Source organism: Centroberyx affinis, unplaced genomic scaffold (genome assembly GCF_046629955.1).
Source record: "Centroberyx affinis isolate AG114_WGS23_722 - 3 ecotype Tasmania unplaced genomic scaffold, CSIRO-AGI_Caff_v1 ptg001530l_1, whole genome shotgun sequence".
Classification (NCBI taxonomy): domain Eukaryota; kingdom Metazoa; phylum Chordata; class Actinopteri; order Beryciformes; family Berycidae; genus Centroberyx; species Centroberyx affinis.
Genome location: NW_027279989.1, coordinates 1 through 55,417, shown reverse-complemented (window position 1 = coordinate 55,417; position 55,417 = coordinate 1). Strand labels below are relative to the sequence as shown.

General features: G+C 40.4%; 6 protein-coding genes across 8 annotated transcripts; 5 read left to right on the top strand and 1 right to left on the bottom strand.

Annotated features, from left to right (window-relative positions):
- The first annotated feature begins 2,566 nt into the window (after positions 1-2,566).
- LOC139650680 (C-type lectin domain family 4 member M-like) lies at positions 2,567-7,372 on the top strand. Of its 2 annotated transcripts, XM_071527424.1 has the most exons (6): positions 2,567-2,753; positions 3,924-4,013; positions 4,840-4,932; positions 5,409-5,551; positions 5,704-5,804; positions 6,972-7,372. In XM_071527424.1, the coding sequence occupies exons 1-6, from the start codon at positions 2,645-2,647 to the stop codon at positions 7,117-7,119; spliced, it is 684 nt and encodes a 227-aa protein (XP_071383525.1). In that variant the 5' UTR covers positions 2,567-2,644; the 3' UTR covers positions 7,120-7,372. The 2 variants fall into 2 exon arrangements, with proteins under 2 accessions (XP_071383525.1, XP_071383526.1); XM_071527425.1 differs by lacking the exon at positions 3,924-4,013 and having other exon boundaries at positions 2,568-2,753.
- A 159-nt stretch (positions 7,373-7,531) lies between these two features.
- Positions 7,532-13,192, bottom strand: LOC139650676 (CD209 antigen-like protein E). Of its 2 annotated transcripts, none has more exons than XM_071527420.1 (6): positions 13,061-13,179; positions 12,567-12,596; positions 11,914-12,165; positions 10,609-10,772; positions 10,419-10,531; positions 7,532-9,398 (listed from the first exon to the last, which is right to left on the bottom strand). In XM_071527420.1, the coding sequence occupies exons 1-6, from the start codon at positions 13,152-13,154 to the stop codon at positions 9,245-9,247; spliced, it is 807 nt and encodes a 268-aa protein (XP_071383521.1). In that variant the 5' UTR covers positions 13,155-13,179; the 3' UTR covers positions 7,532-9,244. The 2 variants fall into 2 exon arrangements, with proteins under 2 accessions (XP_071383521.1, XP_071383520.1); XM_071527419.1 differs by having other exon boundaries at positions 7,533-9,398; positions 12,567-12,653; positions 13,061-13,192.
- A 7,360-nt stretch (positions 13,193-20,552) lies between these two features.
- LOC139650675 (C-type lectin domain family 4 member F-like) lies at positions 20,553-22,812 on the top strand. The gene is made up of 6 exons (XM_071527418.1): positions 20,553-20,681; positions 21,290-21,379; positions 21,504-21,809; positions 21,929-22,071; positions 22,198-22,298; positions 22,412-22,812. The coding sequence occupies exons 1-6, from the start codon at positions 20,573-20,575 to the stop codon at positions 22,575-22,577; spliced, it is 915 nt and encodes a 304-aa protein (XP_071383519.1). The 5' UTR covers positions 20,553-20,572; the 3' UTR covers positions 22,578-22,812.
- A 4,156-nt stretch (positions 22,813-26,968) lies between these two features.
- Positions 26,969-29,583, top strand: LOC139650678 (CD209 antigen-like protein D). Its single transcript, XM_071527421.1, has 6 exons — positions 26,969-27,107; positions 27,248-27,337; positions 27,462-27,641; positions 27,761-27,903; positions 28,048-28,148; positions 28,268-29,583. Exons 1-6 carry the CDS (start codon positions 26,999-27,001, stop codon positions 28,425-28,427), a joined length of 783 nt encoding a protein of 260 aa, XP_071383522.1. The 5' UTR covers positions 26,969-26,998; the 3' UTR covers positions 28,428-29,583.
- Positions 29,584-30,210: 627 nt separating this feature from the next.
- On the top strand, positions 30,211-36,152 carry LOC139650679 (CD209 antigen-like protein C). The gene is made up of 6 exons (XM_071527422.1): positions 30,211-30,432; positions 30,845-30,934; positions 31,756-31,848; positions 34,582-34,724; positions 34,843-34,943; positions 35,451-36,152. Exons 1-6 carry the CDS (start codon positions 30,309-30,311, stop codon positions 35,596-35,598), a joined length of 699 nt encoding a protein of 232 aa, XP_071383523.1. The 5' UTR covers positions 30,211-30,308; the 3' UTR covers positions 35,599-36,152.
- A 10,126-nt stretch (positions 36,153-46,278) lies between these two features.
- On the top strand, positions 46,279-52,356 carry LOC139650691 (centrosomal protein of 95 kDa-like). Its single transcript, XM_071527436.1, has 7 exons — positions 46,279-46,415; positions 47,379-47,507; positions 47,866-47,973; positions 48,311-48,421; positions 49,748-49,864; positions 51,388-51,506; positions 52,222-52,356. Exons 1-7 carry the CDS (start codon positions 46,391-46,393, stop codon positions 52,240-52,242), a joined length of 630 nt encoding a protein of 209 aa, XP_071383537.1. The 5' UTR covers positions 46,279-46,390; the 3' UTR covers positions 52,243-52,356.
- The last annotated feature ends 3,061 nt before the right edge of the window (positions 52,357-55,417 follow it).

Below are 55,417 nucleotides of genomic sequence, written 5' to 3'. Positions count from 1 at the left end.
TGATTCTCACAGAAGTGGTTATAGATTTAATGGACTACATTGACCACAGTATTTTAATTCATAAGTGATAACTATAGTCAACTAATAAGCTACTTATTTGAGGTACCTCAGTGTCCACATCACAGAGAACCTGACATGGACTCTACACATAGATACTCTGGTGAAGAAGGCACAGCAACGCCTTTACCACCTCAGGCACCTGAGGAAGTTCAGGATGTCCACCCAGATACTCAGGAACTTCTACACTTGTACTATTGATGGGAACCTGACAGGGAGTATCACCGCCTGGTATGGTAGCAGCATCCAACAGGCCCTGCAGAGAGTGGTACATGTGGCTGGATACATCACTGGCAGTACACCCTCCAACCTGCAGGATGTCTACGAGGCAGACCAAGGCAGAGAGAATCATCAAGGACTCCAGCCACCTGAACAATGACCTCTTCTTTTGATTTGTGATTATTCATCCAATAATTCTCTCTCTCTCTCTCTCTCTCTCTCTCTCTCAATTAAATTTTTTTTCAATTCAATGTGCTTTATTGGCATGAAAGTTCACAGACAATATTGCCAAAGCATCAAGATGAATATCAGTCTAGGTGTGTGTGTGTGTGTGTGTGAGTGACTCAGTGCCTGGACAGAGGAGGATCTGGTTTGCTGTGTGTTCAGCTCCTGAACCCAGAGCCTCCACTGCAGAATGAGGATCAGTAAACTATGTGAAGAAATTAATGTTTGTTGTTAACAAGGGTTACACACATTTTATATACAGTATGCAATAACATTCAAAGAGAAAAATATCAAAATATGTGGGGTTTCAAGAAATTGAGAGATTAAGATTCTGTTAATAAAAATGAATAAATAAAGAAATAAAGAAATAATATATATATATATATATATAATATAAAATCTATATTTATTTATTTTAACAATTATTTTTGGTCATCACAATTCTTCAACATGTTTTCTACAATAAACAATACACAATAAACAAACATAGAAATTGCAAGAAAATAAACCTGGATCATATGGGAACCCAATTGTGCAGAGAACTCGCAAACCGCATGAGGACCCAACTTCTGAGAGGAACTACACACAGTACATCACTTGCTGTGTTACTTTTTTTTTCTTTTGGTGGGAAAAACTTTGAAGTTTCTAGCAATATATACAGTATGTTCCTAGTGCAAATGATAATGTGAGTTTAGGAGCAAGCCATGAATATGTGTTTCTCCCAGTAACCACTGTGCTTCAAAGGGTTAATAGATTTTGCCAACCAGTTGGCAAGTTGCCCAGTTGCCCAAAATTTTGAACTTGAACATACCAGAATAATTTGGAAAACAAATTTATAGAAGCACTGGGTCCAATTTACTTAATTTTCTGTAGGAAAATAGTCAAACATTATGTCATATATTATAAGCTATCATCTTAGTGCTCAGTGAGGCACAATTTAACATCAATTCAGCAAAGAAAAGAGTGGGAAAATACATAACTCACATAACAGCAATACTTGTATCAGGTGCTGAACTCTTTTGTGAGTATTTAGTTTAGTATATTATGTTTGTCAACTTTGAAGTTGTGTTGTTACGCTGCTGTAAGTACATTATGTATCAGGGAGATTTCCATCAGTAATATTGTGTGCTTACAATACCTTTCCATAGGTCAATTCACAGGTTAATACACTAGAAAAAGCCATTGTAAAGTGCCACCCAGGTTTCTATTAACTGCATGGGTTGATGCACAGGTTTTTTTGTACTTGAAGATTAATAACTTCAGCAAAATCAAATGATTTTCCTAAAGTATCCTTCCTAAAGTAGATATGATAGCAGGTAGGATTAGAGTGAGCTAACTTGTGGCTTAAAACAGTGAAATGCAATAGGAATGAGCAATTAAATAGTCAAAGATGTTTCCTGCATAAAAAATAGGGTAACTTAATACAAATTCCAAATATTCAGGTATGTGTTTTTTAATCATGTTTAGGTTATAGACTATATACAAGGATGAGAAATCTCTGTCATCAAAGTTTACTAGGGCCTGAGCTTCATCTGATGAATCATAATGCAGCTGACAGAATGCAGCAGAGTTCATAGAATTTAGAATGTCAGTGTCATAAAGACAGACAGACCTGAAGACAGACTCAGACTCACAGTTTCATCTCTGATCGCGGTTCACCTGCACATTGAGACAGAAAACTCACATTGCATTCATTTGGAGAAACATCAGCAACAACATCTGCCTTTTAGAAAGGAAACCATGGAGAGTGATTCCCATCTTGGTAAGCCACATGTATTTTTAAGTTTATTATTTAACATAAAAAGATTAGTACAGAAGATTTTGCTGAACAGACAAACAAGAGACAGCCCAGGATAGACTAGTTGTTTGTGTTGAAGGATTTACATTTGTGTCCAGTTCTTCAAAAGAATTAGCCCTCATGAGATGATCCTCGTTGACCTCGATTATTTCAGGTTCATGTCGTCGGACAAACCTCGTGTGGCATTACACTTCTGTGTTGGAGACTAGCTGCACAGTGAGCTTCCTTCCTGCCTCAGGCTGTCCTTTAGATGTGGTTCACCCAAATGCTAACAAACAGATCAGGTCAGTCTAAGACAGAGTCAAACAACAGCTACAGAAGTCACAAGCAAACAGAGATACAGAAATGGCAAGGTTTGTCCGACGACATGAACCTGAAATAATGGAGGTCAACGAGGATCATCTCATGAGGGCTAATTCTTTTGAGGGCCGTCAGGAGGCTCCCCAGAAACATGGTAAGGAAAATAAGCGAAGATAAATTGCGCTGAAAATCTTACTTTTAATTATTACTTGGTCTTCAAACAAAATGTCTAAATATTTTGAAGATTCACACACATCATTACTCAACTTGACTGATGATGAAGCTCTGGTGTGTACGTCCAAACCAGTTTAAACAGGTGCGTTGATACCCAGTTATGGCTAATTGTGGGAGTGGGCATTAGTTTCAAGATGATTTAGATTTATAAAACAGACAAATGGGTGAACATCACCTAAGCAGTGTTTTATAAATCTTGTCTTGTCTTTAGAAATGACTGCAAACAGATTTTTAGTCTTGAATCTACAGAGACCTCAAATTGGTATACTAGCTTTTGCTAGTATACCAAGACATACAAGAGCTTGTTCCCATACGTAAGTAAGATGTGGTCATGACATACATACCAAGAGTTCGTTCCTATACGTAAGTAAAATGTGGTCATGACATACATACCAAGAGCTCGTTCCCACGCGTTAGTAGGTTGCAGCCAGCACATAAATCCCGTTGTTATGTGTTGCATATTGTCATGCATGTATATGTATAGGACAAGATTGTGAGGACAAGTGTTAATGCCTAACACCTGCTTTGAGTTTTCTGCACATGTGTTCTGCTGTTGCTCTGTTAATGGCAAAATACCTGACTGGGATCACTGATTGGGGTGAGGCCAGAAGTTTCAACCCATATAGAGCAGTGCAGCAGCAGTTTTCTGGCCCATGTGATTTAGTATTGATGTCAATCATAGACTGGAGTATCACTATTCTTCTCCCTCCTCAGAACAACTACAACAGGAGTTTGGCTCAGTAGGTAAAGCATCATCAGCCTCTCGTGAAAGATTTTGAGTTTAAGTCCAGGCTTGTCCTTTCCCAAGTCATCAATCGTCAAAAGCAAGGGACATATTTTTCCATAGAAAGTTTGGCCAGTGTGAATAACTTCAGTAATGTGGTTGAAATGGTAAACTTGACAGTCACAGGCCAACGCAAAATTGGCCATAACCAATCCACTGCATGTTCAATCGTCACAAAGCCTGTATTTTTGTTATTATATTATTAAAAATAATAATTATAATAACAGACTCCATTTGTATAAAATATAATTATTCTTGTATTAAATGAAATCTGTACCATTATTTGTATGTGATTTCTGCGTACAGGGGGAAGACTCTGGAGAGTGGTTGGTGTGAGCTTTGGGTTGCTGTGTATCCTACAAGCTGCTCTCAACGTCTCTCTGCGCCTCACTCTCTGTGAGTCAAATAGTTGCTGTTCAACATCTGCTCATCAACCAGAAAGTAGAAACGGTTACCACTAGAGTGTGTATAAACTATGATCATTTGATCTGAAAGCTTTCCAAATCCGTTTCTCTAAATTTGTTCCAATCAGCCGTGTAGATCACTTGATTAATAATAAAATTGCATATAATGGCTTATTGTAATTCTGCGTTTTTGTGTTCAGCCTCACCCATAGTTGTCGTCCAGTTCAGTAACATTCATGATTAGCAATTTCTGATACTTTATCTGTTTGGATATTATTATATTGCAGGAGAAGCTGTGGGAGGCCGACATTTAGAGCCAGAAATAAAAATTTGGAGAAGTTCAGAATCATAAAGTTTGAGAAAAAGGTCATGGTCAGGTGCACTGTTTTGGCCTTCTGCTGCGTTGACTAAATCTGATCTGAGTAGAAAACTGTTGCTGCCCACGACTAGAGATGGGTGGATCCATTAGTGTAAGAACTGCTATCCTGCTCTTTTTCCAGCTTGGTGGATGAGTCTTAAAGCTGAACCATGAAATTTGTGCTTGCAGTTGGTGATGAGGGAGGCTATTTGTGCAGTGCTCTTTTTGAGTTCTTGTTTGTGCCACCAGTTGATTTGTAAAAATTTTGAGAACTGTGCACTTTTAGCTCAAGCAACCAAGGTGGGAAAAAATTGGCAAATTGCTCTTGGAATGCAGTCATAGTGCATCTGGACCTCAGTGTCACTCTCCATAGTGTAGGCTCAAATGAGAATTACATTCTCATTTGAGCACTTAATTCAGATTTAGGGCAGATATTCAGCGTCATTCTTTCTGCTCTCAGACAGTTCTGACAGTGTGACACCTGATATAGAGACCGGGTGCAAAGCCCTGACTGAAGAGAGAGACCTGATGGAGAGGAAACTGAATAATATTGGTGAGTGTTAGGATGAAATAGTTATTGTTTTATTTATTACATAAATTATTATTTTGATTGTTGCTTGTGTTCCATTTCATGAAAAGTAATGTTTTTTTCTAAGTGTCCCTCTGGTAAGGGAAGAATATTGGTGGGTGTGACACTGTAACCACTGCAGATTCCCCTTTCTGCGTGAGATTTTCTAAACATTTCCTCTTACACGGTTGGGGCAACAGTGCAGCAGCAGTGCAGCTAGCATGTGAATTTACAGTAGAGGGTGTAATTAATTACTGAATAATATAATACCCTTTTTGTCCCATAGATTAATTAATTTGTTCATTCACTCATTCATCTTCATTTATATTAACTGAGAAAGGTTCTCCCCAAGCCAGTTGTACCATTTGAAGTTTTGTTGTTTGATTACCTTTTGATTTTCCAGATTTCCATTGTCTTTTACTGAACTGTTAATATTCTTTCTTTTTTGTTATTCTTAACAGATAAACATACCCAACAAGGATGGTTGTATTTCAGCCATAGTTTGTATTACGTTTCATCAACTAAGAATACCTGGAAAGGTAGTAGAGAAGACTGCCGGCAAAGAGGTGCAGACCTGGTGATTATCAACAGCAGAGAAGAACAGGTGCGTGAGAGAGAAAGAGGTAGTGACAGAGAGTGAACAAGTGTATGAAATGCAAGGTAAAGGAAAAATCAAACGTAACATAAATGTCATATTTACATTTTACATGCAATCACTTATGTTGATTCCTGTTTGTTTCCATCTCTATCAACCAGGACTTCACAAGGCAATTCAAGAAGCTCATCTGGTTTGGACTGACTGACAGCGAGACAGAAGGGATATGGAAATGGGTGGATGGGTCAACGCTGACCACAAGGTTCTCACATTACTTTTATATTTAAATTTAGTCAACCTCAATACTGAAATTAACCAGGTCTTAAAGGAATAGTTCACCTAAAAATGAAAATGTTGTCATTATTTACTCACCCTCATGCCAGTGGAAACACTGAAGATTGTATGTCAATACAAACTTTGCAGCAGCCGTATCCAAAACAACTGGAGAAAATGGAGATTGTTTCTTTAGAGTTCAAAAAAGAGCACAAAAAGAGCATAAAATCACTCAAAATAGCATAATCCAAGTGTTCTGAAGCCAAATGAATGCGCTGTGGGTCCTGAAGTCCAATATTTACCTCATTGTCTCCTAGAATTTCTGTACTTGTTCTGCTCCACACCATCGATACAGTAGAAAGCAGATGCTGCCTTCAAATGCAGTCAGAAATATTGTAATTACAGGTAGAGCGCAGTTGAATGACCCTCAGTGATTCCCATATATAGACTTTATCTGGGCGGCTGGCCAGGAACATTTAAAAAATAATAAAAAATTGAATCTGTCATTGTTTGTCAAATTAACATCACATTATAGAACTGGCTATACAACTGTCATTTTGTGATACACAGACCAGTAGACCAGTAGACCAGCAGCATTGCACTCAAACTGATGGAGCCTCCTGAAAACGAAAGTGAATTAAAATTCCAATTTGCTCCTAACTGGCATGCATTTGAAATAGTATTTGTAAACAGTAACTTGTCACATTTTAATGATGTATAAAACCATCCAACACTCAGTTAACGTGTGCAGTGCAGCAACTCGCATATTGCTCATGTAGGTGGGGACAAGTAATTAATCCATAATCCATGACAGACCATAACCCTAACACTAACCCATATATTGAAATTAAGTTACAACCGCTACAACCTACTACACCAGTTACCCTACAACCAGTGTAAATATGGTGGCGACAACATGAAAGTTGAGATGCTACCTGCATCATTTTGTGAATTCGGGAACTAAATATCTTTTTAATATTAGTTCAACAGTTTTCAAAGATGTTTTTATATAAATTTTTACCATGCCATAATATCACATTGTGAACATTTTGTGTTTGGGTTGACGTTGGCCACATCCTGTATGTTGCTGTCCATCGAATGCTTTGTGGGTTGTGTTCTTTGTAAAAAGCTGTATTCTTTGTTTTTTGGGTTTCAGCTACTGGCACCATGGAGAGCCTAACAGTGACCAAGGCAGAAATGAAGACTGTGGAGAGATTATGTTCTTTAATCTGACAAACAGCTGGAATGATGAATCATGTGACAGTCAAAACTTCTGGATCTGTGAAAAGACAGCTGCTCCATAACAACTACATACAAGACAGGGAGATAAGATGCGTCCATCAGTTTCAGCTGAACTGTAAAGACAGCGTTGAAACACTGGTTATTGCTGGCTATTGGCAAAGTGCCTCATTATAGACATACATAGGCGTAAATGCATTTGTGCATACACACATTTGTGACTAGGTTTACTGCTTCACTGAAAATCATTTAAACACTGTAATGTATTATCCTTCAGCCATACTTTTATTCATTGCTAAATAAACGTCTTTTTTCTCATTGGTCGCTGTCATAGGCATTTGTAAAAGGATAGATAAAATGTCTATAATTTAAAACATTTTGAGAGTTGGGTTGTTTCAGATACAGTAGTGCAGAGATTTTCAAATTTTTATGATCTAATTTCACTCACCTGAATGTTTCCTCTCTTTCTCTCTTCCTCTTTCATTTTTTGTTTTGGTATGGTAGTTCCATTTAAAAAAAAGTGCTAGAAAATAACAATAGCTAATAGAATAGAATAGCTGAAAGGACTGTTCTTGCTCCAATGTGTTCCCAGTGTTTTCTGTTTTCTATCAAGAAATCACACCCATTTCATGGATGAAGTCTGGATTTGGTTTTGTTTTTATCAGACTGTACTATGTTAAACAGCAGAGACGTTTTTTTATTGCAAAAATTCAATTTACAAGACCTGATATGAACAAAAACATTGCATTCAAATGAATGAGACTGGTAATAACAAGAACTGTACAGGGGGAAACTACTTAATTATTAATTAGGAAATACTGATGGTAAGAAGTACTGTTAGCCGGGCGACAGTGTTTAGAGAGTGCCAGAATCACTTTGTTTTCCATGATGATTTATTATAGATATAATAAATGTTTGTATCATTTCCAGGCCATTTGCCCACTCTGACTATAAAGGAGGGCTTCTATCAATTAAGTAGCTTATATTAGTTGACTATAGTTATCAATTATGAATTATGTGGACGTCCAGTCAGTGCTGGTGGTCGATGTAGTCCATTAAAACTATAACCACTTCTGTGAGAATCATATTGAGTTCTACTGCTCAGAGAGCCTGTCCCACAGCGCCTATATGTACCATAATCTCATGCGAACCTCTTGATTGATCACAGTTGCATCTTTGTGATCAATAGCATGATGTAAAGAAAAAACAATGGAAAATATCTGTGGGAGAAAGAAAAGGGTCCGCTGGATTAGAGCTAAAAAACAGAGCAGCAAACCACACTTCCTGAATAAATATGAATGATACGAGAGATTGATTGTATCATGCATGCAAACATCCTGATTTACAGGAGCTGGTAATCCAAATCCAAATCCTTCCAGAGCTGCTGTGTCTTCTCCTTCTGGTTGGAATCCTATGCTTCAGTTTCTACAATGAGTATCTCATTCATATGACCATCAGATACTAGACATTTGGTTGAGATGGCTTTAGTTGCCAGATATTCACTCATTTACTGTTTGTGTGTCCGACACAGTCACCAAAGACAAATGTGAGTGGAGATGGCCCGGTTTAAGGGCTACAGCAACCTGACTGGAAAAGGAGAACAGCTGCAATAAAGATATGATGCCATGAGTACATGAGCCTTGTGTAGTCCACTAATGGCTAATAGCAAGAATTATTAATGTTATTGCTGCTGCTGCTCATTCACTTTGTGTGCAACCTTCCTCACTCTACAACTACTCCACTCTGGCAATTGCTTTAAATAAAAATGTGTCTATAGTTAACTCACAGGGTTACATAGTAATGATTAGTGATTATATAGTGATGACATTATGTTGGCTATTAATAAAAATGCAAAATCATTGGTAAATGTACCGCTACAGTATAAATGGTGGGTCCTTGTGAAAGCCATTGAGAATCATTAAGTAAAACAAAATACCACAAATTGTACCAAAAATACCTCAAAGTAACACAACATATATCACAAAGGGCCACAAAGTGTGTCATAAACTACCCAAAATTATCACCAAGTGGTGCAAAGTACCACTTCTTAAACATATTTTTTATAGCACTCTTTCAAATAGTTTGTTTTTCCCTATTTTAATCTCATTGTGATTACCTGTTTTATTCCCCCGTAATCCTGTTTTTCATTCCTGTCTGGTATCTTTCTTCAATTATCTTATTTATCATGCATCACACACATGCATCGCTCTCACACAACCAGCGCCGCCTGCGTCCACACGAGGCGTCATTCCAGCTGGCCAGCACTGGGTTGTAGTGATACATTTCCACACAGTCCTCTATGTTGTTGGAACCGCCACGATCCGGCTGGCCAGACTGCCAGAACCTATTGGACAGTACAGTGATGGAGATCAAACAGATTAGGTCTCATATTCACATAGGAGTACTGATCTAAAAGCTGTTAGTCTTCTAGAATGAACCTATTGAGGTTCCTCAATTAAAGGTGCATTTGTGTAGCATTACATCAATATATATCAGTTTACCTTGGTACAATTATCATAAACAAATGAGACCATGGTTGAGATGATTGGTACCCTCCATCTCACACCAGTGGTTTTGTTAGTGCTAGCCACATTTCCTCTCCTGTCATAAAGAAGATGATACTACTTGTCCCCCCCCCCCCCTCCCCCGTCACTCCGCATGCATTTGTTTTGAAGAAGCAAGAAGAAGGATAAGAGCCAAAATTGATAAGATCGTTTTTCCATCGGCCTTTCACTCGTTCCACCAGTTGCCATTGCGAGAAACTCTGCTTCAAAGCGTTGGTCTCCATTAGCGCTGGAAGAGCAGCGCCCTCCTCCTGTTTTGTGCCATAAAGCAATCTCGCTTCGTGCTGTAGATCAATTCAACAGATTTTCATGTGGCTGGAGTGGAGTGGCTTTAAGCAAAGAAATTGTCGCGCTAATGAATAAGGTATTAGGTTCGCTGTTCTTGGTGGCCCAGCCAGCTAAGGCAGTTATGCACTTGCAAAATTGTGGGTTTGAATCTGGTTTATGACCTTTGTTGCAAGTCATCTATTCTGTCCACAGCTCTCCACAGCATACTAATCTGGAAAAATAAATTGCAGGGCTCACTTCAATCCAAAAGTATATTCAACTATAGCGGTGTTAGGCACATGTTTGTGCTAAGCTACATAAAAAGGCTTTCGCTAACATGTCAGGACTGGTGTGGTAATGATGACACTGGATATATACTATCAATAGTGTTAATTAAAGGATAGAACCTGCAGCCTGGTCACATTGTTAGTGCCAAACACTGTTAGAGATGGACTGTGTTACCTAAACCCATCTCTGGGTCACTGAAGCCTTATCTGAGAAACATTTAGGTAGGATTGTCCTAAGGGCCTTACGATGGGGTCACGGCAGATCCATCCACCCATTTGAAGGTCCCAGTTCCCTCTCTGTCAGACAGACCAATCCAGAACAAGAGATCAACATCCCCATCCAGACGGTACAAGTTGCTCTGTTGAGATAATGCAGTGTTAGTACAGCATTAGGAAAAGCTCTCCACCAACATCACCAATGCCACTCTCACTGTACCTGCTCCTGTCTGCTGTTGATGATCACCAGGTCAGCTCCTTTACTCAGACAGTCCTCTCTGCTGCCCTGCCAGGTCCTGGTCTCATTGGAGAGGAGGTAACATCTTGAGTCGATCTCCCTCCATCCTGCAGGACACCGCTGACCAAACACACAACCACTCGGCACTGAGGTGAGAGAAGAAAGAAACAGATTACACTCTGAGACCTTTGGATGGGAGGCTGTAAGTATGAATATAACTACAACTTTGACTATGGCCCTAACAGTAACTTCATAATGATAAATATAACTGCATAGCTGTATATCTGTTACTATAGCTATATAACTATATATGGCTTAAATCTCTTCTCCAGACCCATTTGTATAAAAAGGCCTTTTTACTTTTACTTGTATGTTTTATACTGAAGATTTATTTGATCATATTATCATTGCTATTCATATTTTATCTTATTTTTACTTTCCCTCAACTGTTGTTGTTTTGCCATGTTCCGTTGACTGTCTGTTTGTTAAGCACTTTGTAACTGCTGTTTTGAAAAGTGCAACATAAATAAAATGTATTGTTATTGTTATTATTATTATTAGTGGTAGTAGTAGTAGTAGTAGTTGTTGTTGTATTATAAAACCTTTAATGAGAACTATGTAATTATTACTATATAACTCTAACTGTAAATATCTGCTATTTATAGTATTCTGTTACATCTTGGAAAATAACAGGTAATTGTAATAAATTAACAGGTGATTCTAATCAAATGACAGCCACAGCCAATGAGCTGTGTATATGGCAAAGCCCCATATTGGTAGTATGCATGTGACATTGTGGGAATACTATGAATAGGGAATCCCGTGCAACAGACTGCAAATACAAATTAATACAAATTTTAACCCAGGTTTGCGACATATGAAGCCAATCATGCAGCAGTCAGCCAAAAGAAAAATCCTCTGAAATTAATTGGACCTAAAGGAGACCAGAGCTAGAACCAGACCACACATCACCAAACAATGGGTATGGGGAGATTTGCAGCAAGCACCTACACCAGGAAAACATTTGACAATTTCAGCCTGAGTTTTGAGCTGCATAGGGATTTTCCCAAATCACGTGGGAAACGGAGTGTGTAGCAAATTGTGAGCTGATTCCTTATTAGCACAGGAATTGATTGACCAGCTTTACAGAATATGAGTAAACCCCCTAAGCCATTTTATTGTGCGATTTATATTTCTGGTTTGTTCACATTGCACAGATACGTTACCGGAACATGAAAGAAGAGCTCAAGTTGAGCTCAGGGGAGTGACAGCCCGATGACTCCTCACCTTCTTCCTTCAGCCTCTTTTTCAGCCTGTCCCTCTCCTCCTCCACCTCCCTCTTCATGTTGTTGAGTTGACTGATCCTGTCTTCAAGCAGGTTTTTCTCTCTGGTCAAGGCGTTGAAACGTTCCTGTAAGCTGTTGCACTCCCCTGTCATCTTTTTGTACCCGGTCTTTAATTGCTCACAATTGATCGGCACCTTATTGCCTGGAGCATGAGTTGTGTTGCAGTCCAAGCGGGACTCCTGACCTGAATGTACTGATAGACACAGAATATTTAAGATTTTATTCAGGGGATTTTTTTCTCTTCTGGATTTTTTTTTTTTGTTGCTTGCAAATTGTGAAGAGGAAGTTGAAAATAGGTCTGATTTGAGAGTGACAGCAAGGAGTCAAAACACACCAACATAGCGTGTGTATGTATTTGCAATGCGTTGGTGTTGTGTATGCAACTGCGTTAAGCAAACTAAGTTGGGAAGTGAATCTTACACAATGCCATGTTTTCAAAATATATCACCATAGGAGAAGTGCAGTTTTACTTGGGCAGATTTGTTTAAAATGTATTATTGTTCAGTCCAGCAGAGTTCACTGGGGTTTGATGCCTTTAACTGTCTTTAAAATCTCCTCTGTGCTGTACATTGAAACACAAAAGACCATACTCACAAGTAAGGCGTAGAGAAACATTGAGAGCAGCTTGTAGGATACACAGCAGCCCAAAGCTTAGGAAAAACACCCTGCAGAGTCTTCTGTCTGTACAATCAACACACACAGACGCCCCACTGAGCACTAGACATGATTTCGACATGGCGTCTATGCTTTAGCTCTCATAGCCCAGGATGTTTTTGGCTATGTCCAGCCAAGTTTTAGACCAAGCAGTATTTACATTAATACATACAGTATTTAAACAATGCATAAACAGCAGTAAATACAATCAAAAATCCATATATACAAGATGATGTTTTCTGATTTTTGTCATTTACCCCAGAAGACTAAACTTTCACTTTTAAAACCTATGTAACCTAAATTTAGCCTGGACATCAATAACCATTTAGACGTCTTTTAAACAGTTAATCAACATAAAATTGCTCTAAAACACTTGATGATGTACAATTCCCATCTCAAACAATGCTGATGTATATGATGATGTGTGTTATTACCCGTTTGAAGTCCGTCCTCCTTGCTCCTCTGCCCACTGCTCTGTTCTCTCACAATCTGTCCATTGACATAATCAGCCATCTGCACTCTCTGCATAACTATCTGCCTTTATGCCTGCTGATCAGGTGTCTAGCGCATCAACTGTGCTAACATCTATATGCGCTGTGTTTTCCTTCCTTTTATGTGTTTCTTTGTCGAGGGCGAGCTGACGTGCTGATTACGTCATTTGGTTTAGAGAAGCTGGTCAGGATGGTGGAAGATAAATCTGTTGAATTCAACTCAAAACCATGCATGTGACTTCTTCATTTTTTCTTCCAGCTTTCCAGGAACAGTAGAGTGCATACTTTCTCAAAAAGAAGAACTGCCTTAAAAGTAATCTTCATGCAGCCCTGATAAAGAAGTTGGGCTCTTTATTTCTGAATAGCATTAATGAGAGTGGTTCAAGATAAAGGTGAACAGTTTCTTTATTACTCTATCCTGATGAACCAGGGTTCAAGTAAAGGAATTGCTTTGCTTGATCACCCAGATTGAAGTCCCACTTCACTCAAACCCTGTCAGTGAATTGACCAAGGCTTATCAACCTAGCTTGTGCTCTCGGGCCTAATGTGGGGGAGTCACCCCTGTTTCAACTTGGTTCTTGTCCTGCAGCTAGACACAGTAAATGAGAACCTTTAGAAAACTTATTCTACCATAATTAGTCAGTTCCTTCCACTCTTCTTATTCCCAAGCCCCATTAAACCCTGTTGATAGTTTTACGCACAAGTCATTTTGGTCTGGGGACTTAGCATCCCGCCTTGGTATGATTTGACCAGATTCAGAGGTTCTAAATGAGATATTCTGCCCCCCTTTTTATCATGTAGGGCAAAGGTTTTCAAAAGAAAAAAATATTTATTCTCCTCGTATTAACCTATCTACCTCTTGCATTCAAAGTTCTGTAATAACTAACAGTAACAAGAATTCTAGGAAAAAGTCTTTTTTGCACAGTGACAGAGTGCTCTACTGCAATCGAAAAAAAGGTCCCAAACAGTCATTTGTAACCCTTCTTATACTGTCATGGTGTCTTGGCTCCGAATGTTACACACAAAAACTTCACACAAACATTATGCAAATGAGTTGCACACATACAGGCCACAAGAGTCATGTGCTTCACACTCACACATTATCTTTCATCATCAAATATGGAGAATGAGGTCACGTGGATTTTGGTTTTACACTTTTGAGTATTTTTGAACATTGTGAATATGGTTAAGTACTGCGTCAGTGTTTGGTCTCGGTCTCCCTTTTTGGGACCCCGCTTTCAAGGGGGGGGGGGGGGGGGGGGTGTGACGGCCCTCCTGTTCTACCTGGGCTGCGGTCGAATAGTCTTTTTGCTTAGGAAGGTTCCTAACTGAGTGAAATGACCCGGAAGTACCTAAGTGGCAGCCATGATAAGAGCTGTTTGAATTCTCTAAATGCTAAGGAAAGGTGCTTCAACGCTTCCTTACTTAGCTCCTTTAGCATAGGACACACTGGACCATCCTTTACGAAAGGAAAGGAGATAATGCCGCCCCACAATTCCTTGCGACGCACCATTCGGCCGTTCATGAAAACAAACGATCATGACCGACAAGGGACGCAGATCATCATACAAGTTACCGTTGCTTATTAAGCATTTTCCATCTTATGCCATAACTTGCTAATATGTTTTGAACTTTCAACAATATGTTAAACCCATAGGCGAACTATAAACGTTACGTTGCTGTTATAAACTGATCAAAGTGAAGTTAACGTTGTAGCATAACCTATTCTCAGTTTGCATTAGTTATTTCATTCTGAGCATTGTTGTATTGCAGCCTTTAGGAATATCATTCATTAATTTTACACAGATGCTGAAACCCTTGCCTTACTGTAATAAAGGCCTGTATCAGCCAGAACAAATTCAAAGCACAATAAAGTCAACATTTCAAGGTGTTTACTGAGTTGTGTGGTGGTTCTTAAGCTTTATATGCATAGGCTTATAATCAGATCATAATCAGCATATCGACCATAACACAGAAGTCTGTCTTTCAAGAAAAAGGGATATGAGACGTTTTTAGCCAGATGATGTTTTTAATTAATGTTTGAAACTTGAGAATGATGATATGTACATTAGTAGATTTGTAGGCCTAACATGTTATGCCTATCTTGCATGAATTTAACAATTATTTTCATACAATCACACTAATTGGGATTCATGTCGATAAAGATGTAGACAGGAGGGTGAGCGTGAGCAACCGTTCTCAATGTGACAACCATTTCGTTTCACTTTTGTGACTGGTAGCCTATATTCCTTTTTTATTTCAATTCCAACCCTGGTGATGAAGCAATATTTTTCACCTGGTTGTCCACGTTTATACAGCCTGCATGAAACAACACGGTAAGAACGCACAGGGCGAAGTATCCAAGATGCGCTTTTAGTAGTCCATCTTCGGAACATTGTAGTTTCACACGGCAGACCCACGTCATTAACAACCGCCATCACATAATTACGTAGCCTAGTATAAGAGCAGTCGGACTCTCTTAGCACCGCGGTTGTCTTTTCCTAAGCCCTTATGAATTCTCCTTCACATCTTTCCTTGACCTCATGACGTTTTCCAACGAGGTCAAGGAAAAGTGGTTAGGAATAGGAGTTAGGACGTGTTTTTTTGACTATTCGACCGCAGCCCAGGGCCTGTTTGTGTGTATTTCCCCTGTCTGTGTCTCTTCCCTCAGGTTCCTGGTAGGCGGGGCATTTACATTAGTGCAACTGGGAGCACCTGGCCAGTCTCCCAGGGGTACTTAAGACCGGACTGCTCCCCAGTCTGGCAGGCTCTCTCCCCGATGCAGCATGTTTTGTTTTGGGTTGGCGCTGCCGTTTGGTTAACTTTAGTTTACACTTTACAACACTTCCTTATACTATATCCCTCACGCATCCACTCACTGACACTACTGATTGTACTGATTTTGTATAGATTTGTTAGTATTTAGTTAATAAATGTATTCTTTTTTCCGTTAACACCATGTATCTCCCTTCTTTGCCATGGCTCACGAGCCGGGTCATGACACTGACCTATAGTTTTTCGGCTACAAGTGTGTGTTTTCTCCCACAGCGTGTTCATTCAGTTCATGTTTATTACAGTTAAGTCTAATGTTGATTCTCCCTTATTCTCACTAATGCTGTCAGCTGTATTGAAGAGGAGTGAATTTGACAGCAGCAGTGCAGGGAGCGTTTCTGGTCTTTTCCTCCTCTCTGGGGTCCCTCGATGGCCAGACCCATGCCCCATGAGTCCCACTTTCTCCAACAGAATGGAAAGAAAAGTAAAATACAGAAAAGTGCATAAATCTCAGTAGTGGTTAGACTCTTAGAGGTTAGACCCTTTGTAATTAAAAAAAAACAACGAATAAACAAAAGACAGTTACAGTTAGTTGAGACAAGTTTAGTCTCTCCCTTAAAGCACATCTGTATCATAAATGAAATACATTTTCACGGAAAACAAAATAAAATCCCATAGAAATAATATCAATGTACTCACAAACTCACTTCTCAAAGTGCATATCCACTAATTGCACATGTGAAACATCATCTCCCCTATACAAAGAGAAAATGACACATGTAACTGCACTCTCATTATTTTGACAAAAACTTAAATGAAATCATCAAATGGCACTCATCACATTGAACATAGGTGATTTCAGGCTTTGCAAACAGGGGGTGTAAAGATATGAGGAGAGAGAGAAATAGAGAAAGATAACCACATGATGTCACACATTGATTGCATATGTGAAGTTCCTCATAATATGAAACCGTGTGCAAATGTACCAGGTTTATGACAACACTTCGACAGCAGCTGTGCATCACCAAACGAGATCACAAGATAAGAGCCAGCACAGTGAATCATCATAATAATCACATATAGACAGCATGAACACCGTAACATTACACAGGTCAACAGGCCAACCCAGTGCCAATATAGCATCGCAACCACCAGCAGCAGATCATTCAAAAAGGACAGCCAAGACATCACTTGGGCCTAGTCAGCCTGAAGGCTGTAGGTCACAAACAGACAGCTAACGAAATTGGCCATTTTTGGCCATTTTTGCTTTTACAGTGTTAGACCATTCCAGGTGAGAGAGTGACTGGAAAGATCAGTAGAAAGAGAGGGATGACATGTCACAAACCAAGGACGTTGCAGTTACATGGTACATGTGTTAGCCCACTGAGTCACCAGGATGCCCTGAAATGGAGCATCGTGTTAGTTCAGGCAGAACATGGAAGTCATGCACGCTATCAGGTGATTGGCTATTAGTTGTCCAATCCAAGCTGACTCTCATCACCAATCACATTCAAACAAGTCAATGAGGCGGTCTTTATTATCTGCCAGCTCACACTGCTGTTCATTCACGCCGCTGCTGTTGACCCAAGTCGATGTAAATTCCTTTCGCCACCCGAACCTCCTCCTGTTATTATCTGTTCCCAGGATGCTTGTGCAAGCTATCTCTGAATTATATCTGGTTTTATGTTGGTTTCATATGTGGTGCCCTAGCCCAACCAGTAGAGGTCCACTTGGCTCCCTTAGTCAATGTACATTCCTGACATTCCCACGAGGTTGCGCAATCAACACTTCACGTGTGGACGGAGAAATGAGGTTGATTAGTGCCACAGACGGGGAAGGAGAAGCTTACCTGTTGGGCTGGCAATTTATGCTGTGCATTCTTTCATACAGGGCACGCCAGGGACTCTGTTGCGGCTGAGCGCTAGTGGATCCAGGCTGGGCATTGCTCCATGGTTTTATGTTAATACTGTCCGTCTTGTGTGGTTGTGTTTTAAGTTCTCTCTTTACACCCGCAGGATTGTAGGAAGGGAATCGGAGAGATTGATCCAGTTGGCACAAGCGTGGCATCCAGCAAGTATGTGTTCTGGGTGTTCTTTTTTTAATTATCTTATGTTAAACATTTTTAATTGTAATGTTGCTTTCATTTTCTTTTCAGTCCAGACGGGCAGATGAATAGGAGAGTGCGGGGTTATCAGCCACTGTTTCCTATAGGGTCCTTTTTCTTTTATTTGAAATAGTATTTCGGTTATGCTGTTTGCTGTGGAATAATTGGCCAGTATTGATACCCGTGCCATCCAAGATACCGTCATATGTAGTAGTGCCAGTTTCGATGTTGTTTCGTCTCAATCTTTTGTCAGTGTGCTCCTCTTTAGCCGGCTCCCGACACGCAGCTGGGCCGGCGCGTCCTGGCCCTGGGTGGGTTGTCGGGTGGTGGCTCCCATCTCCGCTGCAGCTACTGGCGTGGGGTGCTGGTGGAGGAAGGGAAATTCATCTTCCACCCCAGGTGATATAGTGATAAAATAAGTGTGCACATGGTTTGGTTTGTAGTGGTAAAGGGACTGCATGTTTCCTTTAGAGTGATTTGGCTTTGCATGCTGGCTTGCGGTGCTGTGTCTCTTTCTTCCCTTTGCTCTTACCAGGCGCTTCGTCTGGGGCTGCGGCGGAGCGTGGAAGCACGCTCAGGCACTCTGAGGGTCTCAGGGCGGAGACGGTACCTGGTGGCCGGCCGAATAGGAAGGATTATTGTAGTATTGTGTTTTTTAAAGATTAACTTGTATATTATATTTTTGTATTAAAATGTATTTTATTTGATATGATTCATGCCTCACTTGGTGATTTGTAGGAACCAAAGTAACCAACCTACCGGTAATCAGGTTGAGCTCCTTCCGCTCAATAAACAGAAGGTGGCGTTGTCAAAGTAGAAGAAAAACCGTGGTCTACCCTAAAGTAGCGTCACTATACATATTATTAATGATATGTCTACTATGCCTTGGGGGGTTTATTGCGCTCCCCGCAGAATCTCTCGCACACTGCTTGGATTCATTGGGGAGCATCCTCAAGAGCAGAGCCTTAACTGTATAACCATTAGTGCTAGAATGGTCCAAACTCCTTTGACATAAGTGTCTCTGACTGAACTTTGCTGTTTTTCTGAATTGCATAATTCTCAATGACTCTGGGGATGCTATGTCCCTGGGCCTTCTCTGTCTGTACTATTCCCATATTTGAGGCTCTTGTCCGTCATTGTGGTTCTCAGCCATTGCAAATTTCTTCCACTCGGCTAGCTAGTGTTAACCAATATGACGTTGAACACAGGCTTCACCCTCTAACAGACACTATTGGCTTAACCACTCATGTAGTTGCCTTAGCATACTGAAATTTGCATGCATGTGCTCAGCCAATCAGGATGAGCCTATACAACCCTATGGGGCCTCTGCATCCATTTTCTTCAGCGCTCTGAGATGAACAACTATGCCAAGGATGGCGTCATCAGATTCAGCGACGGCAAAGTACTGCCGACCTGCCTGGCCTGAACACCGTGGTGGACCTGCATGAGACTTGCTTTGAGCACCCTGTCCCGCCCACGCCACTATGGCATCAGCAATCCGCCGGACTACATTAGCTAGGGGTGACTGTCTATGGCAAGGCGCCGGCAGTCCTGGGTTTTCCCAATGCTACACGCGTTCCCCGGGATCTAGCTCTGGTGTGTAGGGGGAAAACATCAACCTATTGGAACTGACCGGGCTCATGCTGGTGCTGCACCTCTGTTACAGGGGAAAGATGTATCAGTGAGGACCAACAACCGGTTGACAGTGACCTAAATCAATAGACAGGGTTGCGTTCGATCCACAAGGGCCATGGAGAACCTGTGGCAATGGGCCATGGAGCACCTCCGTTCTCTCAATGCACTGCACATTCCAGGCCTGGAGAATACAGGGGCCGATCTCATGTTGAGGGGGGGGCCTCTGGAGGACAAATGGAGGTTACACCCTGACATTGTGGACCAGGTTTGGTCCCAATTTGGGAGGGCGGAGATAGACATGTTTGCCACAAGTCAACTGTATGCTATGGTTCTCTCTGTTTCCCCGAGACGCTCCCCCACTGTGGGTGGCTGCGTTTGGACACGCACTATGGCCAAGGAAGCTGTTGTATGCTCCCCCCCACCACATAAAACTAAAGCTTGCCTCCCATTTAATTTATTTCTTTATTTTTAAACAGGGATAGTGCACAGTAATTGACCCGAGGGTAAATGTGCCAGTGTTAGCCAAATGGCTAATTTTCAACTTTCGTCCCTGTGGCCAGATGTTAATGACCAGAAACTGTGCCTCAATGGGGTTGGACAAATGTTATCACTCTCAAATTGAATGAGTGAGCTCTAAATACAAGGAATGGCAGTTTGTAATAGCTAAATTTAAATAGCTAGCTATTTTTTGTGAACAGGCTAGTCTCTTGAGTTAGGGTGGGTGCTTACGGGAGGGAGGGGAGCCCAATAGGACGTGTGTGGTTGGTTAATGCAGCCCTGGGCATTACATCACTTTGTTGGAGACTAGCACACAGCCAGCTTCCTTCCTGCCTCAATCTGGTCTGGAGATGAGATGATTCACCCAAATTCTGACAGACAGATGAGTTCAGTGTAAGAGACTCAAACAACAGATACAGAAGTCATAAGCAAAGAGAGATGCAGAAATGGCGAGGTTTGTCCAACGAGATGAACTTGAAGTAATGGAGGTCAACGAGGATCATCTCATGAGGCCTAATTCTGTTGAGGGGCGTCAGCAGGCCCCCCAGAAACATGGTAAGGAAAATATGGGAAGAGAAACTGAAGTTACATATTGTGCACAAAATCTTCCTTTTACTTATTTCGAGGTCTTCAAAGAAAATTGGTTAATATTTTGAAGATTCAATCTCATGAAGCTCTGGTAATTGATCCATTTGTTACTATATAAGTCTTTTGAAGAAGCGACTTTAATTAGTATTTTTTTGTTGGATTTTAAGAAATTGATGATTGTATGTTTTACAATTAGCATTTGGCACCTGCACAGCTGGGATCCAACAGATGCTCAACCCCTGCCTCTTTGTCACGTATATATTTTGATTATGATCATTGTCACTTAAAACAGGATAGCAAGATGATGTACCCTACTTAAAAAAGGGTACCCAACCCTCCATCCAAATGTCTTTGCATACTGCTTTTTGAATGTGAAATTTCAAAAAATGAAGTGTGTCTTCACATGTGTCACTTCTAGGCAAATATAAATCAGTGTAAATCATTGCCTTCTGGTTTCCCTTCCAATGATCAGATTTCCTTGATACATTTTCTTTACACTGAAAGGCATACTTGAGCAGCCTAAGTGAAAACGGCATCACAAGCTGATTTCCCACATGTGAATGTTTGTTCTGCAGAGGGAAAACTTTACAGGCTGGTCTTGGTGAGTTTTGGGCTGCTGTGTGTTACACAAGCCGCTCTCAACATCTCTCTGCGTCTCATCTTGTGTAAGTGCCATTCTATTTTCATTTCCTTATGTTTGTTCACTGCCAAGGGCAACAGATATCTCAATTCCTCAAACCTAGTAGGACAAATTCAAGAAAAGTGTTTTTGTCTTGAAATTGCTTTCAGATAATTCAGATGCGCAGAAGCTTGAGCTGTTGAAGATGGAGAGAGACCAGATAAAGACCAGTAACAACAGCCTGACTGAAGCAAAAGACCAGTTACAGACCAGTTATAACCGCCTGACTGAAGAGAGAGACCAGTTACAGACCAGTAACAACATCCTGACTAAACAGCGAGAACAGTTACAGATCCGTTACAACCGCCTGACTAAACAGAGAGAGCAGTTACAAACCCGTTGCAACGTCCTGACTGAAGAGAGAGACCAGTTACAGACCAGTAACAACATCCTGAGAGAGAGTTTATGTACCCAGAGTGAGTAACTCTTGACCAGAATAAGTAAAATGATATCAGTAAATGAAGGCAGGTCACATAGTTATTATTTTGTGTGTGAGTGTTTAACATACACGTTGTGTTGTATTGATTTGTCACAGCACAAACGTATCCACATTGTTGGATTGAATTTAACTCTAACTGGTACTACGTCTCCAATGAGATGAAAACCTGGGAAGAGAGCAGACAGGACTGTCTGAGGAGAGGAGCTCATCTGGTGATCATCAACAGCAAAGAGGAGCAGGTGTGTGTGTGTGTGTGTGTGTGTGTGTGGGGCGTTAAACCCTCTTCACCCTTCTTCAGCTCTTCCTTTGATCACTTGAACTTTGCTTTTTTTTAAATTAACATCTAATTACTTCTCCACAAACAGAAATTCCTGGTTGGACTAAACACGAGGGTGTGGATTGGTCTGACAGACAGAGAGGAAGAAGGGACCTGGACATGGGTGGATGGATCACCTCTGACCACCGCGTAAGATTTGATTACTTTTTTCTGACTAATGAAAAGTGAGACTTACAGACTTACTGTAGCTATGGACGATGTCTTCACCACAGGGTTTGACTCCTTGTCCTCCTGTGTTTCAGGTACTGGGGACAGACACAGCCTGACAATGGTGACAACATCAGACAGTCCTCTGTTAGGACAGAGGACTGCGGTGAGATATACAACGAGTATAGTGACCCTTTGAACAAATGGAATGACCTGCCATGTATCGCAAAGATCAACTGGATCTGTGAGAAGGTGGTGTGACAGTTCCTCAATAATGCAGCTTTGTTAAAGCCCTTTGTTAAATATTTACCTAAACATATCATTCTCATATTCTCATATAGCATAGTTGTATAATGGCTGTAGTGAAATGAGACCACCGTGGTGAAAACTGGTTTATTCTATGTGTTTACTCTGTGTGCCTGGAGTACGATTTGGAGCAAAATGTGCAGGACTGACTTATGGCACGAAGGAGGAGCCTGAACCAAACCAGAAGAGGACTGTCTCACTCTGCTTGCTTGTAATATGGAAGCATTATATTATGTTGTATTATAGGTGAGCAAATACATAAACAAGTCCAGATGTTGTCCAGTCCCATGGTGCCTAGCTAGGTGTGCAGCATCAACTGTTGCTGTAGTTAAAGATACTACAGTCCTGGGCCCTCATTTATCATATGCATATGTACAGAAATTGAATTGTTGGTAACTGAGGTTATGGCACACCACAAAGTACTTTCTGGAACACTCAATGGTAGATTAATAAACAAGCGAAAAAATACAGCCTGTCAGCAGGTGTGAGCTGCATTAAACTGTTTTATCAGCAGAACAGAGGCAGAAATAAAAAAAAAAAAAGTTTGACCTGAATCCAAAATAATTATAGTCAACAAGAGGGACATTGCTTCAACAGGCGGACCGGCCACTTTGGACCAAACCTCCTGTCGTGATAAAATTATTATCATTTGAATATATTTCTCTAAGCCTGCAGGTCCTCCCTGATGCAGAAGGTGGGGGCAGAGGTCCAATAATAAAACCGGCCTTGGAAAATCAAATCTACTGAGTCTGAAAACGCGCTCCATGCGCAGTGCATAATGCTCCAAATCATCCATCAAAGCAAGATGAGCCATTTTACGCACACAAACAATCAATGTCTTATTGCTGCCTTTTATGATGGCCTATACCCAGAATTTTAACACCCATACTAATATTTAAAACTCTGCCAATTAGTCGATTTATTTCAGTATGCTTAAATGGACTAGATAATATAGCTGGACAATATGCACTGTTGAAATTGTTTATGAATGGTATAACATGCACTTTTAGTCTCAACTAGCCTAAGCACTTTTATATTAATAATTATGAAAAGGCCTATTCATTTGATTGTCCGTCCCTGTCGTTCTTGGTGGTCTTTCATTTTCAACCGCTTGGTCAGAGCTGTGCTTAAATTCACGCACATTCTCAAGCATAAATACAGACTGATAAATCTGACTCTTTGCTTGGAAATGGTCGTACGCATGGTTTACACACATATTTGTACGTACGCATTGTTGATAAACAAGGGCCCAGGCATAGTCAGCATAACCACATCATTCACCAATGTATTGTCAAGAAGAATAGATCCACTCTACTGCTGCACTCCAGTAGGTTTGCTGTCTTTCAGTATATAATAACATAGTAGTCTGGTTGCCAAAATGTTTCATTAGCATTGGTCAAACTTTAAGGGACCATTCCAGCATCATTGGAGTTTTTACTAATTTCCTGCATTCCCTTGCTGTTTTACATTGTTTCCAGTGTTTTCCTCACGTTATGAGATATTTGCTGTTTTTCCTATATTTTACTTGTTTTTAAAAGTATTTGAAATAAACGCTGTCTAAATATTATGAGTTAATCCCAGTAAAGAAGAGCTCCACAAATGCATATCATGACTAAACTAAACAAGGATGATCACAAATGTGTTTTCGTGTCCACAAACAAATGCCATCCAACTTGAATAAATGTGAAACAATTCAATTTATAAATACCACCCAACTTGGATAAATGTCAAACAATTCCACATATATATTTAACATTTGGAAGATTATTTTTCCCAAAGTTATATATTGCATTTGAAGTGCTTCATGTGCATATTTATGTCAAAAAACATCTGTGAGTTTTTTTGCATTTATTTACAGGTTGTCAAATCTGCAATCACATATCACCTGACATGTGGATTCGGTTGTATTTGTTTGCGGACTTTTCAGACGATTCTGGCCCCATAAAAAACAAATTGAAATTTTCCGGACTATAGCTGGCGGAAAGCATCTTGCTTTGGTTTTCTGTTGACTGGAATGGGTTGTGACTGACAGAATGCAAGTCCTAACAATACCATCACATCAGTGTGTTGGAGACTAGCTGCACAGCCAGCTTCCTTCCTGCCTCAATCTGAGCTGGAGATGAGATGATTCACCCAAATTCTGACAGACAGATGAGTTCAGTGTAAGAGAGTCAACAGAAGAACGGTGATGTCACTTATCTTGACCAATACTGGCACTGTTTTGTCCAGCTCACTATTGCTGTCTGGGTCCTCTGTCCTTGTGGCTTGTGGTTCTGTTGCCTCAGTTCTGTCTAAGAGTTTCAACATTGTTCCTATGAAATGTAGCATATGTGTCAACATTAAAATATCAGAAAATAACAGACAGGAGAGCAAAAAGTAAAATTCCACTGACTGTACATAATACAACTCTAAATTGGAAATCATTACATACTTTACCTTCTCTACAACTAGCCTAAATGAACTTAGCATTTTCATGGACAAAGTTCTGATACTGTAGAATCCAGTAAAATATTAACAGAAAACTAATTTTACCATTACAACTTAAATTGCAATTACATCTCCTTGAACAAGGCTGCATTATTTTGATCTCCACATACAGTCAAAAAACACAATAGTATAAATCAGTTAAACCTGTCATTAAACTTTCAACTGGGATAATGTCAAATTTGCATCTAATTTCGTTACTATCTCATAAAAGACTTCCAGCCTAACGTCCCTGGACTAAATTTTGTGATTGATTGAATATTTTGCTGTCTAGCTAATCAAAGATCCTGTTATTATCCCACACTGCATAGCAAAGGCACTAATGTCAGCTACTTAGCTAGTAGTGTTAACTGTGTTGCTACCACTTATCTGCAGATGAAGCAACTAAATTAGTGTAAATGCACAATTATTTGAAATGCCACTGCAACGGTTAACTGTTAAAAACCCCACCGGCTCCACTGGCGGGAGCTTCATTACAAACGCATGTTCCTCACCCAAGCTTTCTTCAGACTCACAGAACTTTCTTTTAAATTTTAGTCAAGTTCCCAAGGTTTGGAAAGATACCAAATATGTCATGCTCAATTACAGGGAAACGTGCATAAAATGATGCACAATAATCTAGATTTTTATCATTTGATGTAATGGCGCAGCCATAAAAACATGGCACCTTGTATTTGAATATTCACTCAATATAAGCAGCTAGAGCTTCAATGAAGCTTGGAATTAGCAGATACAGAATATGGATGTCACATTGCCGTACAGTATGGAAAAACATTTTTTTCCAACTTTGAAGCTACTTAAGGGGAATAGTAAGGGGAAAGTCGGGGTGCAAGGGGTTACATACCTGACTCTCGCTGTGGTTTCTTGGCGTGTCATTTAACTTTCTCTTTGCAGCCCCTGAGGGTTGTTTTCTCTTTGGCGGAGCCATACTGCATCATCACCAGTAACTTCACAGAATCAGTGCTTTTGATTGGTTTTATGATCACTGGCATGTCATTTAAGAACTGTTTTGTTTTTTTTCGACTGTAGAAAAAAAATAAAGGATTCGTGAGGCCCTAGGTGTTTGTGAGGCCCTAGGCATTTGCCTATTCAGCCTATAGGGAGCGCCGGCCCTGCTGCTAAAACAAAGAAGAGAGAGCATGTTACCCCCATATTGGCCTCTCTCTGCTGGCTTCCTATCGTGTACAGAATTGATTTTAAAATTGTATTACTGACTTTTAAATGTATTCATGGTTTGACCCCAACGTATATCTCCGAACTTTTAACTCCCCTTGAACAACAACGCTCACTGAGATCCACTGGAAAAGCTCTGTTGTCAGTTCCAAAGTCCAGACTTAAGACCAAAGGAGACTGAGCTTTTGCGGTGAGGGCCCCCAAGTTGTGGAACAGCTTGCCCAAAACTATTAGAAAACTAAACTTGCTTTTTCCTAATTGTTTTATTCTCCTTTTCTGTTGGCTTTTATTATTTGAATGTATTTTTATGCTATTTCTTGTATTTATTTTATGTCATTGTTTTAATCTTCTGGTGTTAAGCACTTTGTAACTTTGTTAAGAAAAGTGCTATATAAATACAATTATTATTATTATTATTACATCTATCTATCTATCTATCTATCTATCTATGTATATATGTATGTATGTATGTACAAATCTTTTTTAATAGAAATATGTATAAACAGAACTATATGCTAAGTAGCAGCCTGCTGTACCGTACTGTACTGTAGACTCACATTATTACATGCATGAGCTGTGGCATGACATCTGTGTTTCTAACTGCACAGCAGCTTCCTCCCTGCCTTAGTGTGGTCTTGATATGTGGTTTACCCAAATGCTGACAGAGTTCAGTCTAACATCAACAGATACAGAAGTCACAAGCAAAGAGAGATGCAGAAATGGCGAGGTTTGTCCGACGAGATGAACCTGAAATAATGGAGGTCAACGAGGATCATGTCATGAGGGCTAATTCTGTTGAGGGGCGTCAGCAGGCCCCCCAGAAACATGGTAAGGAAAATTTGGGAAGAGAAATTGAAGATTTCAGATTTCCTTGATACATTTTCTTTACACTGAAAGGCATACTTGAGCAGCCTAAGTGAAAACGGCATCACAAGCTGATTTCCCACATGTGAATGTTTGTTCTGCAGAGGGAAAACTTTACAGGCTGGTCTTGGTGAGTTTTGGGCTGCTGTGTGTTACACAAGCCGCTCTCAACATCTCTCTGCGTCTCATCTTGTGTAAGTGCCATTCTATTTTCATTTCCTTATGTTTGTTCACTGCCAAGGGCAACAGATATCTCAATTCCTCAAACCTAGTAGGACTAATTCAAGAAAAGTGTTTTTGTCTTGAAATTGCTTTCAGATAATTCAGATGTGCAGAAGCTTGAGCTGTTGAAGATGGAGAGAGACCAGATAAAGACCAGTAACAACCGCCTGACTGAAGCAAAAGACCAGTTACAGACCAGTTATAACCGCCTGACTGAAGAGAGAGACCAGTTACAGACCAGTAACAACATCCTGAGAGAGAGTTTATGTACCCAGAGTGAGTAACTCTTGACCAGAATACGTAAAACGAAATCAGTAAATGAAGGCAGGTCACATAGTTATTATTTTGTGTGTGAGTGTTTAACATACCCGTTGTGTTGTATTGATTTGTCACAGCACAAACGTATCCACATTGTTGGATTGAATTTAACTCTAACTGGTACTACGTCTCCAATGAGATGAAAACCTGGGAAGAGAGCAGACAGGACTGTCTGAGGAGAGGAGCTCATCTGGTGATCATCAACAGCAAAGAGGAGCAGGTGTGTGTGTGTGTGTGTGTGTGTGTATGTATATGTGTGTGTGTGTGGGGCGTTAAACCCTCTTCACCCTTCTTCAGCTCTTCCTTTGATCACTTGAACTTTGCTTTTTTTTAAATTAACATCTAATTACTTCTCCACAAACAGAAATTCCTGGTTGGACTAAACAAGAGGGTGTGGATTGGTCTGACAGACAGAGAGGAAGAAGGGACCTGGACATGGGTGGATGGATCACCTCTGACCACCGCGTAAGATTTGATTACTTTTTTCTGACTAATGTGTAACTAAAGTGAGACTTCCAGACTTACTGTAGCTATGGACGATGTCTTCACCACAGGGTTTGACTCCTTGTCCTCCTGTGTTTCAGGTACTGGGGACGGACACAGCCTGACGATGGTGACGGCTTTACAAAAGTTGGCACAGAGGACTGTGCTGAGCTAAACAATCATTATAGTGACCCTTTGAACAAATGGAATGACCTGTCATGTAATGGAAAGAACAGCTGGATCTGTGAGAAGGTGGTGTGACAGTTCCTCAATAATGCAGCGTTGTTAAAGCCCTTTGTTAAATATTTACCTAAACATATCATTCTCATATTCTCATATAGCATAGTGCAGCATATAATGGCTGTAGAGAAATGAGACCATCGTGGTGAAGATTGGTTTATTCTATGTGTTTACTCTGTGTGTTCCAGGGTTAGGGTCATTCAATGTATTGTCAAGAAGAATAGATCCATTCTACTGTACAGCTACTTTCCAGTAGGTTTGCTGTGATAGGTTAATTGTGTAACATCTATGGGGTCAGATTTATCTAAAAAAATATATGCACAAAATCTGTCCACAAACAAATGCCACCCAACTTGAATAAATGTCAAACAATTCCATATATACTGTATATTTCCAAGTTGGAAGTTATATATTAATATCATAAAAATTGTATTTGAAGTGCTTCATGAGCATATTTTCGTCAAAAATGTGATTTCTTTTGCATTTATTTATAGGTTATCAAATCTGCATTCACAAATCACGTGTGGATTCAGTTGCATTTGTTTGCGGATTTCTCAGATGATTCTGGCCCCCAAAAAAACTTTTTTTTTCCTTTTCATTTTTACAGACTATAGCTCGGGAGGCATTTTGCTGTGGTTTGCCTGTTGGCTTGAATGGGTTGTGATCACAGAACTTGAATAGATTAAGAGATTAATTAATGGATTAATTAATCCGTTCAAGTTCTGTGGTTGTGATTGACGGGTCCTATACTATACTAGATACTATTTTTTCTTTCGTAAATAACTCGTGAGCGCACAAATGGTTGAAAATATGGTTGGGTTATGATAAGTTTCCACGGCGATGTTCTCATGATTCGTCATGGTTTCTCATGCTTTGACTCCCAGCTAGTTTCACTTCCTTCACTGCGGTGTTAGCTTGATGTCTTTTTCTAAACATTTTGAATACTACGTCTTTGTCAAATTGTAATGGTTGTGTTCAATCCCTGACCATGGCAGGGGGAAGAAAAGCAGTGAAGGAAAGGCACAGAAAGAAATGAGGAGACAGAGTACTGATAGCATGATTGATGAGGAGATGTTAACAGACCTGATAAATGGATCTGAAAGCAGCTTCATACATTTGAACTATGTAAAGCTGCACTAGGCAACTTCTCATGTTGGCAAAATAAAGACACTCACTGACTGTAAACTAATCCTCGCTTGTATTTATTCCAAATAGGAAACATGCAGGAAACACAAAACGCATCACTTCCTGTGTGCCAGAGAAGTTTTCCTGGAAAAGAGGAACCCACATATAGGTGCTTAGAAAAGCAAATATAAAAGTTTTGAACTGGCTACAGCTTGAATCACTATCAATTAGTGATAGAGATAGATAGCAAAACTGACTTTTGTATATATGACAAACGTTGTGGATAATTACTTTAATTACAGTTACAGTCTCAAAGGGCTTCACAGCACCCACATTCTAAATTATATAAATTACAACAAGTGAAAACACCCCCCACCTCAACTTTAAACACTCGATGAAAAACTCCCCTGATATAGGAAAAAAGAAATGGAGGAAGTCAAAACATACTTTATTAAACCTAAAATCAAAAAAGTGTACAAAAAGCTACTCAAATTCAGCAACAAAAGTCGGCTAATTGTAATTCATTACTTCCAACTTTGCAGGTCCCCAACAATCTGCACAGTTTGTAGATGGGGCAGAGTTCAAAGCCTCTAGTATGAAGCAAAGAGACTGAATAGGGGAAGAATGACAAGTTGCAGAAAAATGAGGAAGAACAGAAGTACAATATTTTGCAAGCTGACTTATGCGAAAGACAGAAAAGAAGACGCAGATCATAAATCGGTGCACTGCAAAGAAAACACTGCCACTAACTTTTCATTGCACTCCAGTGGGGGAAATATGGTGAGGTTTGTCCGTAAAGAGGAGTCAGAGGAATACGCAAACGCCTCTGGTACTTCAGCCAACAGTGTTGGTACCTTAAAGAGGCGCTCTGGTGAAGACAGTCAAGCCGCTGCAGTCAATGGTGAGACAGAAAGCCTAAAAATGTAACAATCATTTATATTTCAGTTCTAACTGTAACAGAAACATGGGTGATGATGAAAAAATCTGTCTTTTATAATTATTTTCCCAGTGTTTTATGAATCAGGAATGGCAGGATATAATTTCAGAACTTCAAGGAACCCTCCAAATAAAATCTAAAGAAAAATCAACTTTTAGTGTTTCAATGTAAATGTGTATGTGTGCGCATATACCATATTTTTATAGACTTGCTTTTATGCAATGTCTTTTATCCTGTTGATTGTACCCTCTAGTAATATTTTATCCTGTGGTGCCTTTTTGTTTTAATTTATTTTTTAATTATAATTTTTTATTATTGGTAGTAACATTATTTGTGTGTGTGTTTGTGTGTGTGTGTGTGTGATTTCTGCGTACAGGGGGAAGACTCTGGAGAGTGGTTGGTGTGAGCTTTGGGTTGCTGTGTATCCTACAAGCTGCTCTCAACGTCTCTCTGCGCCTCACTCTCTGTGAGTCAAATCAAGTTTTGTCTCTACTCAACATCTGCTCATCATACGACGAGAAAGTAGAAACGGTTACCACTAGAGTGTGTATAAACTATGATCATTTGCTCTGAAAGCTTTCCAAATCTGTTTCTCTAAATTTGTTCCAATCCGCAGTGTAGATCACTTGATTAATAATAAAATTGCATATAATGGCTTATTGTAATTCTGCGTTTTTGTGTTCAGCCTCACCAATAGTTGTCGTCCAGTTCAGTAACGTTCATGATTAGCAATTTCTGATACTCTATCTGTTTGGATATTATTATTTTGCAGGAGAAGTTATGGGAGGCCGACATTTAGAGCCAGAAATAACATTTGGGGAAGTTCAGAATCATAAAGTTTGAGAAAAAGGTCATGGTCAGGTGCGCCATTTAACACCACACAGTCTCAAGGAAGCTAACGTCATTCTCTAAAATGAGGTAGGAGAGGAAGGGACTTCCCAGTTTTGAGTTCTCGATTCATGTTTTTAGCCTACTAAAAACATGGGACTTTGAAGACACAGTGTGCATAAAGTGACTCACAGATTGAGTCTTGGCTCTCATGGCTGCTAGCTTCGGTAGAGAGTGGTTTGTATCCATCTATGATTAATGGATTAATGCAATGTCTGAATTCTGTTTTAAAGTGAATTGTCCTTTTAACTCTGATTCTGGTACAAGTGAAGGTGACGTCTCTGCTCAAAATGTCACCCTAAGATAATCTACTGTAAGTGTCGCGCTGACTAAAAGGATGCGTGTTCTTGTGCTTGGCATGCGGGTGAATTCACTCCATGTCATTCTTTCTGCTCTCAGACAGTTCTGACAGTGTGACACCTGGTATAGAGACCGGGTGCAAAGCCCTGGCTGAAGAGAGAGACCAGATGGAGAAGAAGCTGAATAATATTGGTGAGTGCTATGAGGATGAATATAGTTAGGGGTCCAAGCATGTAGTGCTGGAACCCCATTGTTTTTGCTGGAATTCTTTCTTTCTCTCTTTCTTTCTTTCTTACTTTTTCTCCCCTAAAAGTGTCTGCAGCTCAGAAACTGTAAGTCCTACAGCAGCCATATTTGGCAGGTGGGCTCCTACAGCCCCCCACTACTCAGGCAAGGCAGCCCACGCATATTGACCAGATGGTGGCGCTATAACAAGCAACTTTACGTTTTGGCCAATAACTTCTGAACCGTGTGTCGTAGACTGAACATTTTTGTGTCCATAGATTCTTTGGAAGGTGCCGAGTCCAACCCATATATCACTTTCAATGTCCACCATATTGTATTGTCTGCCATTTTGAATTCTTTATGAAACACTTTTTTTGCAACTCCTCCTAGGCCATCCAATTCACGTGAAACTTGGTGTGGAGAATCTTGGGAAGTTGCATAAAGGTTATTGATAGGTTGGTTTGGCTTTTATTGACCAATAAACTTTTAACGAAACATGTCCTAACACTAAATTGGTCATAACTCATTAACCATTCATCTAATCAAGCCAAAGTTTGAAACACATGTTGACCAGTGTTGCTTGAACACGGCCTCAAAACCATTTTGAGCTCTACCACTAGTAGGTGCTACAAATGCAAAAAGTTTATATCTCATAATTGACTGCATAGATTTTAATGAAATTTTGTACACTTGCTAAGATCATGTCCAAGTTGATCCAATAAATTTGGTCATGATTGATGAAAGTGGGTGTGGCTTATTGCATAATAAACAAATCTTCAGAGATATTAAAGTCAAAACTTCAAAAATTCATACAAATTCAGCCATATGTCCTAGAGAGCTGACATTTTCAGGACATGTCGGCTGAAGTGAGATAAATCTTTCGTACACTGGTACCTACGCCCGATTCTGAAGTCGCCCCCCTCTGTTTATAGCAAAAACTGACTGTGATCCCACAGTGTTCCTCCTAAACTGTACGTTACAGCAAAAAAACAAACATGATTTTTGAAATCGTCATACCTTAAATTAGTAAACAGCCAAAAAATGTTAATGATATATCGAAAACTGAGCGCACAGTAGATGGAAATGTGCATCTCCAAATAGTTTGATAAATTGACAATGTGATATGTTCAAGATAATTTGATCAATCTTCATCAAACTAAAGACAAGTGATGTCTGGACTCTCAAGATGATGTCTGTAAAGCCATGTGTAAATTGATTAATGTGGGGCACTAATACAGTTATAATATTCTTTCTGAGGCTTGCAATATGGGACTATCAGCTATGACCTATCACTTGTCCCTTTGTTTTGTTTCCCCATGGTGGCACACCAAGTGGAAGATGGTAGAGTGGTAAAGCTCAGGTCTCTGGACCACAAGATTTTAAGTTCACGTCCCTGATGAACTGTGAGTGTTTTGAAGCTTCATGAAAAGTAAATCAACACTAAATCACACAGTGCAAAAAACTCAACTTGACATCATCTGTCAATGGCAAAATACTTGATTGGCATCACTGATTGGGGTGAGGCCAGACGTTTCAACCCACAGAGAGCAGTGCAGCAGCAGTTTTGTGGCCCATGTGATTTACTATTGTTTTATTCATTAGTGGAGATCACTACAATGTTCTATAAAGTGATTAGCACAGTCAATCTGTCAATCATAGGCTGCAGTATTTTCAAATCCAGGCTTGACTTTTCCGAAGTCGTTAGTCATCAAGAACAAGTAATGGAAAGTTTGGCCTTTGTGAATAACTTCAACCATGTGGTTGCAATGAAAAGATTACAGTTTTTCACAATTGCTTACACATATTTTCTGAAACTAGGGCTCATTTTCTCAAAACTCTTAACACAAAACACAAAACCACTGACACAAAATGCAAAACTCCACAAATCACTGGCAAAATGAAACACTGCATTCAAAACTATTTTATCAGTGCAGTGGCAGGGCAGTGCCTCCAAATGAATACATGTGATTTTAGTTTTTGAATGTTGTGCCTAATGTAGATAATGAGAGAAAACTACACATTATTGTGTGTAGTGTTTTGCAAAAAGTGTGATAGAGAATTGCAAACTGAGTGAAAAGCTGAAAATGTGCTTGTAGTTTTGCAGACTTGGTTTAGGGATTTGATACATGAGTTTCAGGTTTCAGTGATTGTGTCCGAAGTTCCAATTTTAGCGTGTAAACAATTGTGAAAAACTGTAACTTGACAGAAGTCACGGGCTGGTGTTAAGCTGCAACTAATAGACTGCATGTCCCATCTTCACAACATGTCAGTTTTTGTGTGTGTCTTTCTACCTTCTGTAATGTTTTATCTATCTGTCTGTCTTTTCAAATTGTGCTTTGACCCCTCAATCGCCGCTTGCAGCTATATTTCTATTTTTGTATTCTTTTTTGTTATTGCTTGGGTTCCCTTTTCATTTCATGAGAGTAAAGATTGTTTTTCTAACATTTCCTCTTACATCGGTGGAGCAACAGTGCAGCAGTGGAATTTATACAATAGAGGGTGTAATTAATTACTGAATAATATAAAATACCTCTTTTGTGCCCATAAAACTTCATTTGTTCATTCACTAATTCATCTTCAGACAACGGTTCTCCCCAAGCCAGTTTTACCATTTGAAGGTTTTTTGTTTGATTACCTTTTGATTTTCCAGATTTCCATCGGTACTGTTGAGGTTCTTTCTTTTTTTGTTATTCTCAACAGATCAGCACACCCGACAAGGATGGTTGTATTTTAACGATAGTCTCTACTACATTTCCTCAACTAAGAAAACCTGGACTGATAGTAGAAAAGACTGTCAGCAAAGAGGTGCAGACCTGGTGATTATCAACAGCAGAGAAAAACTGGTGTGTGTGTGTGTGTGTGTATGTGTGTGTGTGTGTGTGTGTTACATGTATGTTAAATTTACATTTTACATGCAATCACTTATGTTGATTCCTGTTTGTTTCCATCTCTATCAACCAGGACTTCACAAGACAATTCCAAAAGACCATCTGGATTGGACTGACTGACAGCGAGACAGAAGGGATATGGAAATGGGTGGATGGGTCAACGCTGACCACAAGGTTCTCACATTACTTTTGTATTTGAATTCAGTCAACTGGGTCTTAAGCTTCATACTGTCAAGGTACTCTAGTACCAGACCAGAGTTTTTATGCTAGGTCAGGTTTTTATGCTAGATTAAAGAAATGAATCTGTGTCAGAGCTAACAAAAGACTGTTTCCCGGCAGACATTGTGACTAGATATTGATAAAGATGGCCTGCAGAAACATTGAAAACAGTGTAAATATGGCGGTGCCAACATGAAAGTTGAGGCGACGTCTGTAGTCGTTCATAGCTGCTACCTGCATCATTTTGTGAATTCGGGACCTAAATATTTTTCTGATACCAGTCCAAAACAGTTTCCAGAGATGTATTAATATGAATCTTTACCATGCCATAATATCATATTGTGATCATTTTGTGTTGTGTTTGGGTTGATGTTGGCCACATCCTGTATGTTGCTGTCCAGCAAATGCTTCTTGTGTTGGGTTCTTTATAAAAAGCTGTATTCTTTGTTTTTTGGGTTTCAGCTACTGGCACCGTGGAGAGCCTAACAGTGACCAAGGCAGAAATGAAGACTGTGTAGAGAACAGGTTCTTTAAAGTGCCAAACAGCTGGAATGATGAATCATGTGACATTCAAAACTTCTGGATCTGTGAAAAGACAGCTGCTCCATAACAACTACATACATGACAGGGAGATAAGATGTGTCCATCAGTTTCAGCTGAACTGTAAAGACAGCATTGAAACACTGGTTATTGCTGGTTATTGGCAAAGTGCCTCATTATAGACATATAGGCATAAATGCATATGTGCATGCAAACACACACACACACACACACGCACATACATTTGGCACTATAGGTTGACTGCCTCAGTATCATTGAAAATCATGAAAGCACTGTAATATATTATCCTTACATCTATTATATAGAATAAAGCATAGAATTTCTAAAAGGATAAAGTGTTGTCTGTTATTTCCAAAATGTTTAGAGTTGATGACTGTATGTTCTCTTTTCATTTTGTTTTGGTATGGTCGTTCCATTTTTAGAAAAGAAAGAATAGCTAATATCCCACAGACAGTGTTTTGCTTGTTTCAGTTTGTTCTGTCTAGCATCTCTCAAGAACAGTGAAAAAGTGGGTTCTCACTTTGACTCAGGCCAAACCACAAATCATCCTCATCAGGCATTCACAGAATCTAAACCACTGGTTCCCAAAATACGGTTTGGCGGCCCCCATGTGTCCATCAGGGGGTTTCCAAATGTCTGGTTTCTAAACAAAGTGAGGAATACTTTGGTTTCACTAGAAGTTCGCAGGAATGAGAGATTGTAACATTATACCATAAGAATGACTACTCTGATCATCAAATGAACTGTCCCTACTACATTACTACTACTACTTCATATCTAACAACAAAAACTTTCTCTGATGGGAGTCTCTGGGACAAGATGTTATTAATTGAGGGTCTGTGGTCTTTCCAAGTGGGGATTGTTGACCTGAAAGTCACTGTGTGTCACTGTGTTGAACTGCGACCCCTCAATGGGCCAGACAGAGCAACTGGAATGGCTGTTCTTGCTCCAATAAACAGCACCAGGCTTGTGGACATAAAACTGATATCAAACGCTCATAGTAATCATACCGGTGTCAGTATGTTATCTTGAAAAAATTATAAAAAATCAAGCTTTCGGTCAGCAGTTATTTGTGGATTCTTCTGGCTCTCGTGGACGCTTACACCGGCTTAGAAGGTAGTGCGTCTTTGAGGAAAAATAGTTCCTATTCAAACAATACAATTTGTTCAAGATATCATACTGACACAGGTATGATTATACTGTGAGCGTCATGTTTTGAGAGTAGGAGGGGGCTTCCTGGTGTTACCGAACGGGCGGAGCAGGCGGCTAGAGAAGTTATGGTTTCTACTAATAGGGATCATGACGGAAAACATGTTATTTGGGCCCAGGGTTCAAAATACCAAACTATTCCTTTAAGGAGGAATCTGTACTGAATTAAAATACAATTGTTAAAAGCGTTTTCACAGTATATAGTGGATTCATAGCCATATAGGTCTTTAGATTCCATATATAGAGAGTTTTGTTCCATGTTTAATGTAATGATTCCACTGAGCATATTGCCAGGATTTTTGTTTTTCTGTACAAATACAGGCAAAGGCAAAATCTTTTACCTTTGGGTTGTTTGGGTTTCATGCTGGCTATCTCTGGCTGGCTTCACACAGTTACAGCCACCCAACCCGTAGATCGGTACTGTTCAATTTACTTATCAAAACAAGCCTGTCTACCCACTTTCAACCACTCCTACCTGCCGGTCCCTCGTGTGGGATCATCATTACAATCACGTTTAACAGCCTTTGCTCAAACCCACAGAGCTATATTTTAAATTCCAATCAAGATCCCAAGGTTTCCAAACATGCCAAATATGGCATGCTACAGGGAAATGTGTATAAAATGATGCACAAGACATCTAGATTTTTCCATTTGAATGGTGCAGCCATAAAAAAAATGGCATGTTTGGTGTGAATATTTCACTCAATAATTGCAGCTATAGCTTTAATGAAACATTGGAACGAGCAGAAAGAGAATACCTATGCGACACTGAAGTACAGTATGGAAAAAAATATTTTTTTCTAACTTTGGAGGAAATTTAAGGGGAAGCTCAGAGTGCGAGGGGTTAAGGTGAAAAAGTGTTGTAGCAGATCTGAAGGGCTAGCTACTCTGCCACATGAGATATTCCTACTGGCACAGTGGTAACGTGGAGTTTGGTCCCCACCAGATGCTATACTAGGCACATATTACTGCAAGTAGAAAAAACAACCGAGCATGACATGAGAGGGGGCTGCAGCCTATCCCAGCATGCATTGGGTGGTAAGCAGTTACACACCCTGGACAGGTCACCAGTCCATCACAGGATTAACAGTCAGACACACTCACATAAACACCTATGGGCAGTTTAGAGTCTCCAATCCACCTGACTTGTATGCCTGGAAGTTGGGAGGAAAGTGGAGGACCTGGATGAAACAGGAGCAGGGCCGCAGCAGGGCCGAGATCTAAGTGGCCACCGGTATGCTGCTCTAATTCCACTGGCAGATGTTACTTCTCACTGGCAGCTGCCACCACTAGAGTACAGTACACAACAACGTAACAGCATGCCATGTTGGGGTTGGGCTGTCAGTAGAGGGCGTGCTGAATGCAGCTGACTGGTGTGGCATCTGCTAGCAGAATATAGTGACATACCAATACCAGACTGATAGTGGCAAAGTGGATACCCTCTGCATTTCAAAGCACAATGTTTACTAGTTGCAAGATGAGGCACTGAGCCCCGCCATCAGCCTTTAAAAATCATCATCAAAGATCATACTTTTGTTCAAGTATGTGCTTAAGTACATTTTTAATGTAAGTTTATGACACCTGCAGATACATTTGTTTTAAGAGCAAGAACTACCCACTTCAACTGAAGCGCAGACAATAAATTTCAGAATGGAAAAAATGTTCAATAAATCATTGTTGCAAACACTGGACATGGCTTAATTTTCATAAGGGTAGAAATATACAGATTTTTTAACAGTCTTATGTCATTTGTCCATACGTCCAATTTGACAAATCACGAGTGAACCTGGAATGAGCTTGAAAATCTTCTTATTTTTGACTACCACTTACATAGTTTATGTAATATTAATATAACTAACTGCATGGGTATCAAATAGGGGTGAACAGTCAAGAAGATTCACAAGGCCTGTGGCTGACTGGAGCCTGAGGAAAGATATACACATGACAGTGAATTGCAGAGCCAGCAAAGAGTAAACCAATGAACATTTTATTTGCTGAGAGGTGTGGAGGGGCGGGATTGGTCAAAAATCTGTGATGGTTTCATTGGTTGGAATTTTTATGTTGCCTCCTGGTACACAATGATGTCATCACTAAAGATTTCCTGACAGGATTCTAATATAAAAATACAATAAAATAATGTTTTCCTTTTTGTTTTTGGTATTTATCATTATATAGTTGTATATTATGACATGGAAAATTAGCTTTTTCTGTTTTCTGCTTTTTTTTTTTTCATTTCACTGTGACTTTAAAGGTTTTTGCACCAATAGACAGGCCTCTCACAACCTGACAGGAAAAGAGAGGATCAGTCTTCAAGAACTGAGTAAAGATAAGACATGTGATAAAGCTGATGGAGTTGCTGGGATAAAATACATCTGTGTATATTGAAAAAAATGGAACAGTTAGATGACCATATTTGACAACACTGTGAAATCTCCTTACCTTCAAAACAACTGGATGAGTGAAAATGAATGTAAATTTACGTCAGCTTACAGAAAATGTTTCTAAGCTGCTAAATTTTTGTCATCTAATATCAAAAATAGCACTGATCTCTTGAAGTTCTTAGAAGTTAGTTCCTCTGTGAAACATTAAAGAGGAAGCTTGAATAAGAGAGAGCGATGACCCAGTATTACGTGCATTTTGTTTCCTGATCTTAGATTCTTCTGAATCTTGAATTCATGACACATCTGAACAGTAGAACTGCCTCTATTGCATTTAGTGTGGAGAAAAATAAGCATACGTTTAACTCATGATTCAGAGGAACTCTTGTGGTTTAGTGTCATCGATATACTGGAAACAGAAAAAAATAATCTATTACTCTCATCAAGTTTTAGGTACATCCTTCGAAAAAAAAGTTGACCAGCTACAGAGAGAAGATAATATGCAGCAATGAAGAGCAATTTAGATAAGAGGCTGACAAGATGTTGCATAGATTCAGAGGAAGGAGTTATGAAATTTGGCTTGATGAGAATGGGAAAGCGAATAAGAGAACAGATTCTTCACTAGTTTCAAAGGCCAAGAATGTTCCTATTTAGCCGACTCCTCTCTCTATACGCTATAGGATAAATGTTTTGGTTTTATTGTCTTTATCTTTGAATTTAGCGAAATAATTTCAAAGCAAGAACCCAAATAGGACTCTTCCCTTTGAGTTTTTAGTCAAAATCTAAAATAACAAGATGATATATATTTTTTTAATTCTCTAGAGGAATAATAATTGGATCTTAAATACTTTTCACTGCAGATTTCCAAACTCACATACAAAATTAATGTTTTCAAATTTCTGAATGTGTACACAAAGATTTTTCAGGAGTAGGAGTTGCTAATGATGTCACTGTAACTTAAAATATGGTTTCCATTTTAATGTTTACAACAAATACAAACCATTTACATCTTCAAAATACATTTAAGGGTCATATTTAACTGTCACATACTGTCAGCCCTCGTATCAAAAGCTCAGTCATACGACAAAAGAATGAAAAATATAAAACCACTGAATCTAAATACAAACAAAACGTCAACAGGTTCAACAGCAAAACTTGTTCAACAGCTTCAAATTGTTGGTTTTTGTTTGAGTAGTCACGATTTCTGCATGATGTCAGCAGGGTCTCCACGCTTCTCCCATATGTCAGCGATGTCAAGTTGGTTGCAGCTGAGCTTTTGGGCAATATTGCCCATCCGCAGCTACTTACTAGCATTGTTCTATGTCCCACCTAGCACTGGACCAATGGACAGCAGGAGGGCAATGACAATCGCTATAGCTATCTGAATGCAGAGTTACCGGATTACTAAACACACATACACACAGGTATCCAAATGTGTAAAGTATGGATGTGTATTCCAAACATAACACACTATCAATACAAATAAGAGGAAAAAGTTTTTTTTTTTTCTCTCAAAATGTTCTACAGTAACACTCCCCAAACAACAAAAGCGCAGTAGAAGAAAACAAAAACATTTGTGCTAGAAAAAAAAGAACAGAAAAACATAGGCTAAATATCACCCTCTTTGTGGGTCTGGCCATAAGTTTACGGTGTTGCTAGAAGTGTGTTATTACTGTAAATTGCAAACTGAGAGTAAAGCAGTGAGTTGTGTTTACAGTTTTGCAAAAAGTGTGTTATAAAATTACACACTGAGTGTAAAGCAGAGAACGTGCATTCAGTTTGGCACACTTGTTAAATGCATTGGCTACAAGTGTTACTGTAATGGTTTCAGAGATAGTGCTTCAAGAATCACTGTTAGTGTTTAAGCATTCAGAAAAAATTGTAAGCGTTCTTGTTGCTGGCCTGTAACTGGTCTCTCTCTTTGTTCCAGGGTGCTGGTGGAGGCTTTTACCCGGTCTAATTCTTGAGTCAAGTTCTTGTTACTGGCCCGTCGTAACCGCTTCTCTTCTTCCAGATGTTTTGCATATTTCAGAGAGCCTGGGGTGACTCTCTTTGCCGTCTACACGTTGGGGAAACGAGATTTGGAATCAGAGCATCTACATAGAGAGCAATTCCTGTGAATGTTTAAAATGAAAAAAACACACTCACATTTGTCTGCCAGAACTATGATGCCAGCCAGCAGGAGAAGACACAGCAGGCCCAGACACACGGCAGCAGCTCTGGACGGATTGAACCACTCTAAACACACTAAATCACACATTCACTTCATTTTCAGCTTCCATGGACCACAAACTTTTACCTCAGAATATTGTTGTGTGTCTACGTTCCTGTGTGTGTGTGTGTTCTTACTTAAACTTCGAGGTCCAATCCGATTGCTGTGCCTGAGAGTTCCAACATCGGCGTAGCGGTCATCATCGATGTCCCTTACCCTCACTGTAAATGACCACTGTCTTATAACCTCTGCATTGATGTAGATTTCCTCGGCCATCATCAAACCGTCTGCTACTGTGCTGATGTTGCTGTGCGAAAACCCATCTGATTGCCTCACTGCATCCGCTTCTTCTCTGTTATCTACTCCATATCTGTGGCTTTCAACAGTACATCATCTAAGGTGCATGATGAGCTGTAGGTGTGAAATTTGAACCACTGATCTAACAGATGGGGATGTAAAACTACCTGTCAACTTAAGGAAGTAAAGCATAACCACTATTTTCTTACATGATTTTTAAAGTCTACCAACACATTTAGAAAGCTGAGAGATTTCAATTCTAAAACTTCTAAGTTAATTGACGGTGGCTTGGCCTTGGTAGTGTTAATAGGAGCCTACAATCACTCTATCACTAGTGTATGCTAAAGGCCTGCACAATATAAAACACCTGACAAATTCTGGTAAAGTGTCTCCTATGATTATACATGACATCTGATGTTTTCTATTCTTGTAGTAGTCTTGTAGAAAAAAATGATGGTGCAGATTTTGAGGCGTCAGCAACAAAAGCAGGTCCCATCTGAGCTGACAGCTGAGGACATGACTGACTGGCTGGTGGAGCAGGGCAGGACATCTCTCAGGGAGCGGTGAGACTTACTGAGACACATACAGACAGTCTACCGCTCAATTTATAATGAACTCTGCTAATGTTAAAGGAATAGTTCACCCAAAAATGAAAATTCAGTCATTATCTACTCACCCCCATGCCAGTAGAAAATCTGTTTAATGTTTGATGTCCACCTTAGTCTCTGTTCTGTATGTATTCTGCACAGTGTAATACATGCAGCGTTTATGGTTAAAAATGGCACATTTTATGGCATCAAACATTAATATGGGTGCTCACTTATTGAATTTGACAATTAAATACAAAGTAACTCCTTTAAAACAGTATTTCTATTTTAAAATCTCACGCTTTTATTTGGAAGGCTAAACGGCCAAACCGGAAGTCTTGTTTCTGGTAAAAAAAAAAGTCTTACCTATCGATTTTCTGCTGGCATGGGGGTGAGTAGATAATGACTGAATTTTCATTTTTGGGTTAATTAGTCCTTTAACTACTACTACTAATGAGAAGAAAACAGAGCAACAATTAAGATGAACCTTCTGTTTTCTTTCCATTTGAAGATTGTGGAGGTTTGATCTCCAGAGTTTTGATGAAAGTGTCCAGCCTCTCCTCACGCTGGTAAGACCAAGATCATGAAAAGACTCAGTTTGGAGTAAATGATCACATAACACTAGATTGATCCTGTAAATATGTCAAATCTTAATGGTGCATCCCATTTCTTGTTTCAGATGTGGGAGATGAACATCAGCATGAAACTGATGGTTATTGAGTTTTTAGCCCGAATCGTGCTCAACTCACCTGAAGCCAACAGTCCTTGTTTTCAGTAAGTCACAGTTGAATGATTCCTGAGGGGAAATTATGTCTTTTCAGAAAATGCGTATTTCAACTCATTTTGAGCGACTCTCATTGACAGAGACCCACAGATCATCCGTCTGGCTGACAAAGCCATCAGGAGCCTGATGGAGAAGCAGCAGCCCAGCTCCAGCCTCCTCGGCCCCCAGGAAGTGGTGATGCGGGTTGTGCCCAAAGTCCTGCAGGGCTTCTGGATTAATCGGGCGATCCTCTTGTCCGTACCCCCGCTGCAGCTCAGCGACCTGGCCGTCGGACTCACAAAGGCCGTTCAGGATAAGCTCTCCGCCTCTCTGACCTTCATGGACCATCAGGCCTCCATCTCCCGCTCCATCCGGGATGAGAAGGTCCTTTCTATCCAGAACAAGGTCAGAGAGAAGTACACTCCAGACGTCCTGCTGGAGGAGCTGAAGCGCTTTGGGCCAGAGCTGCTGACCAGGATTGTTGACGTCACAGTGAGGGAAATCTGTGTGATGTTCGAACCACAGAAACAAGTGCTGACCACCAAAGAGGTAAGAAGACCTGCGCAGATGTATGATTGAGTAGCTGGATACTGAAGATACTGTATAGTAAAAAAGAAAAAAAAATATTTTCTAAAATTCAAATGGCTTCTCTCCCTCTTTAGGTGGAACTGGAAGAGAACACAACACCAAGCCCAGAAATGGACTCTGCTGTTGGTTCAGCTGCTCTGGTTCCTCTGAGCCTCGCTACTGAAGCTCCTGTGGTTCCTGTGAGCCTCCCTCCTGAAGCTTCTCTGGTTCCTCTGAGCCTCCTTACTGAAGCTCCTCTGGTTCCTCTGAGCCTCCCTACTGAAGTTCCTCTGAGCCTCCCTACTGAAGTTCCTCTGAGCCTCCCTACTGAAGCTCCTCTGGTTCCTCTGAGCCTCCCTACTGAAGCTCCTCTGGTTCCTGTGCACCTCCCAACTGAAGCTCCTCTGGTTCCTGTGCACCTCCCAACTGAAGCTCCTCTGGTTCCTCTGAGCCTCCCTACTGAAGCTCCTCTGGTTCCTCTGAACCTCCCTACTGAAGCTCCTCTGGTTCCTCTGAGCCTCGCTACTGAAGCTCCTCTGGTTCCTGTGAGACTCCCTACTGAAGCTCTTCTGGTTCCTGTGAGCCTCCCTACTGAAGTTCCTCTGAGCCTCCCTACTGAAGCTCCTCTGGTTCCTCTGAGCCTCCCTACTGAAGCTCCTCTGGTTCCTGTGAGCCTCCCTACTGACGCTCCTCTGGTTCCTCTGAGCCTCCCTACTGAAGCTCCTGTGGTTTCTGTGAGCCTCCCTACTGAAGCTCCTCTGGTTCCTCTGAGCCTCCCTACTGAAGCTCCTCTGGTTCCTGTGAGCCTCCCTACTGAAGCTCCTCTGGTTCCTCTGAGCCTCCCTATTGAAGCTCCTGTGGTTCCTGTTAGCCTCCCAACTGAAGCTCCTCTGGTTCCTCTGAACCTCCCTGTTGAAGCTCCTCTGGGCCTCCTTACTGAAGCTCCTCTGGTTCCTCTGAACCTCCCTGTTGAAGCTCCTCTGGTTCTTCTGACCCTCCCTACTGAAACTCCTGCCATTACTCCAGTCCAGGAAGGCTTGACCAGCAGCCTGAAACAGAACAGAGTCTGGCTGTTTTCCAAACACCGAGGAAAACAGCCGAGGAAATAGAGAGGGACTGAAATAAATAAATTCAGTGTTGCATTGTAATCAGTCCATGTCAGTCAATTTTTTTTTCATTTACTGTGAATTGATGCATTGTAAAATTCTGAAATTATCATATAGGAATTGCATGCCACATATACAGATACAGTCAACTCCAGAATTATTGTCACCCTTCATGAAAATGAGCAAAATGTATTGTATAAAATAAATAAAATTCTATTTTTTTTATTGATCAGAATCCAGAAACTGTATTGGTTTCATCATTTCCTGTTTCACTGGGGTCAAAATATGAGGTTGCACACATGCAAAATCCATTTGTCATGCATCACTTGGTGGAAAATCAAAGAGCTTTCAACTCAGAGGAGACAGAATATCATCATATAATTGAAAATAAAAGCCATATTAAAAATACAGGTTTTTATGAAATAAAAATACAATTAAATATAGTAATGTTATTATGAAAACAATAATTATGAAATAATATTATTATTATTATTTTTAATTAAAGGAAAACAATCAATTATTAATTTATTTATGTATTTATTTATGTAATTATTTATTTCACTGACACGTATTTATTTCTTTAATTGTGACTATTTTGGTCCTCCATAGAAACCCTCTCAGAACCGAGTATAAATCACGCTTTAAAAGACATTTCTGATGAACCAGCTGGTAGATTATCGGCAGATTTCAGAGAAAAACAAGGTTTTCGGTATCCATAGTTCCTGACTCAGGGGAAGCATTTGTGAAAAAAGTTAAATATGGATTGTATGCTAATTCTGCAATACTTGGGTGAAATTATCAGTCAGCATTTTTAACAGACCCACATTTCCTTTGTTAAATTCTCTAAGATTTCAGAATATTTCCGTCCCTTATGTAAATGGAAGATTCATGAAGAAGAAGATTCATGATCTCAGATGTGTGCAGCATGCTGGACTTGATCACATTAGAGTTGATGTAAGGGATAATGCCCGAGGAGGTGTCCATTATCAGGAATTAATGGACGACGGCGTGTCGGACGGTTCTAATGTCACCCACAAGAAAACACAATTTTGCCATGGGCGTCAGTTGGGTATGAGTGTGGCACTCACCATTTTAATTATAGCAAAAGCAAAGATCAAGCAAAAGATCAAGCAAAAAGTGCCAGAAATGTAAGCCTATTTGAAAGATATATGGGGGACAAAATCACATCTATGTTCCCTCTAAGCTGATAGTCTGGAGTCCTACGTCATCTGATTTATCACACTGACCAAATAATATCTTGTCATCAGTCATCCACTTTGTCCAAAGAAATGCAGTCGATAAGAGGGTTTAGAGGTTTTGGTGGCAAACTAGATCAGATGCAGGGACTTTGATATACCTTGGGGTTTAGTTAATTGACACGACATCAATTGCACGTTGGTGCTTTCTAAGATGATCATAAATAAATGTGCTTTGTAATAAATGCTCAGAGTGATACCGATACCATGTATAGCACAAGTGTGCAGTCTGTCTGGAACGCACCCATCGAGAGGCACTTCCGGAAACAAAGAACGAGCGTATGTATGAGCGAGCGTATCATCCAATCAGAGGAGACTTAAATTTTAAATGAGAGCCGACAGTTCCCTGTTCCTGAAAACCACTACACTATCAAAACTAACTCCAACAACTCGGGTCAGGAAGGGGCTGTGGGCTGTACGAGGCTCTGCTGTAGCTAGTCAGTTGATTTTGAGCTCCAGCTGTTTCATGGGAACCCAAGAGGGAGAAAGAGGTAAGGCTGCCGAAACTCTCGACTCTAGTCTGGGAAAAGCTAACGATACCGACACGTACGATGTGTCTTGCTAACGTTACAGCTAACGCTAGCTGCCAGGTCACCTATTGCCTTGATATCCGCGAAACTGCCATTAGATGACCAGCTCCCATACCAATATTTAAGAGATAACCGTAATGTAATCACTGAGTTTACAGTTTAACGTTTCCTGAAAATGTTACGGTCAGCAAACAGACCGAGTTAGCAACGTTAGCTAGCCACTTCTGAGTAACTCAGCCGGTAAAGTTACAGTAAACAAAAGGTAGCTTTAGCAGAGGTAACAGGCGGTCGTTAGGTTGCTTGCTGGTTTGTCATTCTGAATTGATACCTATCTCATTTCTTTTAAATTCAATGAATGTGACCAAAACTGGCAGTCGTTAGCTAACTCTCTCTCTCTCTCTCTGTGTGTGTGTGTGTGTGTGTGTGTGTGTGTGTGTGTGTGTGTGTGTATGAGTGTGTGTGTGTGTGTGTTGGCACTTATTCCCCGCTCAGTTTGCCGCGGACTGGCAGTGATGATTACATTATCGCCCAGAGAAATTGTTTGCGTTGCTGGTGTGGTCTTGGTTTATGAATTAGTACCCAATGAAAGTCACCATTAACTCTCTTGTTAGTAGTAAAGCAGTCTTCACATTGTAATGTTACATTGATGTGCACCATAAAAATGTATTCCAGATCAAATTAGTTAAACCAGGGTTTTTTGTAAAGCCCCATTTGTGCATTGCTTCTCCACCTTGTACTGTCCTTTCATTGTTCTGTATTTTTCTGATTATGTAAGCCTACTTTCCATCCATGTAATTCCCCTTTTCTGTTCAGCCTGTACATAAGGCATATGTACACTGTGTGTTTTCCTCCTTGAATTCAAGCCCAATTGAGACTATTTCGGGGTCTTTTGGGCACAAACATGATTATTCCTTTCTTTTACAGATTGGGTAGATGTGGCGAATGACCTACTCAGCAAGTGTCACATAAACCTACGACTGAGGAAGGTGACGGACTGCGATGCCAATGTTTTCATTGCCTTGTATGAGAACATCTTGGGGGAGAAAGTTCCAGGTAAGATCAAGCTACTGGACTTAAAGCTTTGAGCTTGAAATAGGAAACAAGCACATTTAAATTCTGATCATAACACAACCAGTCCTGAAGGTTAACAAGCTGTGAGGTTTTAGTCGAGATCACATTCCCCTGAGCGTGCTTAGTATGCCAGGAATGCTTCCTGACACCATCAAACCTGCTATCACAAGACTGTTTCTGTCGCTGAGCCCTTTCATGCGTTAAGTGATTATTACTGTGGTCAAAAGTGTACAAGGAGGTGTTTGTGTGTTTTTTGAACATGCATGTGTGCCTTTAACTATGTTTTTGTGGTTACATGCGTGGCTTTGTTTATTCACATATTGTGTATGTGTGTGTTCAGATTATATTGCGGTCCCCTGCAGTCAAGAGGATGACGTCCATAACATTCAGTCCGTGATCGACTCACTGGCCCTGGATTACCTTCAGATCAGCCTCTCACACATCACAGGTAAGAAACACTGTTGTCGCTGTATATTTTCACTCTTAACAGCTAATTAATGAAGGGTAAGTATGCAGAGAAGAGGGAGTGTGATTAACTACTACCAGTACACCTAGTCATACATAAACACTTTTACAGAGAGCCATTCACTGAGGATGAAAGAAAATCATATGATCTTGTCACAGATTAATACTTATTTCCCGAAGGACCACACAGAAACACAGAGCCAACACAAGCCCTCTCTATTCTTCAGATGCACTATAAAACAATGAAAAGGCCCTGGTCTTATTGAAGAACTCGGTGTTGAGTATTGAGTGTAATGCTGGTGATGCCTGTGTGTTCGCAGGGGAAAATATTGTCAGAGGGGACCAAGAGTCTATCAAGAACCTGCTGGAAATCTTCGATGGCCTGCTGGAGTATCTCAACGAGGAGATAAGTGAGGAGTCACAGAATGGAGGTAGGCATTTCATTTGTCACTTTCAGCATCCTCAACTCGCAGTGCCTCTCATCAGCTTTACAAGTAACATGCAAGTTTCCGTTTTTACAAAGGAGTTAAGGGAAATATATATTTGTGTTTGTACAGCCAAAATTACTATTTTATCTGTCAACTAGGGCTGGGAGGCAAGAAATCTGTACCATACAAAATTTTCGTATTCATCAATATATATTTTTTTTAGGCTTCAAAATGTATCAAAAAGTTTCAAAATAATAGATTTTTAATGTGAGCTCAGATTGTAGAAAAGCTGATGCCATGTTAATGTAACATAAATTAATATTTACACTATTGCACCATGAAACATGCTTTCAATCAACATAAACAGGGATTGAAAAAGTATCAGAATGTGTATCAAATGTAAAGCATCAAAACGGGAATCGGTATTAAAACCTTTCCATTAATACCCAGTTCTACTCAACATTTAACTTGGCTTTCCTTATAGGCCTTTGTGCCCTTTTGCAGCCCGTTTCTCCTTTTTACTGACTGAGACACAATCGGCCCGTCCTTCGACATGAACTGGACATAATGTGTTCTAAACCCAGTTTAAGACCAGCCGGCGTAGGGCTTTACTGGGAACAGTCAGCGCTGTTGAATTGGCAGAACTGAGCGTGCTTTTGTGTCCATGCCTGGCTTGTCCCTCCGTTCACTGCCAAACAGCAATTAGTAGTTAATGACTGTGTCTGCACCTACAAATGATGTGCGTTTTTTAAATGGCCTAATGAAATGTCCTGGAGATAGACGACTGAGGGAGTTGGCATTGAGTATAATGGAGGCTATGAGTGGTTTGTTTACTGTGATGGGAATACAGAGTGTTTGAGCTGTTGTATCTGTAATGTGTATTGGTTTGAGCTCTGATGAAATTGGTACAGTTTGGCTTGTATCTTCAGTTTCTCATGGTGATAAATCATGTAGCACTTATGCTTTTGGCACTGGAGTGGCTGTGTGTGTGGCTGAGCTTACTTTTCTGGTTAAAAATGCAAGATGTCCTCAGTTTTTTTTTCATCAGAATTTCTTATCTGTGAAATGGACAAATGAGGCTTTGAGGTTTGTTTCTGTGTTTTTGAACAGTGTATTTTCAGTTGTTATGATTGATTGAAGGTCATCTTGAGTTTGTTCCTCTTTAAAATTCCATTGAGGTCATTACAATGTAATCAACCATTTTGCTCTTTGTCTTTCTGTCTTTCTTTCTCGCTTTGTTTTTTCCTTTCTTTCCTTATTTCTCTTTATTTCCACCTCTCTTTCTTGGGATCCCTCTCCATTTGTACTATTCACATCTTTCTCTATAAGAGCTGAATGACTTGCTCATTGAAGATGTCCCTTGTGGAAGCACAGAGCCAGTGGGCTCCGAGGCCACGCAGCAGAAGGAGCCGTCCTGGAGGGAGCGTCCCAGTCTTCCAGTGGCGAGTGAGTGTTCCTCTTACACATACTACCTATTTACTAAGAGACAGGGGATGACTTAACACAATTTATGATGTGTCCACTTGTGAACTATTGATTTTAAAGCGGTAATCCAAGATTTTTATTTTCTCTTTTATTTTTGTTTTTGTTTTTTATTTGATCTTTGCAACATCTTTGGTGCTAAGTGCTCATTGCTGTGGTGTTTTTGCACTGCACCTCCAAGAGATCACCTGTCAATCAAACAGTGTGTCCAGCTGCATCAACCCCATTGTTATATTTGACCAAATCACCCACTGGTAACAAATGATCATGCTAGCCAGAGATCCACTTGCTCCTCTACAAATAAAAAAAAAAGCAAAGCCAACTGCTATACCTCTTAGAATGAAATAAAAATCACATCAACAAAATTGACAAAAATGACATGGTGACAGGCAACATATAACTGCTGTTTGTGTTAGACTGTCCTTTAAACCAGAAGTTGCTGACAGTGTCAGTTCTGTTCCACATGACTCTCACCACGCAGATCCTGACTGTACATCCTATTGACACAACAGCCAGCTAGGTAGCATTCCTCACACTACTGTAAACATTGAAGGTCAATGGTTAGATCTCAAACATAAGGACTCATGCAAGTCTCAGTGTTTTCCCTCGATAAGTTTTTGTAGCTGTTGGTTTTCTGTCCCTGTTTTGATTCATGTGCAGGTTGTGGTACCACTATTGTATATATTTGCACACTTCATATAGATAAAAAAAAAAAAAACAACTCAACCGAACCCAAATCCCAACTTTCAAGCAATGGAAATAATTTTCTTATTGCTGTGGTCCGCCACTGTCGAGTGACTGAAGAACCACTGGTGCAGCTTGTCTTGATGAGTATCGGCACCGCTGTAATCACAACCAGTGAGTCAGTGTTGTGCAAATTTGACAAGGAACATCATTGCACTGCTTTTAACAGTGGCGATGCCATGACACATCCCAATAATCACGTGTCAATCAAACAGTGTGGGCGGTACTGTGATATGTTTTTCCTGTGCACCAGAGGATTTTTCAGGAAAAACCCACCGGACACCTGGTGTTTAGAACAGCAAATGGAAAAGCTTTCATGAACTTGGTGTAGGTTGAATCTTATTGTTTTATATTGGTTGGCGATAAAGAGTAGCAAAACAGACATTTATTTATATGAAAATGTCACTGATTAGCCTATATACTGTAAAGACAGACTTTGTTTGGATGACTTTGGTAATTGGAATCTAGTTATAATTAGAGGCACCTGGGTGTCTTTGTGGATCAGTGGTCTAAGGTGCGTACTGTGTAACGCGACGTCCTGGGTCGAATCCAGCCCAGGACATTGTTCACACGTCATCCCCCTCTCTCTCTACCCCAGTCTTTTCGGTCTCTCTCCACCTTCAACTTTCTAATAAAGGCGAAACAATTAAAAAAAAAAAAGTATTAGAGGCACGTGTACAGTAATTTGATCTGTTTGTGTAAATTGTAAATTGGAGTGGATCATATTGTGTCTTATCCTTCAGGTCTGGTGTCCAGTCCAGTAAACATTCCCTCCATTCCTGGAACGCAGAGGAGATGGGATCAACTAATGAGCTCATTGGGCTGGGAGACTCGGCACGCACATTCACAGCCAAACAAGAAGGTTAGACACACACACAAACCATCAACACAAACCAATGACATTGACTGTCCTGCTGTCTTTATGTATATCCAGTATTTCTTATTTGACGATGCAGCTTCAACAATAAATGGTTACATTTATTGATGTTACACATCATCAGCCTATGTGCCATAGCTAAATTGCAGGTACTACTGACATTGTAATTTCACATTAAATCTGAATCTGAATGGGCACAACCATGTAGCATTAAGTTTTATTGGTTGCCAGATATGTCACTCAAGTGAGGGTAGGCAGCATCATTACGTTGATAAGCAAACAGAATTTACCTGATGTAGAACAACATGAATTGAAAATTGAATTTGTTCTGTCTCGACAATGACAAGATGAATCAGAAAGAAAATGCTCCAATCACAATAACTCCCACCACCTCAATAATGACGCTATTGCTGTAGGCAACATCTAAGAAAGCCTCCAGACCCTTTGTGTCAAAGGATCTGGTCAGGACCAGGCAAACTGGGGATTTGAGTGTCTTGAAATTCCAGTGGGTGGGGAGGTTTTGTTCCAAAACAGAGTACGTTTTAAAAGCCAGAAATCACAGTACTTGGCCGGGTAATCATTGAGTCATTAGTACTGATCAACAACGCCTCAATAAATCAATAAATCAATCAATAAAGCCTAATTTAAAGATTGATTAATTGATTAACGATTGTAACTTTTAAAAATTAATCTTTTCAAGGAGCATCTGTACCTGCTCTAGCTTCAGACCCCGTCACCTCCTCGGACCCTGTGGACCCTCAGGCCGCTCCACCGACCGAACCCCTGCACTCGGCCATCCCTCTGCAGCCCCCCTACCAGAGCACCACCCCCCACAGGCCCGACGCAGCCCCCCACTCGCCCAGCCACCCCCACCCAGCCGGCAGCCTCAGCCACGGGCACTCAGAGGAGGAAGACGCCCCTGCCACTGCAGAGGTAAGTTTGTAATATGATGAGGTACACTCGCAAATTAGATTGTTTTAGAGTCATTACATGTTATTTGCATTCAATTTGAAAGGGCATGGAAATTATTAGCCTTCTTCCTAACGTCCTCAGAAGCAATGGGGTATATTACAGTAGTGCCAATAAATGGAACTTGAGCTTTTTGGCACATAATCAAATGTGTTGCTTACATGTTGCACCAAAATCAGAGCTGTAAAATGTCCAAGTCAGAGCTGTGAAATTTTGCTCTACCACACACACACACACACACACACACACACACACACACACACACACACACACACACACAAACACTACAGGAAGGATGAGCAACTGCTGATTCAGGCTGACTCATTCAAAATGGCTGAGACGAGGAGTCATTCTCTTTTTTTCCTTTGTTTATGGAAAAGACTCTATTCTGAAGGTGAACTGACAAGCTTTAACAGTTCATTCATCCGTAAAAGCTTATGGGTAGAATAAAAGAAAAGTCACCAGTGAAGGAAAAATAATACATCACGACAGTATGGATGGTAATTTTCAACTTTTCCTTCCTCTTTTCTTCCCACAGTTTTTCTGTCCCTCCAGCATGGTAAACAGTATGCAGGACATTACTGTATATCATCATGGTGCCATCTGTCTGTATGAGACACATTGTTGTGAACACAATAAGTCAAGAATAATACATGATAGAAACTTCATACTTACACCACAAGTTCCCCATATAGAGTAGATGATCTGATTCGATTTTGGAGCACCTTGCTGCATCCGTTTGTATATTAATGAGGAACAATGGGGGGGGGGGGGGGGGGGGGGGGCATTGCCTCTACTCATACATACAGTAGGAAGCAAAAGTCACACAGATGTTGCCATTTTGTGGGCAGTGGTGGCCTAAAGGTTAGAGAAGCAAGCTTGTGACCGGAAGGTCGTCGGTTCAATCCCCCGGACTGGCAGGATAAATCTGGGTGGGGAAAGTGAAAAGCAGCGCTTGCCCCTCCCTCATTACCACCACTGAGGTGCCCTTGAGCAAGGCCCTTAACCCCAACTGCTCCAGTGGAGCTGCTCAGTGGCCAGCAGATCAGACTGTGGTTGTACTGGTCAGCTTCCAGGTGTGAATGTGATCAAGGTGTTCCTGAAAAAGAGAGCATTGCTCTCAGTGAAACTCCCCCTGAATAAATAAAGGTGAAAAAAAAATAAAATAAAGAAAAACTATCCTTGCATGTGTTTATCGCTGTCTTTAATCTCTATGGATCGGACGATGGACCGATTTGGCAGCACAGTCTTCAGGATTACTCACAGGCAGGTCCTGACATGCACAGAGCCTGCTGCTGTCTGGCTGCTGGCACACAGACGGCTTCACTTCCTCCAAACTCAAACTATCAAAAGTTTTCTTTCCTGTCAGTATATATGGTGCAATACATCTTGGTGGTGGTTTTTTGTACTTTTTCTTACTCTCACTGGTGACATCAGCAACTTGCTGATAAGTATATTTCCCTTAATCATTGATTGAGTTTTAAATTGTTTACCCCTCAGACTCTCTTTCTCTGTTTCTCTCTCTCTTTCAGAACTCTAGACAAGTGGCTGAGACGGTCCTTACCAATGGACTACAGTCTCCTGCTCCATGCCACTCTCCTGGTGAGTCAAAACACACATACCTTCACTCTGACTCAGTTGCTGGAGCCTCAAACCCGATGAGCGTTTTTTATTGGGGATGAAAAAATGTCAAACTTTTAGCTTTTAATGTCATGTCCTGCTTTATTTCCAGTTCAGAGTGAGAAGTCTGTGTCCAGTCAACAGAGAGCCAGGACAGAAGCGGAGAGGGAGACACTAGAGGTAGGGGAGCAACAAGCCATCATTCATGTTCTCATATTGGTGCTATTGCTGTTCAGCCTGCCTTTTACTGTTGTCAATTTAAGGATTTAAGTTGCACTCATTGTAAGTTGGTCTGTATAAGAGCATCACTGAAATACCTGTAAATGTGCTTGATTCCTCTTGGTTGGCAACCACACCCAAAGCCTGGAAATGTTGAGTGGGTGAGAAACTTTTTTAAACCTGCTGTTACTCAGTCTTTTGTTGCTAAGAAATCTTTTCCAAACCACAGCATTAGCTTTTTTAATTCTTATTCAAGCTGCTTTTTGATTCTTGCTGATTTCACTGCCATATTTCTCACTAGATTGAGATCGGCCACTGTAGCCATCTGTAAAATGGAGATTAGACTTAGTTATTCCAAGTGATAACTAGTACAAGGTAAATCTTGCTGTTTACAGGGACTTGAATGTATTATTCCCTGGAATGTACTTCATGTGCGGTGTTATTCTCCAGTTTTGTTGTTTATTCATCAGTCTATGTATATCCACCCTTCCATCCTGTCCCATGTACTGTATATATCCATGTCACTGATGGATGAGGAATGGATTAGTTTAACAGGGATTTGTTAACATGTTTGGACATGCAAATACCATTAGTTTCAAATGAAGAATCCTGTTTTCCATTCTTTTTCTGCTATTCTGTGGTGCCTTGTTCTGAGTTAACTTAAGTCACTGCTCTTTTCTCCACTCTCAGCCCACTAACGGGGGTCCCAGGAGGGTTTTGTTCCGCACCCAGCCAGACGTGCTCTTCCTCACCCTGCAAGATGAGATGGAGCCCACCGACCCCAGCCCACCGGACACCGAGGAGGAGGAAGACGAGGAGGAGGATCTGAGCTACACCCGAAGGCAACAGGACAGACGGACAGCTCACAGAGAGAGGAGAGGCCTCAGGTGAGACTGCCAGTCAGGCCTTTGGTTGCATAGAAGCATCACATTAATTTCCTTTGCAGCACACTAGGAAGCTATTATTATTCTCTCTTCTCAACCCCAATCTTACGACCTCCTTACTCCCCATCACGGTTTAAGAATTTCACCTAGTTACGCTTATGAATGCGTTCATTCATATACTCCCCTGAGACAGATATACGTGTA

Bases quoted from the DNA above. Each gene is read 5' to 3' on its own strand.
- LOC139650680 (XM_071527424.1), top strand. From the start codon at position 2,645: ATGGCAAGGTTTGTCCGACGACATGAACCTGAAATAATGGAGGTCAAC. The intron at 4,014-4,839 runs GTGAGTCAAATA...TTCTGCTCTCAG, and splicing joins CTCTCTGCGCCTCACTCTCT to ACAGTTCTGACAGTGTGACA. The intron at 4,933-5,408 runs GTGAGTGTTAGG...TATTCTTAACAG, and splicing joins GAGGAAACTGAATAATATTG to ATAAACATACCCAACAAGGA.
- LOC139650676 (XM_071527419.1), bottom strand. From the start codon at position 13,154: ATGCAGAGAGTGCAGATGGCTGATTATGTCAATGGACAGATTGTGAGA. The intron at 12,654-13,060 runs GTAATAACACAC...TTGATTGTACAG, and splicing joins GGAGGACGGACTTCAAACGG to ACAGAAGACTCTGCAGGGTG. The intron at 10,532-10,608 runs GTACAGTGAGAG...TTATCTCAACAG, and splicing joins TCAACAGCAGACAGGAGCAG to AGCAACTTGTACCGTCTGGA.
- LOC139650675 (XM_071527418.1), top strand. From the start codon at position 20,573: ATGGCGAGGTTTGTCCAACGAGATGAACTTGAAGTAATGGAGGTCAAC. The intron at 21,810-21,928 runs GTGAGTAACTCT...GATTTGTCACAG, and splicing joins AGAGAGTTTATGTACCCAGA to CACAAACGTATCCACATTGT. The intron at 22,072-22,197 runs GTGTGTGTGTGT...CTCCACAAACAG, and splicing joins TCAACAGCAAAGAGGAGCAG to AAATTCCTGGTTGGACTAAA.
- LOC139650678 (XM_071527421.1), top strand. From the start codon at position 26,999: ATGGCGAGGTTTGTCCGACGAGATGAACCTGAAATAATGGAGGTCAAC. The intron at 27,642-27,760 runs GTGAGTAACTCT...GATTTGTCACAG, and splicing joins AGAGAGTTTATGTACCCAGA to CACAAACGTATCCACATTGT. The intron at 27,904-28,047 runs GTGTGTGTGTGT...CTCCACAAACAG, and splicing joins TCAACAGCAAAGAGGAGCAG to AAATTCCTGGTTGGACTAAA.
- LOC139650679 (XM_071527422.1), top strand. From the start codon at position 30,309: ATGGTGAGGTTTGTCCGTAAAGAGGAGTCAGAGGAATACGCAAACGCC. The intron at 30,433-30,844 runs GTGAGACAGAAA...TTCTGCGTACAG, and splicing joins TCAAGCCGCTGCAGTCAATG to GGGGAAGACTCTGGAGAGTG. The intron at 34,944-35,450 runs GTTCTCACATTA...TTTGGGTTTCAG, and splicing joins GGGTCAACGCTGACCACAAG to CTACTGGCACCGTGGAGAGC.
- LOC139650691 (XM_071527436.1), top strand. From the start codon at position 46,391: ATGGGAACCCAAGAGGGAGAAAGAG. The intron at 47,508-47,865 runs GTAAGATCAAGC...GTGTGTGTTCAG, and splicing joins CTTGGGGGAGAAAGTTCCAG to ATTATATTGCGGTCCCCTGC. The intron at 48,422-49,747 runs GTAGGCATTTCA...TTTCTCTATAAG, and splicing joins TGAGGAGTCACAGAATGGAG to AGCTGAATGACTTGCTCATT.